Source organism: Vulpes vulpes, chromosome 7, assembly GCF_048418805.1.
Source record: "Vulpes vulpes isolate BD-2025 chromosome 7, VulVul3, whole genome shotgun sequence".
NCBI lineage: Eukaryota > Metazoa > Chordata > Mammalia > Carnivora > Canidae > Vulpes > Vulpes vulpes.
The window spans coordinates 32,355,444-32,427,532 of NC_132786.1; the positions used below are offsets into that span (position 1 = coordinate 32,355,444).

At 45.1% G+C, this 72,089-nt stretch overlaps 1 long non-coding RNA gene across 1 annotated transcript; it reads left to right on the forward strand.

Moving 5' to 3' along the window:
- Positions 1-13,999: 13,999 nt before the first annotated feature.
- Positions 14,000-59,601, forward strand: LOC140599661 (uncharacterized). The gene is made up of 3 exons (XR_012002563.1): positions 14,000-14,335; positions 59,013-59,214; positions 59,303-59,601. It is a non-coding gene; the product is annotated as an uncharacterized lncRNA (long non-coding RNA).
- Positions 59,602-72,089: the final 12,488 nt, after the last annotated feature.

The window sequence follows — 72,089 nt, forward strand, 5'->3', positions numbered from 1 at the left end:
TTTTTTGGTAGTATCATCTCCTAGTGGGACCTCACCATTACAGTTGTCTGTATCTAACTGGCCATAAGGGGAAGCAGCATGGGGAAGGCTACCTCCTACAGCCTTTGCCTAGAAGGTACATCCAACTTCTGCTTCTATTACATTGGTAGACTTAATAACATGGCCATACCTAGATGCAAGGAACACTGGAAGTATAGCCTGGGCAGCCACCATGCTCCATAATTAGAAGACAGGTTTGACATTTGTAGGGCAACAAGCCATCTCTACCACAGTAGAGACAATGCTTTTGAGAAGTTTGCTTTGAATGACAGGAGAGTGATTGGCTCAAAGCTAGATAGAGACGAGAAGTGGAAGACATTTCTTTTTTTAATCTGAAAGACTGAGACATGTTTTCAAGCCACTGGGAATGATCCAATTCAAGAGAGGTTAAATATACAAGAAATGTAGAGGTAAACAGAATGAATATGAAAAAAAAAAAAAAGGCGAGGTAGGAGAGTAGGATATGCAAAGCCCAGTTTACAAGGACTGGCTTTAGGAAGGGTGAACAGCTATTCTGTTGCATCAGAAGGGGAGGACAAGAGGATGGGGGCATATGTAGGTTTTATGCCTAGTAATACAAACACTGGGAGTTCCTCTCTGTTGGTGCCTAGGTTTTTCTTTCCTAGGAATTAGGTGGTAAATTAAGGAGGAGGTATGGGACATGGGAAGTTTGAAGAGAGTGAAGGTTTAAAATTATTGTTGCCTAGCTCAGTACTTACTGTATAGTAGGTGCTTTATAAATGTTTTTTTGACTCTATTGATATGTGTGTTGCCTTTCCTAAGTTTTTAAGGCACCATCTAGGGATTGTCACAAATAAGCAAGGGTTCTTCCCTTCTGCCTCTGAGCAGGCACCAAAATCTTGCTGTAAATCCAGGAGCCATTGGCTGGAATTAATTATAAGGCAAGTTTTTAATTTTTTTTTTCCACACCTGGAGGAGCTTGGTTGCTGAATTCCTAAAGAATCTTGTTATAGAAATTACTCCTCTGACCTGGAACCCATGGAAATATTTTCACCTGCTGCCAGCAGCTGCAGAGGCCCTGGTCTCAGAATGGAGGTGGGGAGGCAGTGTGTTCTGAAGAGTGTCTAGTATCCAGTCGGCCGTCTGGCCTCTCTGAACCTACATGTTGAAGCCTTTGCCTTCCCCTCTCCTATCCTTTTCTGTTGCCTCCAGAATAGAGAAAACCAGACCTCAGAGTTAACAGGCACCTGCTTCCTGCTGCATGTATTTAGGATTAGGTCATGAACCTGAAATGAATGAAATAAAAGGTGGGCACTTTGCCAGAAAATAATGAATTTATAAAACAAGCGTGCTGTTGCCCTCACAAGATGGGCTCTCCGCCCCCCTCCCCATTATGGGTCCCTTCCCTCTCCACTGCCTGTCCCCTGTCCCCTACTTCTCCCACCCTCTTACCCTTTCTGCCCATTCGGCCTCCCCAGCAACCCCCCCCAACCCCGTTTCTCTGCAGTCTCCCCCCTGACCCTGCAGAGGCGTGCAAGCTGGCGACCCTGCAGCCCAGGGCTCCGGCAGCCTTCCTGGTGCCTGCTGCTCCCTGTTATTTTCATTTCCCTGTAATTCGAGGGGACAGGTGAGATGTGCTTCAAAACACTGTAATCATATTTTAAATGGAAATGAAATGTGTGAATTAAATGTAAATTACAGTAGAATGGAAGGACAATCACTATTAGTTAAGGTCTGACACCTATTTTTGCAGACCTTTCCCAAACGCCACAACTTGTTTCCCCACATGTGTGATGAGAAGTTGTAATTATGTGGCAGCTGCTTCTGCAGTGGGGCCGACGCTAGTTACTGGATCATTTGCGCGAGGGGGTCTGGGTGTGGGGCTGCATATGTATTTTAAATAGATACGGACTGCTGTTGGTACTATAAAATTACCCAGAAGAAATGATATTTTTATACAAGGGCCGTGAAAGGAAACCTTTCTCTCTCTCTCTCTCTCTCTCTTTTTTTTCCCCCCTTGGAAAGGTGAGGCAGTAATATAAAGGGACACTTTTATATAGTCAATTTATTTACGGATTCTCCATTTGCTTTTATATTGGAAAAATATGTGCTGTGCCAATGGGTTGCAATTTTGCCCTCAATCTTGGCCTGCCTGCCTCCCACCCAGTGCTGAGTGCCTCGGTGCTTCCCTGGGGAGCCTGCGGTCCTCCTGTATGATCATTAGTGCAGCCTTTTTCAAGACGGTACCAGCCCTTTGCTCTAATTCCTTGTATGATGAAAGCAATAATTTTATTATCTATCTACCCACAGCCATGACAAACAGCAAAAAAGATTTAAAAAGAAAATCATTTAATCCCAATCGGTCCAGTGTCTCATTTTGCTTTATGTGGACAAAACGACTGGTTGACTGAGTGTGTTTTAAAACTTTTGGAGGCATTTCTGTGGTGTGTCGGGGAACTTTCAGAGATAAGGGCCAATATGGATGAAAGAGATAAAGTTAGAAGTATGGGAGGATCAGTAAATGCATTAAAAAGTGATCTATTTACATGTTCATTGTTGATTCTACTCCTGTTTGCTTCAAGTAAATTCCTCTGTCTCCATCGGAGCAGTCAGCAGATAATATATGTTGAATAATCATGTGTGTCATTGAATTTTACAAATCTTGCATTTTTGAGGCAACGGAGATGCAAGCTCAGTCAATATTTAGTTCTTAGGGACACTGGCAATTAAGGTGTAATGTCTAGCTTGTGATTAGCAAAGGTTCTACCTTGAAGATTCTCTGGAATCTGGCCAATTCTCCCATTTGCACTTGACCTCAGAAGAGCTCTTCCCCCATGATCCTCTCCTGGACCACCAGCAAGGGCCGCAGAACCGCCCAGAACCAGGCTCCACATCACTGCCTGAGTTCACATTGTAAATGAAGCTCTGACCATGGCACTTGCCGCACTGGTGAGAACATTTGGGAGCCTTCGTGAGACAGAGTCGGGGTTCCTGTTACAGCTCCCAATACTCCAGGCACTTTTCCTCTGTTCCAGCCAATTCTTCTTTAAATGTCTGCTCCCATGTTCTCTGCCTGGTAATCCCACTTACCTTGAAAGCTTCTCAGACTTCTTGGGGCAAAGCTTTCCCAAAGCCCTGAAGTCCAAACCATGTCCTTGGTGACTATGTCCGGCATGCTGTGCCCATTACACTGGATTATTACTGACTTTATACATACCTACCTCCAGACTGGCATCAAAATGCCCTGCACAGCTTGACAGCAAACCAGGAGAAGCCTACTGGATGATGGCTGCTTCTCTTTGCAAAGTTGAGGTGTTAAAATAAATAAACTTGAATATAGGCCAATTTTTGAATTCCCTAACAGCTTTCTTCTTCTGCTGACATCATCCATCTTCATTTTAAAATAAAACATAAAACTGCTGTATATAACAAAATGTAAACCACATCGGGCATCTTCCTTTTGATTGCATTATATCTACCATCACCTTGTTTACGTTCATGTGGAAATAAAATTAGGTGGCAGCATGTGTTCTAAGTGCAAATCTGATTGTGGCGCTTGCTTCCCTGCCTCTGGCTTGGTGATAGAAAGGGTGGTTAGAAGGAGCAAAAGGGCAAAAGGGAAATTTTCATGACTTTACAGAGACAGTGTGATATTGTGATTTATAGTAAGAAATACACATTTGTTCTTCATCCTGTTTTTGGCACAGAGCTCCCCAAGCCATTAGAATTTGTCTTTTGTTGTGCAGCTGAGGTGACATTTGCACTGCACCGAAAGATGGGGGGTGTCAGAATAGCCAACCAGGTGATTAGAGGGTTAGAATGTTCAGCTCCATCCTTGACCTCCTTGGAGGGGAGAAGAACTAGAGATTGAGTTCCATCAATAGCCAATGACTTAATCAATCACGCCTATGTAATGAAGCTTCATACAAACCCAAAGAACAGGGTTCAGAGGGTTTCCAGGTTGGTAAACATGTAGAGGTGCCGGGAGAGCACACAGCCAGAGAGGGCATGAAGCTCTGAACCCTTTCCCCATAGCTCACCCTATCCTATGCTTCTCTTCCACCTGGTGGTTCTTGAGTTATACTCTATTATAATATACTGGTGATCTAGTATCTAAAATGTTTCTCTGAGTTCTGTGAGCCACTCTAGCCAATTAATCGAACCCAAGGAGGAGAACATTGGAACCTTGAATCTATAGCCAATAGATCAGAAGCAGAGCTGACAACCTGGAATGGTGACTGACATCAGAAGTGTGGAGGGGAGGCAGTCTTCTTGGACTAAATCCTTAATCTGGGGGACCTGACACTATGTCCAGGTAGACAGTGTCCAAATTGAGTCGAATTGTAGGACACCCAATGGGTGTCACAGAACTGCTTGGTGGCAGAGAAGAACCCCACACATTGTAACTGGTGAGCAGAATCATGACATAGTTAACAGGAAAGGGTAGACGTTTCTGGAGCCCCCTTCAAGTCTACTTATTTCTATCCTATAAAATAGAGAAGGTGTTAGTATTTCAATTGTATAGGTGAGGAAACTGAGGCTGATACAAACCAGAGAAATTGAGACAATGAAACATTAGATGGTATGTTCAGAGTAACAGTAACAGAGTTAGCCAGAAGCCCTGGAGCTCATAATTCCCTGGAGTAGCCTGGAGTTCTTGTAGGCTATGGCATGCCTAACAGGTATCAAAGAAGCCAAGTTGTTTGGAGTCCAACAGATTTGGCGAGTATTCTAGACAAGCCATTATTCCTATGCAATTTATTATTAAGAATCCTGGATATTTCCACAGAAGACAGTAATTCTGATTGAGATTAGCTTGGGGTACTAGGATGAGGTGTGATGGGGTGGGAACTGCCCCTGTTTGAAAGCCACACCACACATTAGAAAGTGAGTGGCCAAATGTCCTTCTGACCTGCACTAGAAGTTAAGGAAGTTCAACCAACCACCCCTCCCCACCCCAGAAAACTCAACCACTAGATCAGCTCTTTCTGTTAATACATCTAGACGGCCTCTGCAAACCTGGGATTTATGCTGGTAAACCTGGGTCTCGTCAGGGCCCAGCTCAATTTGTGCAGAAATTCCACCAACAGTGGAGAGTTGATTTAATGTCAGAAAAGGGTGTTTGAAACAAGTGCGTTTTCCTTTACGAGTCTTTTAACATCAGGAGAGAAATACAGCTGATTGCAATTGATTTGTGTATGTGGCTCTTTGTGTGAAGTGTCATAGTATGTTTTATAGAAAGAGGGAAACAAAGAAGAAGAAGGGAGAGAAATCGCTGCCCTCCAAGATGCAGGGCGGAGCACGAGAAGGCTCATCTTGCACAACACCCTTTGGCCCTCCCGGTGCCTGGCTGGGATTCCTGCTCCGTCACTTTTTGCTGTGTGACCCTGGCAAGTTGCCTAAGGTCTCTGAGCCTTGGTTTCTACGTTTGTGAAAGGGGAAGTACTATAGTCACAATCCCATAGGCTGTGGGGAAGGTCAAATCGGTGCAGCTGGAGGGGAGGACAGTGCCTGCCAGATTGTTGGTGCTCAATAAATGATGGCAAAAAGAAAAAACACTGGGGGCCCTGGGCTGCTGTGAACCCACAAAGTCAAGGCCCCAGGGAAGTCTTTCTGAAGTCAGCTGTCAAACTCCCCCTCACTCTCCTGGAACTGAATCTGTGAAAGCTGTGAATGGGGGCCCTCCAGGCTCTCCGCGGTTCTCCATGCTCCCAACCTCCACTTCATCTGCCTCCCTGAAAGCAACTTCAGGGAAAGGGCTTTACCAGAGCCCGCTGTGCTGAAGTATCACAGTCTAATGACCATTTAGAGTGTGTCCCATTTGGGAGACCCACAGAGCATTTATGGTTTAAGAGACACTGCCATCCATATGACTCACTGAATCATCTTGACAACTCCACAAGTTGTACAGGTGGGCCCCGACTTACCAGGGTTTGGCTTATGATTTTTCAACTTGAGGATGGTGTGAAAGCCACACACATTCAGTAGAAACCATCCATGGAGTTTTGAGTTCTGGTCCTTTCCCAGGATAGCCGTAGGCAGGACAAGCCTCTCTGGTGATGCTGGGTGGCAGCGGGGAGCCACAGGTCTTGGTCAGCCAGGCGATCACGAGGGTGGACTACCCGTACCCTGGCAACCGCTCTGTTTCTCTCTTTCGGTACAGTGTTTGATATATCACAGAAGATATTCAACACTTTGTTATGAAATAGGCCTTGTGTTCAGTGATTTTGCCCAACTGTAGGCTAATAGAAGTGCTCGGAGCACGTTTAAGGGCAGCTCAGCTAAGCCCTAATGTCTAGTAGGTTTGGTGTATTAAGTGCATTTCTGACTTCCGATGGTTTCAAATTATGATGGGTTTACTGGGGCATAACTCAATTGTAAGTCAAAGAAGATCTGTATAAGACAGGTGTTATTTATCTTATTTTAAAATGAAATATAAAAAAATAAATAAATAAAATGAAATATAGGCATAGAAAAGTTAAGTAAGCTCACAATTCATATTTTTGTTTCACATGTATAGCTTCATACATAAATGCCTGACTAAAAATTGCACAATTAATGAAGTAAGGATTTAACACTTGGCTTTACATTTTTCTGACTCTGGATATTAGTATATTTTTATTTGTTTGTTTGTTTGTTTATTTATTTATTTAAGATTTTATTTACTTGAGAGACAGAGACAGAGACAGAGACAGCTCATGGCAGGGGGAGAGCAGAAGAGAGGGAGAGGCAGGTTCCCTGCTGTGCAGGGAGCAGATGCCGGGCTTGATCCCAGGACCCTGAGATCACGACCTGAGCCAAAGGCAGATGCTTAGCCAACTGAGCCACCCAGGCATCCCTGAACTTTAGTGTATTTTAAAAGAAAGAATTTTAAGGCAAAGAAAAGACTAATTGTGGAATTTCAGCATAAGCCAATAAATCAAGGAGTGGGACTACTCTGTTGGGAGGTGTAGTAGAGGGTTTTTCCGGTGTCTCTGCTTTCACATTCTTCAGAAGCCTGGTTGTCTCTGGGGAAGGCCTAGTCCTGCCTAATGTATATAATAGGAAAAATTTCAACTTTTTCTTGGTCGTGAGCTTTCTTAATGTGCCTGTATATTCCTTCACTATCTTTTCCACTAAAATGGCTGTGTGAATCCACAAAGTCAAGGCCCCTGGGGAAGTCTTTCAGAAGTCAGCTTTTAAACTCCCCCTCACTCCCCTGGGACTGAATCTGTGAGAGCTGTGAATGGGGGCTCCAGGCTCTCTGCCTGTTGCCCATGCTCCCAACCTCCACTTCATCTGCCTCCCTGAAAGCAACTTCCAGGAAAGGGCTTTACCAGAGGTTGTGCTGAAGTATCACAGTATAATAAAGTTATCCCAAAACATAGCAACTGAAGCCAAATGCATTCATTATCTGGTAGTTTCTGTGGGTCAGGATTCCAAGCACCATTTGGATGGGCCTTTTGCCTCTTGTTCTCTCAGAAGCCTGTGTGGTCAAGGTGTTGGCTGGGACTGCAGTCATCTTAAAGCTCAACTCGGGAGTGGATTCACCTTCAAACTCATCAAGTTGTTGGCAGAACTCAGTTCCTCGCTGGCTATTGGCTGGGGTTTCCCTCAGGGGAGTTTCTCCAGAGGGCAGCTCATGACATGGTATTTTGCTTCATCTGAGTGAGAGAATGAGAGAGCGAACAAGACAGGACTTACAGCCTTTGTGAGGTTAATCTCTGAGGTGACATGCCATTACTTTTGCTGTATGCTCTTCACTGAAAGTGAGTCACCAGGTCCAGGCAGCACTTAAGAGACTTTACAAGGGTACACCTACAAGGAGGTGGGGCTCACTGGGATCATTCTAGAAGTCTGTTGACCACAATGCCTTTTGTAGGGCAGCCCTCAGGACCAGAAACAACCTCTAACAACTTCCTTTTCTTATTTCTTATTTTTTCTCTTGAACTCAGTAGTATCGCCTAACCCTTTGTGGTAGCGGTTGTCAGGGCGTTGTCTGGAGCCAAACCCCTAGCCAGCTGACTGGGTAATGGAACAAACCGAATTAAATCTAAGCTACATGTAACTGGAACCCATGTCTTGGCTGCAATGAATGAGAATGAGCACACTTCAGGATGGGGCAAGTCTTTGCTTCTTTGTTCTTTCCTTTACTCAAGTGGTTGTGATGATGCGTGAAACTACAGGACATGCTTTTCCAAAAGAATGATTGATAGAGACTCTCCTGTTCCAGTCCTAGGGCCCCCTGCGAAGGTAGGGGGGCCTCAGAATCCAGAGCAGGGATGCTGCAGTCCGCTGGGCAGTCCCCAGGGGGCAGCATCCCTGAACACAGAAGGTTTGCCCTGGGCCCCAGCTCTCGGGTGCCTGGAAACAGGAGCCTGTTGTTTCCCAAGAACATCGGGTCCCATGTGTGCAGAACCGTGCCTTGGCTTTGGCGAGTCCATTTTATTTCCACTCCTTTAATTGCTTCTCTCAGCTGTTTGTTTTATGAGGCGCTAGTTTCATTAGGCTCCTAAGCGCACGTGCTAGCTCAATGCACTCCAGCCTTGGGTTGATATTGAGTTTTCTCCTCAAAGTACCAGGTGCTGCTGAGAACATATAGGAGCCTGATATCACCCTCTTGAAGTTAAGTCGTGGCCTAGGTGGCCTCGCCCGGGACCGGAAAGTTCATCAAGCTTTTGTCTGAATTGGTGTGACTCTCTTAAGTAAAAGCCCCTGATGGTTCTCTGTTTGCAGGAAATGCCAAGCTTGTGGGCATGAACACGAGTCCTTCACAGCCTGGCCCCATCTGCCTCCCCATGGGCCTCTCCAGCTGCTTTTCTGGATCTCCTCCTGTCCACACAACACCTGGGATCTTAGACCACTTGCAGACTCTTTCTTTTTTCCTGCTTTTCCCTCGCAGTGGGAAGAATATGCTCCTACCCTGATCCCCTCTGCCCTCTCTGCATGGCAATCTCCTACCCATCTTCCAGGGCCCCACTTGGTCAAATGCCAACTCCACTTGGTCACTTCCTGACCTCCTCCTCTACTCTGGGTTAGAACTCGTGCATATATAGCAGCTGCCATGAGCACCCCACCCAATTTCCCCTTGGCATTTATCATTTTTTTTAAAAAAGTAATTTCTGCATCCAAAATGGGGCTCAAACTCTCGACCCTGAGATCAAGAGTCACATGCTCTTTCAATTGAGCCAGTCAGGTGCCCCACCCCAAATAAATAATTTTTTATTTTATTTATTTTCTTAAAACATTTTATTTATTTATTTATTTATTTATTTATTTATTTATTTATTTATTTATTCATGAGAGACACACAGAGAGGCAGAGACACAGGCAGAGGGAGAAGCAGGTTCCCTGCGGGTAGCCCAATGTGGTACTTGATTCCAGGACCCCGAGATCACGACCTGAGACAAAGGGAGACCCTCAACCACTGAGTTGCCCAGGTGCGCCCACCACGTTTGGACACACCAGCTTGACTTCCTATTGCCAGAACCTGGAACTCTTTCTCTGGGGGCTTTGTCGGCCCTGCTCATGTGAGGGAAGGCTGGGAATGGAGTCATGCCTCTAGAGCGGCCCTCTTGCAATAAACAGTGGGAGGTGGTGAACAAACACCACAGCTCCCTCACCCTTTGGGCAGGGCATTTCTGAGGCATTTCTCTACAACAGCCCCTGGGAGTCTCCCACAGAATGAAGCTCTACTTGCCCATGGAAGTAACTGGTTGATAACATGTCCCTCAGTGGTTCTTTCCCCCTCCTGTCTCACGTCCCCACTTGCCCTCTCACTGTAATCTCTGTTCACCGCTGCCCCCACCCCTATATATATTGTACATTAATGCTGTGCCCCATACATATAAGCATGTGCATTCCCACCACCTGCCAATAATGACTTTGTACTTGAATGTTTGCCTCAGGATCTGCTTCCGGGGGTCCCAACTAAGACAGAGAGCCCTTTATTTGTGTTTGTGCTCTGTCTACCCATTTGCTACAGCCCATATTACAAGGACTGTGTGTTGCCATGGTGTCCTTTCTCCAGAGTGAGCTCCTTGAGGACAAGAACTGTGTCTTCCTTCTCCCCATTCTGCACACCGAGTGCAATGTCTGGCACATTTCCAGTGCTCATGCTTTTGTAGAATTGATTCTCTTGTGCTTATTTTCCTGTTTTTCAATTTTCCTGTTTTCCTGTAGCTGGTAGAGTTGATTTTATTTTATTTTTTAAAATATTTTATTTATTTATTCATGAGAGACACACAGAGAGAGGCAGAGACACAGCCAGAGGGAGAGGCAGGCTCCATGCAGGGAGTCCGATGTGGGACTCAATCCCGGGACTCCGAGACCACGCCCTGAGCCAAAGGCAGATGCTCAACTGCTGAGCCACCCAGCCATCCCTAGCTGGTGGAGTTTAGATCTTTTTTTGCACCAAGGGATGAAGTGACCAGCCAGACCATCTTGGCATCCCTGGCTACTGTGGGCTCTGCCCCTCTTGTGGCTCTTTGTAGCAACAAGTTTGCCCAGAGGGTTGTGAGTCGGGTGACAAGAGAAGCCCCACAGTGACCACTCTTTGGCAGGCTGTGAGATTGCATTTTGCTTTTTTGTGTGGTTCCACTGGTCTTGATTTGGTCCAGACAGCATCTGCTCCTGTTTCTTTTATCCTGACTCTATTGTTCCAAATGAGAAATTGGGAGGAGCACAAATGAGTTATTGGAAATAAAATACCATGCTGCAAAGTGCTCAAGTCCCAGGGCCAGAAGGACCTATCCACCCTGCTATCCCGGGGCTACCTTAGACGTCTGCTCAGGTACTCTCACATCTGTTCCCTGGCCAAGTCAGAATTTCTCACCCTGCATGACAGAAGAGTAGAAGGGTGCAGATTGACACACTGGAAGGCTGAGTAAGATTCTCAGAACAAAGTCTTTCCTACAATATTATTATTATTATTATTATTATTATTATTATTATTATTACCCTGTCATGATCTTGTTCAGTTTTGTCTATAATTACTGCACTTTATTTTCAGGGTGAGAGAGGAAAAGGGACCAAGAAGTGTTCACCAGGTGAGGCACCATACTCTTTTGTGTTAAGTGCATCTTTACAAAGGACAAAACCCCAACCGCAGTGCAGGGAGCATTTGGGGGCTATTGGCTGAGCTCCACAGTTGAGAGGCAATCATCTGAAGTTGGCAAGCAAGCTGGGTGCCCTATTGGCTAGCCTCTGTCATCCTGTTGGAGCCTGATGTGCCCCACTTGCCTCACAGGCTTGACAATGTGTCTGATGGGGCAGGAAGGTGATAATAAGACTCTTAGCACCACTGATTATACCCCTCTTGTTTCCATTCCTTTGGTCCCTGGAAAGTTAATACTGTGGGCCTTTCACTTGGAAGGAGCTCAACTGGGTTATTCCCTGGAAGTAGATCCCTGGTTCAGAGGGTAATATATATACATATATACATAAATTTTTGTATATGTATAAATTTTATACATATCTATATATAAATATAATTATATACATACATTTTTATAAGAAATTATAAATATAATTTACATATTTAATATATAAATATTACATATATTTTATCAGTAGGTCCTTAATGCACTGTTATGGCCTTGGGCACACTGAAAGGAAAAATAGTACGGGGCATGAGGGTGTAAGGTGGCCCGTAGTTTTTTCTAGGGGACTATGCTTTGTTCTAAGATATATCTTTCTTAGTTTATTAGAATTAAGATATCTTCCTTTATGAGTGAAAATATATGGTAGGATTTTTGTTGAATCTTCTCACTTGGTTAAATAAAAAACTGGCAACAACCCCATAATTTTTAACGTCCTCTTTTAAAAATATACTTTTTATAGATCTGTGATATACAAGAGACAGGGAGCTGATACAGAGGACAGATTAAACACTTGATGAGTCCTCACCTAATCTTGATTGCTGTATTTTGTGTGAAAGAGTATACTTTGCCACAGATGCCTGGCTTTCCTGTCTGCAAAAGGGGGGCAGAGACCAGGCTGTCTAGTTTTATGGAGATCAACTGAGAAGATGACTGAGATAAGAAGATCCCATGAGAACTGAGGTTGGCTGGAAAATGGCCTCCAAAAGAGATCTACTTCCTAATCCATGGAACCTGTGCTGGTCACCTTATGTGGAAACAAAATGGGGGGAGGTGTCTTTGCAGATGTGATTAAGTTAAGGATCTCGAGAGGGGGAAACTGTCCTGCATTATCCACATGGACTCTAAATAAAATCACACATAGCCTTATAAAAGGGAGGAGAAGGAGACTGAGACACAGAGGAGAGGGAGATATGAAAGCGGAGCAGAGAGAGATTGGAAGATACTGTCTCTGAAGACTGGAGTGATGTGGTCACAAGCCAAGGAATGCCAAGGACTCCCAGAAGCCATGACAGGAAGGGGAATGGATTCTGCCCTTGGACTTCTGGAGAACATGGCCCTTTTGACATCTTGATTTCTGCCCAGTGATACCAACCTTGACATTCACATTCTATGAGAGAATAGTTTCTGTTGTTTTAAGCCATCAACTTTGTGGTCATTTATCACAACAGTCCTAGGTGACTAACAACAGGATTCCGGACTCTTTTAAGCTCCTTTAGGCTAGGGATTAATCCTATGTTTTCTTCACTGCCCCTATAATGCCTGTCCTCAGCGTGGACATACTTAGCTGCCCATGCCTATAGATGGTGATGACTTGGCACCGTTCTGCTATTTAATGGCAAATCTTCCGAGTCTTCTCTTTTAGGGCCTACAAATACTTCCTGCTAACCTGGATTGTTGGGGACATGTGCCCATGGCTCTTTCTCAATTTCATTTCTGTAAACATCAGACTGTCTCCTTGATGTGACACAGAGATATTCTTTCCAAGGCAGTGGTTAAGACTCGAAAGAACCATATTTTTTAGTAGAATGAGAAATAGGATTCCATGCCCTGTCCCCCTTCTAAACAGTGCTGTGAAAGCATACCTTTGCTTGGTTCAGGTCCCTTCTGAGTACGAATTTGTTTCCTGTTTTGCTTTTCAACCCAGTAAGTAACTGTGAGGGCTTGAATTTCATCTCTCTCATGTCGGAAGTCCTAACCTCCAAATGTGACCTTATTTGGAAATAGGGCCACTGCCCTTGTTATCAGTCAAGATAAAATAATTAGGGTCTGCCCTAACCCAGTGTGACAGGCAGCCTTACGAAAAGGGGACATTTGAACAAAGACACACAGACCCAGGGGGAACATCATGAAAGCAGAGATGGGGTAACACATCTACAAGTCAAGTAGCACCACAGATGGCCAGCCAACCAGGCAAATCTGGGGGAGAGGCTTGGGGCAGATCCCCATCTCCCAGTGTTAGGATGAACCAAGTTGGCAGATACTCTGATCTTGGACTCCTGACTTCCGGAACTTTCAGACAATACACTGCTGTCATTCAAGCTGCTCAGTGTGTGGTACTTTGTTATGGCCTGAGTCAACGAGTACAGTAACTCCAGCCCGCGAGTTACGTGGGGTCTTGTAGTGAGCAGCTAAACCAAAGCAAGTGAGCGAGCACGAGCACTAGTGTGCAGGGCGGGAGTGAGGTGAGGCCTTGATGTCTGAGTAGCAATCCCTCCACATCCAGCAATTTGTCTGGTGCCTGCGATAAGAGGATCCGTGGAGTCTCACAGCCACCTCCCCGGCCTAATCCCTCCCTGGGGATCCAGCCTCTCCCTCCGAATGGGGTCAGTGAAGGAAAGGCGGTTCAGTCCTGCCTTGCAGGTGGCCCTCCCCTCCCCTCTCCCTCTGGTCGCTCCCCCTTCCCCCCGTTGTTTCCAAGTGCCCAGCCTTGTCAGAAGAGAGGGGACCATCTGGTTAGTCCTTGTTTACTGCACACCCTGCCAGTTTGAGCTTATTAATCATATTTACCCAAGTATCTTAATTACTCCCTGTCTAGCAACTTGCTTTGCACTCAGCTGTTGACCTCTCTTTTTTTTTTTTATTCCTTTCTATCATTAATCACAGGAGCAGCGCGCGTACAGGAATTCCTGCCGCTTGGATTCCGCTGGCACCGCGACCACTCCCCGAGAGGAGCGGCTGGAGTTCACGGCTGGTTCCTGACAAACTTCCTAATTAATCTGCTGAAGATCAGAGGGGGACTAATAGGAGCTGAAGACTGTGCCGGGCCCGTCCCTCCGCCCTTTCCCCGGGTGTGTGCGTGCGTGTGCGCGCCTGTGCACGCTTGCAGGGCTGAGCTCGGCAGGAGGCAGAGCCTCAGCGGCGACTCAGCACAATAGCCCTCCTGCTGCTGCCACCTACCTTCCCTGCTGTGGGAGAAGGACTTTTGTCCTCTTGCTTGCAAGTTTGGAGGAGCGCCCCCCCCCTTCTGCTGGCAGGTGCGCGGTGGGAGGACCCCGTCCAGCCACCCTTGCCGCGGGCCGGAGCTGGGGCCCGGCGCAGGCAGGAGCTTCTCCCTCGCGGAGGGTGGATTCGAGCTTCCTCCCGGGGCCCCCCGGATCCGCGGGCCCAGGGGCGGCGAGGCAGCGGGACGGCGGGGAACAGCCCGCGGAGCACAGGCGGGCGCAGCGAGGGCAGCGCCCCTGGTGGGCCGGCCCGGGCCCTCGCAGGCCCCGCGCGCCCTCGCTTCCCTTGGGCGGGAGGCAGGGGTGCGGCAGGGCCCGCGTCTCCAGGCCGGGAGACACCATTAAGGAGCATAATTTGTTGATCCAGGCTCTCCTTGCGTTTCAGTGCAGAGTGGCATCGTTTTCTTTATGACCTCGTAAAGTCACAGCCGAGAGGCCGATTTGGAAAACAAACTGCCTCAGGTTGACAGATAATTAGATACAGGGGACATATTATATGCCTTTGCATATAAATGTGCTCCGAGGCGTGTTGGTTCATCTGAAGTTGAGGTTAAAGGCGCGCCAGGTATTCCTGACACATCAGGATATATATTTTCATACGGTCTCGGGCGCTGTGTTGGTTTTATAGCCCTTTCATCCTGGCGCTGACTGATGGGGAGCAAGCGCGAGCCCACTTCCAGGAGCGCGGCTGCGGCGGCCCCTGGAGCCTGGGGAGCCCTCCCCCGCCCCCCCCCGCCCTCCCCCAGCCCTCCCTCTGCCCCGCCCCGCCCCGCCCCCGCCGCTGCCCCAGGGGCAGTTCTTGGGCTCCCAGCTCCCACGCTGCGCCAAGGGCCAGTGGCCAGCTGGGGGCGGTGTGGGGGGCACGGGGTAGGCAGGATCCATTTATCTTTTCTTCTCCCCCAATCTTTTTTTTTTTTTTTTGCATTCTGATGAGTCCAATTGGTTATCAAATAGGAGCCTGTCAAGACTGGGCCAGACCCCGGTGGCATTCTCTCCTAGGGGCAAGGAAAGTGATGGGAGTGAGTGAGCGAGCGGCTCTTTTCCAGAAGGTTCTGTGGACTGTGGGGTCTGCAGTGTGGCAGCTCGGCCGTGCTGGGAAAGCTCCCCTTTCCCCTGGATCCGGTCTGGGGGAGCAGAGCCAGAGTCTGGGGCCAACCCGAGGAGGTTGGTTCTGACTTTCCCCTGCAGCTTCAGGTGGCTGGGCTGGGGACATGTGTCCCTGCACACAAAGTTCCAGGCAAATTCATCCCCACCAAAATGTAAAGAGCTTAATTTAATGCCCTTTGGGAGTAATTTCAATTTAAAAGTGGCATTACAGCCAGTGGCTGAAAGAATGGTTTAGCGGTTAGTCATCTTCCGTTTGGGCAAGTCACTTAATCTCTTGGAGTCTGTTGCTTCATCTTAAAATATGAATAAGGAGTAGTAGTCACCTTATAACATGGAGGAGATTAACTTAGATAACACTTGTCGCACAGCGCTTCACGCAGAGTACCTAGTCCGTCCGTGTTAACTGTTTTTAATGATGAAGATTAACAGAGCTCATCCTCATAAAACAAGATCAGAGAGGAGAGTGGCTCGGCCCCAAGGAAGGGGCTGTGGGACAGGCCTGTCCTCAGCACAGTGTGGAGGTGGCAGCTGGCTAGTGAGCTGGAAGGAGCCCTGATTCTTGGGAGGTCTGGTGCCGGCTCTGCCTCTGATTAGCTGTGTAATCCCGGGCATTTCACTCACTCTCTCCCACTCATTAGGCTTCTCATCCGTAAAATGAGGGGCCCTCTGGGGGCCGCGGGGGCCAGCGGCTGACCCCTGGCTGGCGGGTGGGGTGGGCCTGGGGGGGGGGGCACTCTCCTGTCCTCTGCCTGGCCTCTGCGAGGCCTGCTGTCATCCTGGCTTCTGGAACAGGCCTGCAGGGTTTTTCAGGCCGAATTAGAGGGCCGGGGGCACCTATTAAGACTTCAGGGAGATGGTTGAACAGTTCTCAGCTTGAAAGGATCCTCCTCCTTAAATCTTGCCAGGGGTCTATTAGAAAAGGACAGAGGGGGAGGGAATGAAAGGAGAGAGAGAGAAGAGGAGAGAAAGAGAAAAGGAAGGAGAGGGAAAGATAATAAACCCCATAGGCCAGCCCTAAGGCCTGTTGAAGGAGATGGCATAAATAGAGTTGCTGTCACTTTGATGAATTAAATCCTCTGTTAATTAGGATGCATCGATTTAAGGGTTGTCCAAGCAGATAGTCCTTTCCCCCTTCCCAGCAAGTCACCACAGAGGGAGGAAGCCAGAGAGGGATGGCTTTCTGTGTTCCTTGCCTGATTGTGGGTTTCTCTAGCAGGCTTCATTAATTAGCCCAGAACATCGTCACTCCACTTTTCTCGGGGTGCCATTCTTCTTCTTCTTTTTTTTTTTTGGTTGCATCTTGGCAGTGGACTCCACAGGAGCTTTCTGGAGAAAAGACTGCCTTTGAACCCTACTCTTCCTGGAATACCGCTCCACAGGGTGGTCTGTTGATTTGGAAAGGGTCAGGAAAGGGTGAGTGGTCGGGTGGAAGGACATATATGTTGATCTCTGGGCCTGAGAGACAGTGTCAGGGATGATTGAAAGTCAGCAGGGCAGCTCACATCCAGCTCTGAGTTGACCCGATGTCAAAGGGACTCTCCGTATTGCCCTGGGAGGTCATTAAAACCTCAAAAAGAGAACAGAGTGAGGGTGCCTGTCTTGCTCTGTGGGCAGCCCTCTCTCTGGAGCCCTAGTTTCCTGGAGCCATCACTGGGCTGGCTGGCTGGAAGCCATCCTTGTAAATCACCCAGCTGTCCCTTAGGGCAAATCGCATTGGGTCCCAGGAATCTGAAGTTCCAGTGGCCTGTTCTGGATTCCATTTCCAAAAATGAAAAGACATCGTTCACGAGGACTCGGAAAATCTGAGTGTAGATTGAGTATTCCCTGAGTATTAATGGTTCAGCATTTTATAATACTGGATTAATGAGTGAAAATACCTTGGAGGAGCAAGACCTAAAATCAGCAAAGTGATTCATCTTCATTTGACCCCTTAGCTCCCCAGGGGGCCATGACTCAGGCCAAGGAATCATGTTCCTCAGGGCCTGGAGGACACCATAGAGATGAGCTTCTCAATGGCTTCCTTTTGATTCAACTTCCAGAGTTGTTTTATAAACAAAACAGAGTCTGTAAGAGAAGTCTCTCAGGTTTGGTCTTTCCTATCAAAACTCTAAAAATCCTGGTGTGACTAAAGGAAGGGAACTCTCACGTAGACTCTCCCTTGATTCCCCACAGCCCCATATATACTTATATGCATGCATCCTCATGCTCATGCAGAAAATGTCTTTCTGGAATTGCCTCCGCAGTTGAGTGAGAAAAGAGTTTCCTTGGTAAAAAGAAAAAAAAAAAAAAGAATTTCTTTCCTTGGTTTGAGGAAGAAGAATAAACTCATAAGATGGAACCGTGTGCTTGAGTGTGTTCAGAATTGTAGACTCGCTGACTCTTACCCAGCTGAGAGGATTTGCTCTGTTTCTGCCCTGGGTCTCAGATCACACGTTTCCCTGGCTGCAACAGGAGAATCTCTACCTGGATCATCTGATCACAGGCCAGAATCTCTCTGTTCCCCCATTGTCCTCTGTAAGGGGGTCTGTTGGGGCCACAGCACTGAAGTTCCAACTCCTGGGGAACCTGCCTTTTCCTTTCTCTGTTTCCAGGCCAAAGGGGATCTGCAAGGGAGGGGTCAAATTTGTCTTAGCAGGTTGGGCAAGCCAAAGGAAAGAGGTGGAGAGAGGGAGCAAGACAAAAATTGGAAACAGAGAAAATAACTAGAAAGAAAGAAGGAAAAATGCAAGAGGCCGAGGCAAGAAGAGAGAAGAGGAAAAGAAAAGAGATTGCCAAAGAGGAAGTGAGCGTGCAGGCGGGAGGTAGAGAAGAAGCAAGGAGAAAGGAGTGGAGAGGCGAGAGAATGGATGGCATGTTGGGGGGAGGCCCGAGACTGGAAATCAGAAGGAAGAGAAGGGATCAAGCAGGTGCTAGGAACAAAAAGGGGGGGGGGGCGTTGGTTGGGAGGGGAGAGGCGAGAGAGGAAGGCAAGGAAGAGGAGAGCAGCCAGGGGGTGGAGGAAGAGGGGGAGCGAGAAAGTGCTGTGCTGTGTGGATTATTGTGTGTTTGTCATCTGGAATGGTATAAGCTGTAGGTACAGCATCTCCTGCCCATGATTTATGGTCCCTGTCAGGCAGGGAGCGCGCTTTGTCTGCTGTAGCGTGGAGGATGAATGCATTGCTGTCATCCCAGCCTGGCCAGCCTTTCTCTCTCTCTGCTCCGAACGCTCGCTCCCCATTTCACGCCAGTGAACATAAACAATCTTTTGTAAACCTGACAGTCACACTTGCTTCTTTGGAAACATAAAGCAGAAATGTATGACTCGGCTTTCATTACCCAATTTCCTACGCTATATAAAAACACTCAGGAAAGACATGTAAGTGGTCACGAAACCTGGGAAATTGGAAGTGTCCTGGAGGGGGAAAGAAGAAAAAAAGGTGGAGGGGGGAGGAGGGGCGTTTGGGGGGTGGGACACTGGTGAGGAGAGGAGATGATGTGTCTAACCCCACCACATCCTTCCCAGAAAATGCTGTCTGATAAACTGGGCCATCCAGACACATAATTATATTATGTTTCTGAATAATAGACATTTCCTGCCTGAAATGTTGCCTTTTTTCCCCCCCTCCCTCCCTCCTTTTAACCCAGAGTGCAGTAATGAAACAGTCTTGAGATCAAAGCTGGCTGATAATGTTGCTTTGTTTTTTTTCTCCTCTTTCTGCTTTGCATTTTTCTTCTCTACTAGCCATTCGGCTAACTCCACTGAGTCAAAAGTGTAACTTATTTTTAAAGAGCTATTAGGGTGCAGATTGCAGTAACTTCTCTTAGCTGGAATGTCTCAGCTGGGACATTGAGACCCGGTGGAGAATCTGTATCCATCCTTGAGTCCTCGAGCCTCACCGGCCAGAGCAGGTAAAGGCAGCCCGTTAGGACCTAGGGCTGGCGGGAGGCTCCAAGACACGCTAGCGGCTGGCCTAGAAGCCACTGGACACCTTCCCAGGCTTTTCTTCTGAGATGGATGACTTCTCTTCCTGCCTTCAGTTATATTCAGTTGTAGTCTCCTATCCAGTAGAGGGCAGAGGACCCAGAGGTGCTCTGGTCACTTCCATTGTGCTGGGGTCCTGGCATCTAAAGTCTGGCATACAGAGTTCCTGGTGAGGTTACTTTGGTGGCATTTTAGGCCAGTGAGGTTCCTGACTGTGGATCTGTGAAATGAGAGCTGTTCATAATTACTGTAATCGCTTCCTTCTTTCAGACCAAAATCTTTGAGAGGCATGTGAGTTGCTTTAATTTCTTCGACTGTCTGCTTTTGAACATAAGGGGGCCTTGGAGTATCTACTGAAGAGTAGAGCACAGTTTCATGGACTGGAATATTATAATTCAAAATTATTTTGAATACCTACTAGGTGCCCACACTATATTAAGGTCTATGAAGTGCATGCTCTCAAAATGGTTTTTGTTTAATTGGAAAGGTTGTGATATATAGAGGTAGAGAGCTTGACCAGAAAGATCTAATTTAGACATGCATGCCTCCTTTTCTTCTCTCTCTCCCACCCCATCCATGCCCAAGTTTATTCATTATTCTTCCAAGATTGTACTCTCATTGACCTCCTCCATAAAAACCTTCTGCTCTCTGCAACCCCTGGTGAGTGGTCTGTCCCCCCCCAAATGTCCAGAACTTATTGTCTGTTCCTCATCTGTGGTGATTAATCATATGCTGTCTTGTGCTATTCTCACATTGTTTTCACGTCTTTGTGCGTACTATCCCTTGGGGTCGAGATTTTCATCATGTCTCATTGCTTTTGGTATCTCCCTAGCAATCAATGTGGGGATTTGCTATAAAATATACCCAAGACTTTTGGAAAGTATAGATCCCAAGACTTTTTCAGATTCCCCAATTTGTCCCAATATATAAGGGCAGTTTTGTATAGATTTCTAACTTTTTCCCTAACAATATGTTCATAAAGAGTTATGTTTAATTTAAAAATACTAACATAACAATTTAAACATCTTTTAAACTCATTCAACAGCCATCTATTTTGCACAGCGCAACATAGTTTTCATTATTTCAAAAGAATTCCAGCATGCATGGTGAGCATAGAACATGAGAGCACATGGAGATTAGGTGATGGGCGGTGGCTAGTCTCATCTACCTGCCGAATTGGTCCTTTCTGCTACTAACCTTTCACCATCATGATTCTCACTGGTACCTCAATAAAATTTTATTTTATTTTTTCTAGTTTTGGGACTGTGTGTTAGCTCACATATAGAGAAAACCACTAAGGAAATCTACGAAGCATCTCTGCAGTTGGTGCCCCAAATCTGGTGATTAATTGGAAATTAAATCATCCCTGAACAACACTTGCTTACCCTTCTCTCCCACCCAGGGGTCCCCATTCCCTTTTTTTTCTTCTTTCTTTCATTTCATGGTACAAGGTTTATTTGGTGGTTTGGTTGGTACAGTCTTATTTGTAATCTAAGGAGGTAGCATAGTGTAGTGAAAACACATAAGCTTTGGCTTCAGACTGGGTTTCACCATTTTACTAGTTATGTTGTCTCAGACAGTTGACTTCTTTTTTTGTGTATTTTTTGCAGATGACTGCTTTGAAGCTCAGTTTTCTCATCTATAAAATGGGCAGTATAATAACTCACTCACCCAGTGAGGATGAGACCTGTAATGACTATTGCATAGTAGATACTTATGTTCATTTCTTTTATCTCTCCATCGTCTACTATAGATAGAGCCCCCATTTCGTGACACTTAAACATAGGGCTTCAGGAAACCTCAATGCTCAAATCTCAATGCTGGCAAAACTTAGGTAGGAAATAAACAGGCAGCGTGCTGAGCACTCCTAACCGAGATATATATAGACTCTGATACAGGCTTGGATTGCTCTGGTGCTCTGGAGGAGCCCTTCCTCTGTTATTGTTAGGCGTGCACATTGGACAAACAAAGTAAGCACAATGAGATGAATTTAATACCTGCCAGGCAGCAGAACAAATGTCGTTGATCTTGCTGATACTATATAAAAAGCACAAAAGTGGATCTAGTTTGGTCCTATGGCGATTTATAATCCTTTTGCCATACTAGGTAATTTTCACTAGGACAGACATTCTTTTGCCCACTGGGGGCTGAGACACCAAATTATACAAGCTGCTTATACCACATCATTAGCAGACAGCCTTAGAAGTGGGGCTTCTCATGTGCCCAGAATCAGGAGAGTATAAAGCAAAGAGGGAGTAGTTGAGAATACAGTTGGACTCTGTATTAAGAGCATCCAATATATAGAAAGCACAGATCCTCTCTCACTTCTAAGCCTCCCCCACCTCCGCCGCCACAGATAAAATGAAGAGAAATTATTCATAGGACAGAAGAAGAATTTCTTCCCTTTTAATGATTCTTAGAAGTAGCCAGCTTCCTGAGTGGGTGTACAGAATAATTTACATTCAACTGAATAGGTATCACATTTTATAGAAGAATTGGGGAAGACAGAGAAATGACATTGGAATGTGCTGTGTTAGGGCTATGAGATGACAGATCTCATTCCCAACTGCCAAAAGTAGAGAGCATTTATTTTGAGGAGACTTAAGATGGTAATAATGCTAGCATGTTCCCAATAGTTGGCCAGCTAGGTCTTCTCTAAAATCTTGTCTGGGGCCATGGAAAAGAGATTTGTGTAGGTATCTCAGCCACACCTTTGGCTTTCAAACCCTAAAGCTGACTGGCCATTGCCAACGTTCAAGACTTAGGATAGGAAGGCCCAACTTTGCCAGTGAGGAAAGCCTGGCTTCTTTCTCTCATTATTATTATTATTTTTAAAGATTTTATTTATTTATTCATGAGAGAGAGAGAGAGGCAGAGACACAGGCAGAGGGAGAAGCAGGCTCCATGCAGGGAACCCAACATGGGATTCGATCCCGAGACTGCAGGATCAGGCCCTGGGCTGAAGGCAGGCGCTAAACCGCTGAGCCACCCAGGGATCCCCCTTTCTCTCATTATTAGATGGCTGCTAAAGCTGATGGCTATTGTGAATAAACCCGGCATTAACTCTTGCTCTGCAGTTCTCATCTTGTTTGGATCATGGAAGTCAATGCTTTCTTCTCTACTGGCTTTCTGCTACTGTGGAAGACAGCACCCCAAAACTTAGTGGTTATTATCTCACAGTTTCTGGAATTTTGAAACAGCTTATATGGGTGGTTCTGACTCAGGACTTTTCCTGAGGTTCCAGTTAAGACATTGGCTGAGGCTATAGTCATCTGAAGGCTTGACTGGGCCTGGATGATTCCTTTCCAAGCTAGCTCAGTTCCTCACCAGGCCTCAGTTCATCTTACTGTCGGCAGGAGGCTTCGGTTCTTTGCCAGATGAACTCCCTCCACAAATATGCTGGAATTTCCTGACAACATGGCAGTTGGCTTTCCCAAGACCAAGTGATCCAAGATAGCAAGGAGGAAACTACCATGTCTTTTGCGACATAGTCCTGGGAGTCACACACCCACTCTTGCCACATTCTGTTTGTTGAAAGTGAGTTGCTATGTCCAGCTTATTCTCAAGGGGAGAAAGATTAAGGTTGACTTCCTGAAGAGACATATTAAAAATTCCTTGTATTTTTCTACTTCTATCCTTATACATTTATTTAAATATCATAGCATTGGACCTTTACCTCCATTCCTAGACATTTCCATTTTCATACTATAAACTTAGCAAAATGGGATGTTGAAATTGAATAAGAATATAAAATACAAATAAACGCTTTTACAGATACTTATTAAGTATGCAAAACCAAACAGAGCAGAAGTGTGGTCTTGAATATTTTCCCTTCATGTTCCTTTTATGGCTTACGCTGGGTGAGGCCCTTCCCCTATCTTTTAGGTTTTTTTTTATAGACTTTCTTCATTGCCCAGGGACCTTTAATTTGTGTTTAAATTTATGGTCATTTATTTGGAAAATATTTGAGAAATATGCATTGCCATCTTGATGAGGATGTTAATGGAAGTTTTTGAATATTAAATCACAGGGAAGGTACAGTTTCCATAACAGAACCTCTTCTTTGTTTGCTTCAGGGATCTCTTGCTCCAAATGTAGCGCCGCCTGAGTCAGCTAAGATGCTGCCAAACTTGACTTTGGCCAACAGACCAGTTTTATTGAGTATCAACACAGGGATTGGTCATTTACTGGATGGCTGAAAGTATGTTTTGGCCATTATTAGCAGGGGTTCCACACTAAAACTGGTGACTTTTAACAGGCCACTGAACCTAGGATGGCATTCAAATACATGAGGTTGGCCGTATATAAAGTTTTCCCAAGTCCCCAGGTTCACTCATTCAATCATCCATTTATTCAACACATGTTTATTAATCCCCACTTTGTGTCAGGCATCATGCCAAAGTAAGATGGCAAAGAGTTTCCAAATAAGTGGGAGAAAGTATTAATATGAGGAAGTTGGTGCTGGATATTTTTACCAACAAAGAGCTGGCCGCTAGACTGATGTTCAGAAATTCCAGAAGGCAGTGACTAATTAAAGAGAGGGACCCAGGACACTTTTTAAGACCTTGGCATAGAGGCCCAGATATAAGAACTGCATTCAGGGTGGGGCTAGCTGCCAGAGATAAGGGAGACATCCAATTATCAGACCTGAGGTCAAATTAACAGCAAGCGAGACTCCAAGCTAAGTCTCTGAGCTTGGCAAGCATCAAGTTTTCCAACTGCGAGGAGAGTTCACTAGGAGAAACCCAGAGCCCAGCTGGGCCCAACACATCCCAGTTGCTTTCATGTGGTGGGGATTCACCAGGATGCTCTGCAAAGGAGAGAGAATGAGGAAGGAAAGGAAGGCGGTGTGATGAGCTGAGAGAACTCAATGGGTCAGGACAGGATCCCAGGTGTATCCCCAACACCTCCCCCACAAGGCCCTGCTGCTCAGCCACCTACAAAAGAAATCCTCCTGCCTCCTGATGCAAAGGCAGAGGAGGAGGCCTCAGGGGAGGCTTAGAAAGGGGTACCCTGTCTTGGCAGATCAGACGGGCATAAAGTCCCCTTGAGGCTCAGGGAGGTTTCCACCCTCCTCTCAGGCAGAGGCAAGCTCCTTCTCCTCAGGGGGTTCATTTCAATGTTAATGAGACTAAGAAGGTGGGCAAAGTTGTTTTCTTCTAAAAATTCCATTTCACCCTTCCTTGCTCTCTGAGCGAACCTCTCTGATTTAGATTCACTGTGTTTAATTAAAGCTGGGTTTGTTTTTTCTTCCTCCTTGGCTCTTTCCACTTCTTGCCAAATCCTCTCCCCCTCCCTCTGCTTGAGCAGACTGTGTTCCTCAGGCTGTCCCCCAAAAGCCCCAGTCCTTGCGGGGGGTGGAAACCTCTGGAGGTCAGCAGAGCGGGGCTTTGTTTTTTCTGCATTGCCATCTAGGATGAAAGAAACGTTTTGCACTAGATGGTGCTTTGGATGAGCATACTCCTCATTTTAGGTGAACCTGAAAACCCAGGTAGGAAAAACTTGGGTTGTCTGAAGACTAATCAACTAAGAGAGGAAAGTTTCTTGATCTATAAGAGAAGAATGGGACAGAAAATGGGAGGAGACGGTTCTCTTTTTTAGGGAAGTATTTAGAACAAGTATTTCCCATCAGACAAGTATTTAGAACAAATTTCCTTTAAACGGCTAACTCCTCTACTGCATTTCAAATAGCATGTAATCAACAAAATGAAGACTATAAAATATTGTAAGAGTCGAGGCCAGTGTTAGCTACCGTTTATGTGTCTGGTCCCATGGAAGTGCTTTTGTAGATCCAGTGAAATTTTTACTGAAGCTTTATATTATTTTACCTATTTTACATATGAAGACATCATGACTCAGAGGGGTTAAGATTCGTTTGGAGGTTCATATAGCTTGCAAATGATAGAACTGAAATTTGCATCTGGATTTGTCCAGTGCCCAAATCCCACATTTTCTTGTTCTATCCAGAAAGGACCTCAAAGGTCACCTAGATCTGAGCAATTCAGACTGTACTGATTTCTCAGAGTCTACAATGGCAATCTGGGGGCAGGAAGAAGAGGAGTGCTGGCTGTGAGGCCTTTCACATTGGGAGTCTCCAATGTCCAGAGGAAGGTGTGGAAGGTGTACTAGCAAGCTCCAGCCACAACTGGCTAGTCAGAGCTCTTGATATGGCTTGACTACTTTATTATGGTCAGACATCTGCTTGGTGGAATGCTGGTCTCTTGGTCTTAGGCCTACAGCCTTTTTACCTTTCTATGTTGCCCCTCACCTCTGCTGGGTAAACTGAGGCACCATGGCATTCAGTACTTTTTATACACAGGGTGCTCAGACTGGCAAGAACTAGTACCCCTTCTCCAATGCCATTAATGATTGTTCATCTTCAAGCTCAGGGATGCCCAACAGAAATAGGATGCAAGGCACATGTGTAATTTAAAATGTTTTAGTAGGGATCCCTGGGTGGCGCAGAGGTTTGGCGCCTGCCTTTGGCCCAGGGCGCGATCCTGGAGACCCGGGATCGAATCCCACGTCGGGCTCCCGGTGCATGGAGCCTGCTTCTCCCTCTGCCTGTGTCTCTGCCTCTCTCTCTCTCTGTGACTATCATAAATAAATAAAAATTAAAAAAAAATAAAATGTTTTAGTAGCCACATTAGAAAAAGTAGAAACAAAGAGGACAAATTAATTTGAATAGTATATTTTATTTAACTCAATATATCTAAAATACAAGCAATATAAAAAAGCAATATAAAGAGTAATGAAAAAAAAAAGAGTAATGAGATATTTTATACTCTTTTTTTTTTTTTTTTTTTTGTACTTAGTGCTCAAAATCCACTGAATACTTTTCACTTATCCCACACTTAGTTCTGGTGAGCCTACTGCAGGTGCTCTATAGTCACCTGTAACTAGTGGCTGCTGTATCAGAGAGTGCAGCTCTAATTCATTAGCTCTTCTGAGAGCAGAGGAGTTGATCCAGTTACAGGCTTTTCTCCCCGGAGCAGAGCTTTCTGGTTTCTTGATTCCAAAGGGAAGATTTGGGGAAGCAGACAAGTGTGTCCACTTCGTCTCTTCATATATTCCCTGCAGAAAACATCACAGGGTTGATAGCCTTCTCCAGCAAAGATGAGCTGCCAAGGGAGAGCATTTGGGTCCATATCAACATGTGGCCCTAGGTGCAGAGAGCAATTCAGAGGGGGATCACAAACTATGGCTCATGAAAACACATCCTGTTGCTCTTGTGCATTTCTGTTGAGACAAAGATTGACCAACTGTTTACAATCAGTGGAGGCAAGCTCAGCTCTTGGGAAACTGTGAAGCAGGAGAGGTTTGACTTCAATGTCCCTATTACCCCCTTAGCTTGCTTTTGTTCTTCAGCCCCCCAGGGACCCAGACTTCAGTCCAGTGGGAACCTCAGTTCCACCATGCTCCACCACTCAAGGGCCATTAGACTGGGTAGAAATACAGAATGCAAGTGGTAGCCCCATTTGCTATCACATGCAGTCCTATGTTGAGTCCTTGGTGGTTTGAGACTTTTGAGGAAACAGACTTTTGCTTGGTGTACAAAGATTGAGGTAAGATGTGTAGAATTGATTGAAGAGATGTCATGGGTCCTGTAGAGGGGACAATGACCAGCTGAGTCTCTGGCCCTTGGTTTCCCTCTCCTTGGGCACTGGTGCCTCTTCATAGGGGAAATTCACCCCCAACTCTGAGACCCACTCTCATTCTTGGGCAGGGATGAAAGAGAAGACTTGAGGCCAGTAATCCTGATTCAGCTGTTGCTTTTGCTTGATTCTGGTTGTTTTCTTTTGGCACCCCCATTTCCAATGATTCTGGATCCCTCCCTTATACTCTTGGTACTTAGAAAGATTCATATCTTATCCCTTAGACATATGGTGCCCTAAATTTATATCAAACTCTGCCTCAGATGGGAAGCCGAATTCTAGTCTTGCTTGGTCATTGATAAGGTAAGAGAATTCCACTCAACCAAAAGAAACACAAGTGCTAGTGCATTTTGGCAGTGTTATATGGGAAGTGTTTTACATTTAAGGAGTAAGGGGGAAAAGGTAACTCCTTCAGTTATATTATTAAGCCATCTTGCACAAGGAAGCAGCAGACAAATAGATTCTCTCCTTTAGCTTTTGTGTCTACTGGTTCCTTCCAAAGTTGTGCTGCCCCAGGAGGAGAGGGTGCTTTACCAGCTCTCTGATAGTATGTTAGTTAGCTCAGAAGTGAAACCAGCACACTTATCAGAATGACAGAAATCAGGACCTGGTGGTACCCAACATTATGACCTAGTCACATCATCATGGAATCAACTTTAGAAGGTGCCTTGCAACAACTGTTTTGATTTGACCTGGACTCCACCAGCTTCCTCCTTACCTCGTAACCTACCTTTACTCCCACACCTTCCACACACTCTTTGCTTTGGCCACACTGGCCTCTTCACTGTTCCTCAACTCACCAAGGCTTTGCTCTTACTGCTCCCTTTCTCTGGAGGGCTTATCACCCTCACATTCATGAGGCTTACTTCCTTACTTCCTTCAAGTCTTTTTTCAATGTTTCCTTCCTGGTGAGGCTCTCCCAATCACTCTTGCTTCTCTGTTTCAGGCTCACCATTTCCATCCTGTTAGCCCGTTTTCCTTGTCTTCATGGCATTATCATTACATGCCATTAGCACATGCCTTTATTTGCTTATTGCCTGTCCTTTCCACTGGAATATAAGTTTAAATAAGGGTAGAGACTTTGTTTTATTCATTTCTGTGTAGAGCACAGGATAGCCCATGGTATCTGGGAGATGAAAATGAAATGTTGATTGAGTAGCCAGATAAATGAAGCATCTGGTCCACATTCCACCTGTCTGTGGCATTCTAGGCAGATTCTGGGTTCTCCTCAAATATCTTTACAAACACTAAATTCAACAACATCTATTGTTGGATGGCTCCAACTGTTCTCAACTGTGGAAGGATGGCCTAGTGGAAAGAGCAGCAGAGTCTTTCTAATAAGACAAGCCTGAGATGCCTGGGGACAAGCCTGGGAAAAAGCAGCAGGTTATGAAGCTCCTCATCTGGCCTGGTCATGTCATCACTTTACAATGGGATGTTGGAGGATTCATTTCATCTCTCTGGTCTCGGTCTTCTTTTCTGAATAATGGAATTGGGTAGACATGTTAGAAAGAGGGTCCCCTGACCAGAACAGAAGCCTGCAGAGCTGCAGGAATCTGACAGAAGTAAAACAGTAATGCTGTTTACCCTAGATATTGGATCTTATGAGTGTATCGCCTGGTGTGTGTGTGTGTGTGTGTGTGTGTGTGTGTGTGTGTGCACGCACACATAGGTAGATAAATAAGCCATCTCAAACTAGCTGAAAGATTCACTTGGCTGAGGCTGCATCACCTGTTTCTTCCCTATTCCTCCACACAGCCTGTACAGAAACCGGGACCAGCTCAAAAGGTTGATAACTGACTTAGTACAAGCACAAGAATAACTGCGCATTTATGTAAAGGGTTTCTCAAAGGAGCTCTCAGCATTCTGCAGATAATGGACTTATTTATCCTTAGAGCACCTCTGTGAGGCAGTTACAGGACAGGGGTGACCAGACTCATGCAATAAATAATGTCAAGAACAGCATGAAGCAAAACTAGCCTATAAGTCTGAAGCCCTGGAGGAGATGGGATGGCCCAAGGTCACTCAGGGGTTGGGAATAGGACAAGCATCCATGCTCCAATGAGGTGATTTGTTCTTTCTGGCACTTCTGCTCCCAGGGCCGAACTGCATGTCCCCTGGGCAGCACATCTCAAGGCATATTCTATGGGCTATCAGAGCTGCTCTCATTAACCTATGGATTAATAAGTTCCAAAAATATTGGGTTTCACAGAGTTAAACAGGTTTCTTTACTGGAGGACTTTGTAGACACACCAACAATTTATTTTGTTCATTGTCTATCTCCGAGAGGGGTCACCAGGATGCAGAGTTACCCAAATTTACTTGTCCATGGAAACTTCCTTCCCCAGGATCTCACTGTATTGATGAGAGGCTGATTTCTTAATATCTGGGACCAGGACTTCCTTTGTAGGAGATACCTACCTGGGTCTAGGGAAGATGTTGGCAAGCCAGGTGGGAATGGGGGTGACTTTGTAAGTATAACTGTACTGGATGCTGAGACATCAAGAGGGAAAGCTACTCTGAAGAAGACAAAGGGAAGAATGAACTGTTTTTGTTCCTGGGAGGGAGGAGAAAAGAGAAGAGGAGAGAAAGAAAATGGGTAAGGTAGAGAAGTCAGTGGCTGGACGGGGTCAAGATTCAGTGAAACTCCAGGGTGGTAGGAGAACAAAGGACATTTCATAAGGATTCCTACTGCCTCATTTGGAGCTGCTTGAGCTACAGTGTAAACCTCTTTCCATGATCTTCCCCTCCCATTTTAGGGAAGTCTACTAGGGTCATGTATACTTTGTAGAGTGGTGTGCATGTGTGTGCGCACACGTGTGTGTGTGTGTGTGTGTGTGTGTGTGTGTGAAGGGATTGTGAGAGAGCTTCATTCCATCGCTGAACTTTTGTGACAGGAGAGCAGACAGCATTAACATACACAGGAGCCTAGAGACAGAGATGACCATGAGAGGTAAGCCTTTGGGTGTCCACATAACTCTGAGAGGATTGGGTACTTGGGACTTGAGCTAAAATAAACTCCCTAGGATCTCAGTTGTCGCAGTGGATGTGGTGTAGATTAGCTGACTCCTAGTGCTGTCCTCTGACGTGTCATCCTAGGGGCCTGATTACTATCTCCATTTGCACCATAGTAGTTCAGGCATCTGTAGCCACAGAGAACACATGTCTTCAGACAGTGATCCGATTTCCCCTTCAACAGTCTGTTCTCCAGATTGAACATACTAATTTCTTCCACATGTCTCATATGACTAGTTACCAGACTTGTCATCATCCTGGTCACCCTTTTTGGACACCCTCCAGGGTTTCAACGTGGCTCTTGGGGTTTCACACGACACAACAAGTGTGGTCTGCCCACTGCCAAATACAGTAGGGTCCCTACTTTCTGTGATCTGGACCTTCTGCTTCTACTAAGGAAGCCTAAATTTGATGCAGTGTTGTGTTTCTCTAGCAGTCACATTGCGTTCTTGACTCCATTAAACTTGTGGTCAACTAAAATCCTTGTCAGGTAATAAATAAGTTTTACCCATTTCGGTCACAGCTGTTCTGATTGTATGGTATTACTGCCACATGGGTGAGAGCTGCTGCGTTTCATGTCATGTTATATAATGATTATGGTTTATATCACGTTGTGATGGGGGAGGATGTCTTCAAATACATGCACATGTGCATAGGCATTGAAAGCTACCATGTGCCACTTTAAGGAGTGCCTGGGTGTAACGAAGCGATAATTAACAGCGTCAGTCACTAGCAACTTTTTTCTTTTCTCCCTGCACGACGCAGCTTGTTTGTCAGAGCTCGCTGATGCACTAGTGATAGGTGCTATGTAAACACATAGGTAGACAGAGGGAGAGCCTGGCAGACGGTGATCGTAGAGCAGTGCAGAGACCCCCATTGCAAACATCCTTAACAGTCATGACAGCCACAGTGTATAAACAGAATTCACCTTAAACAGCTTTTAAGTGCTTCTGGGGTAGGAAGTAGGGATGGCGAGGGTGTCGAGGTCTTCAATTATGTTAGCTGAGTTTCTGTCTTCTGTCAGAGTTGTGTTAAAAAAAAATCTCCCAATGGAAGTGGTTCGAGAGGGGTCAGAAGCCCCCAGAGAGCCATTTGTCCTTAACCTATGGCCTTGTAGGACCATGGGCTTATGCGGGGAAGAGAGAGAGAAGGTGTTTTCTCATCTCTGGCTCGCTAGCTGTGTGACCTTGAGTAGACCAGCCTTTCTGAGTCCCTTCATCTATAAAAGGGATTTTTCAGAGGGGACTTAGAGGATATTGGAAGGTAGAACTAGTGCCCTGCTGCCCTGGAAGAGCTATAACTTAGTGACCCGGCATAGTAATTTCCCCTCTTAGTCAGGGTCCTGTTTGGAGAGACAGTGGCCCGGTCATTCACACAGGCAGTATTTTGTGAACCTCTTGGGGGTCAGGCCTAGTGGTGGGGTCATGAACTTTCACAGCAGACAGTGATACCATCTTCCAAAGCTGGCAGCAGAGACCAGATCTGTGCATCAGTAACCACAATGCAAGGTAGAAGTGGGAAGCATTTTAAAAGGTCAAGATAACGGAGAAGGAAGAGTGTACCCGGAGTGGGAGGGTGGGTAGGGAGGAAGGGAGGCCCATAAGGGTTGGCATTTATGCTGATCCTGAAGGAAGAGTAGGAGATGGACACAGAAGGGGTCAAGAACTCCATTTTTGAAGAAGGGAACAAGTGTGACTCCCATTTGAAAGCAGATGATCTGATCTGGTTCAGCTCTTACCCCGATTATGATCACAATATAACACGGCAAAGCATTCACATGCTAGGCACTGTGGGGACTCTCTCTGCGGAGGCAGTGGTGAGGATCCTGTGGTTCTGTTCAGTAGTGTACTAGGGTGTGGGTAGGGAAATCATGAGAGACCGGTTGAAAGTCATTTCCAGGAGGTTTGCTTTAGTTTTGCAGGTGAGAAGAGCTCTGAGGATTTTGGAACAGGGCACTGACATGATCTAAGTAGTAGCTTTAGGGGAGTGCGTCAGGTCACTTTATCTGATATGAATGGAGAGTCCCCTCAAGGCTCTCTCTTTGTTGTCTGAGGGGCCTGGAATCATATTTTAGTTTGAAATCATGAATTCAAAGGTAGAGGGCATGTGAGACAAGGCTGAAATGAACCCACACAAAGCTCCTTAAATCTAGAGGAGTGAATGATTAAGTGATTGGTTAGTCACCTAATTCAGTCATTTGTTCTGTAGACATTTAGGAAAGATGCAAATGTGTCAAGCACGGTGCTAGGGAAAGGAAAAATGAACAAGGTCAGTTCCTGTTCCACTCAACCTCGAAGACTCAGAAGGAGCCCCTCTTCAAGAAGTCTTTCCTCAAACGTCCTCTGATGATAGCCTCTCCCTTCTCTCAAGTTAACTTCTAAGATGCTTCCCACTTTCTCACGTAGCTCACTCTCCACAGGCGGAGTTAATAGTACACTTGATTCCATGTGGGAGGCCATTTTGGAGCTCTGCATGGAGTATGATGTGAGTAGAGAAGACAGGCAGTCAGAGAAGACTTCTTGGAGGAAGTAAAATCTGAGCAGGACCTCCAGAGAGGAGCCTGGAGAGAAGTAGAGTATGGAGGGAGAACTAGAAGCAATTGGAGTTGTTACAGCAGAACACGTGAAGAAGGAAGTTGGGAGAGATATGGTGTGTGTAGATGGTAATCAGATCACAAAAGGACCATGTGCTGAGGAGTTTGGATTTTATCTGATAAATGACCAAGAGCCACTAATGTCTCAGTCTGAGGCAGAGGAATGACATGGTCAAATTAGAATTTTCCATGGATGATAGTAGCAAATACTGGGATTGTGAGGACTGTTTTAAGGGGCTTTGCAAATAATCCTCACAATAACCTTATAAAGTGAGTGTTAATATCAGCCCCATTTTATGGATGGGGAAACTGAGGCATAGAGCTTAAATGACTTGCCCAGGGCTGCACAGATAATCTGAAGACAGACCTAGGATTTAAAGCTGGGCATTCTGGCTCCTGAGTCCATGCTCTTACCCAGTCTGTTCCACTGCATTCTGGACATCAGGGAGCTATTCCAGGCAGCAAGACTAGAAGTGGGAGACCCACTGGGAGGTTGTTGCAGAAGTCCTGGTGAGAGATACTGAAGTCTTTAACTAGCAGTAAGAGAATGAGGTGTAATCTAGAAATGTTAGAGGGAAATCCATCAGGTATTGGTGACTACTAGGGGGAGAATGGAGTCAATGTGAGCTAGCTAGGAAGGGCTGGTAAATATTTCAGACTGTGAGGGGACAGGAAGATGGTGGGAGGAAGGCATCCAGGATGATCTGGGGAAAACACAAAGCAGAGGACACAGCTCCTTCCTGAGCCGGGGGCCCCTGCTTAGGTGTCCTCTAGGCAGGCGTACACGCTGCACACGATGGGAATAATTCAGAACCAATGTGTGGTGTTCGACCCCCTCAGACCTGAGCTGCTGCTAATAGAAGAACATTTGCAAGGACAGCGTTAACAAGCAGTGGCTTTCCAGCCCCCGCCTTGCCACCCCAGGCCTGGTGGTAATGAAAACACGTTTACATAAACACAGAGGTCATGGTCACACCACCACCCTTATGGTAAAGCGTTTCCGAATACTAATAGTTTTCATTTAATGCAAAATCCAGGTTGTACAGGAGAGCTTAAGGTGACCCGAAATACCACTCTAAATTGCACAACTTTATAAATAAAAAATCATTCTGCAGGCGATATTACTCCAGTGTTCTTCATCTGAGCTGGAGATGGGGAAACGTCTGAAATTATATCCCAACAAGAACCTTATGGTACCAATTAGCCATTAGTTAAATGTCAAATCATCAAAAAGAAACTTGGTAAAGGGCCTCTCCCTAGGCCACCAGCACCACAATAAACGTCTTACTGTGCACAGATGGCAGCCCTTTGGTAGGTGTTCACCATGAGGGGAGCCACTTGGGCAATAATAGTGGGCGGTCCATTTTTGAATAGTAACTGTGGGACAGGCACTTGGCCAAGGCCTCTGTTAATACACGATGGTAGATGTTTGGTTGGTGCTGATCACAACACGAGCAAAGAACAGGGGTCTTAGAGCCTGTGTCCAGTCTCTAAGTGGTTTTTAAACATTAAAAACTTTTTTTAAATCAGTGAAATCTCATGCACACGATCTCCTTTAAATGGAACCTCAATAAATAACACATAACTGAGGGGGCGGGGTAACCCCTTCTCGCATGGTAGGGCCTGAGGCACCCTAGGATTTTGCATCCTGAATATGATCTTCATTTTATAAAGTAGGAAGCTGAAACCCAGAGAGAATAAGTGACTTTCCCAAGAGCACATGGCTCTAGCTTGAGGCAGGCACTTCCCAAGTCGCTACCCACCTCACACTTTACAAGGCATTGTCACATATTTTTCTTGAGGTGGTTCCAGCTGTGGGCACAGACACTCCCATGTTAGCCAGCAACTTGATGACATGAAATCAGCCCTGGATTATGTGGCAGCAACTTGGGTTTGAGTTCCAGTTGCCACTTACCAGCATTGTGATCCCTACCAAGTATCTCTTAGTCCTGGCTTTCTCATGAACAAAAATAGAAAAAATCATCAGATTTGTTACGAGCGTCTCACAAAAGGAGTAAGTGAGAGCATTTGGTGAGAGGCTGTATTTATGGATGTAATGATGGCTGTTTGAAGCAGGCCTGGGTGGCCCCCCTACGGAGGCCCCAGCCTGTGCTCATGCAAAATGGAACCACATGGGATTTTCAACTAGCCCGATCGCATGCTCAGCATGTGAGGATAGGCTTTTTGGGGTTGGCAAAAAAAAAATACTGCTGCATTTCAATCCTTGCTCTGTGCCCATCTTTCTAGCTCCAACCGTGTGTCCCATCTGCCATCCATCTAGGCAACTGGGAAGGAGAAAAGGACTTTTCTTTACCCTCTAGTTCCTGGGCAGCATTCAAGAGTTATGGGCTTTTGCTCCCCCAAGAAAGAAACATTATCCTCAGCCTTCAAGGGTGAGGATTCCTGCATGTAACAGGACTGAGTAATGGCTCTTCTTCGTCTCTCATACCGGAATTTAAGAGGACCCTAGAGCAGCTGAGTTTATTAGGACCCATAAGAACCATCCTATAACCAGGACACCAGTAGCCATAAACCTCTACCTTGAAGTTTGCAACAAATCCTGAAATGGTGAACTAGGACGAGCTCTTGTCTCTGTCAGCAGAAAAAAATAAAATAAAATAAAGGGAGAAATGCAAACTCAAGCAGAAAAAGAGAGCCAAGAAGGGAAAGGGGGAAGAATGAGCAAGAGTAATGACAAAGGTGATGCCATTAATGATGGTGACAATAATAATCATAACATAAAAAAAGCAGATGGTGTGTGGGAATATCCTCACACGTGCCCTGAAGTCACCTACGCAATAGGATGGGGCCCAGCTTGTGACAGGAAGGGGGAAGAAGAGGCAGTGAGAGAGGAAGACACATGCACACCCAGGGACACACACGCACACACAGGTACACACACACACATGCACACAGATGTATACAGACACGCACGCAGGTTCACCATGCACGCAGATGTACACGGACACGCACGCCGGTACACCATGCGCACAAGTGTACGCGGACACGCACGCAGGTACACCATGCGCACAAGTGTACACGGACACGCATGCCGGTACACCATGCACACAAGTGTACACGGACACACATGCAGGTACACCATGCACACAAGTGTACACGGACACACATGCAGGTACACCATGCACACAAGTGTACGCGGACACGCATGCCGGTACACCATGCACACAAGTGTACACGGACACGCATGCAGGTACACCATGCGCACAAGTGTACGCGGACACGCATGCAGGTACACCATGCGCACAAGTGTATGCGGACACGCATGCAGGTACACCATGCGCACAAGTGTACGCGGACACGCATGCAGGTACACCATGCACACAGGTAAGCACACACTGCTTTCGTACGCGCGAGTGTGCGCGTACACATACATAGCTTAACAGTGGGGAGGATAAGAAGGTGCTTGGAGGAAAGCAAAACCCAGGTAAACAATAAATGTCATCTAGGGGCCTCGTAGGCGCCTACCACTGATGGAAGAGCGTTTGGAGCAGGGTCTGAGGTGAAGGAGTGGGTACTCCCTCCTCCACCCCATGGTGCTACTCAGATGGGGCACTAACTCTCCTCTGAGTACTGTGAATTAGTTGAAGCTGCCAAGGGCCAGGCCTCGGGGTAGCGGAGAGCAGAACAGGCGGGAATGCATTTGGCCAGCGTGGCCACCGCACTTAGTGGCAGCAGTTGTCTGAGGGCAGACAGAGCTGGGCAACAGCTCAGGGGAGCAACACCTCGCAGGATAGAGAATATTTCCGTAAACAGCATGAGGAAAACACACACACGGCGGCCCCTCCTTTGTAGGGCCCGGTTTCCCCCCAAATCCCACTTCATCCATTTATGGCCCCTTGTTCTTTGGTTGCTAATACAAAACCCACTGCTCCCTAGTAAACAGAACAACATTTTTATTCAATGCAACCCCGTGTCCGCTTCATCGCCCAGGCTCTCTAGCAACCCTTTGGGACAGTTTGGTCAATGAGAGAAATGCTGAGGTTCACTAGTGGGTTCTGGGAAAACTTTTCCTAATACCAAGGATAACGAAAGCCTGAGTCATCCTTTCTCCTCAGTTCTTCCCCTGGACATGGTCATGATGTCTGGAGCTGCACGAACCATCTTGTGACCACAGAGTCACAGTTGGCGGGGGCAAGGGGGGGGAAGTAGGGGGGCAAAAGCCAATACCCTAAGGATTATAAGGTAGACATTCAGAAAGCCAGCGCAGCACCTCCAACCTCTAGACTTCTGTTATGTGAGAAAAATAAACCCTTCTTTGTTTAAGTCACCATGAGGGTTTTTTTTGTACTTGTAGCCAAACTCAATCATAGCTGGTACATTCAGGTAGAAAGGACTTTGGCACTTTTTTTGTTTTTTTAACTTCCAGCCTTCCTGCTGCCCCTTTGTAGCTTGTGAGACTTAGTTGCCAAAGTATTAAATCACCCCAACATTCTTGGCGGTGTGAAATGGAGTGTCTTGGGCCGGGCTGGGCCAAATCGAGAAGCGTCGGGGCCGGGGCCGGGGCTGTCTGTGAGCTCTCTGCCCCGGCCCAGCTTGGTGCCAGGGGCCCTCTGGTCCTTCCTTTGGTCTGTTTCTCCCTCCTTCTCTCTCCCCTCCATGATCTCAACTCTCTCTGGCGTCCACTTTGTGCTTGCTACTCTGACGCCGTCTCTGATCTAGAATGGGTTAACTTTTTTATTGATTTATTTTTTCTTTTTGCGAGTGTGTAGGGAGGAAGAAGAGGGAAAATAAATTATACATCTCCCAAGATACGATCTGTAGTTAATTCTTAATTAGGACTGACAGATGCTTCCCCCGTAATCCTATTCCCAACATGTTCCATTTGCTTTGTTTGGTGCTGGAAGATATATTGTGACACAGTAATGACCTTTCTAAGCTTGTCCTGGAAGTGTTATTGGCATTCTAATGATTTATTGCATGTTCCAGTTGATTACAGGGCCATTTGTCAACATTTTATTTCTCTCTCCATAAACCTGTCTCCTGCGTCACAGACATTCACTGGCATGAAATTTAAACAAATACAGTATATAGCTCTTATTCAACTTCTGTTTGCGCTTGGCGCCTCTGGAGCAAACCCATTCTGGCCAAGAAGAGGGCTTTTTAGAGCTGTCGGAGCTCTCCCAGGGCAGGAGGTGGTCCCTGTGTGAGAGGCTGGGGATGCTTTCCTCTCTATTGATTGGCAATTCCTTGCTGGGAATCGTTTTTTTTTTTTTTTTTTTTTGAAGCCAACTCTGTCAGGCTTGTTTCCTAATTACTTAGGTGGACTCTGTCTTCTGGTTCCCAGGTTGTCATCTTGGGTCCGTCGGTGTGCTGAAATGCTTGCTTGGAAAAGGAGGTGTTGGCTTGTCCTAACCAGTCAGTCCAGCAGATTTACCTCTTAGCTCCTTACAACCACAGACTCACCACGCAGGTGACAGGACTGAGCACGCCCAGGGGACACGCAGAGAGAATGTGAGTCATGCCATCACCACACAAAGGCTTGAGCTGTTCCCAACTCGAAGGGTGACCTTGGGCCCATCCCATCTCCTCCAGGGCCTCAGACTTAGAGGCTACTTTTGCTTCATGCTGTTCTTGACATTATTTATTGCCTCAGTCTGGTCACCCTTGTCCTGTAACTGCCTCACAGAGGTGCGCTGAGGATAAATAAGTCCATTATCTGCAGAATGCTGAGAGCTCCTTTGAGAAACCCTTTACATAAATGCGCAGTTATTCTTGTGCTTGTATTAAGTCAGTTAACAACCTTTTGAGCTGGTCCGTGACACACGGTGGGGTCATGTGACAGAAACAGAAGATGTTACCATTCCAGTTCTCCTTTGAGGAGGTGTGCATGTTCACCTGGATGCCTTCACACACACAAGCACACGCACTCTCCACTCCCCGTCCCCCCCCCCAACGGAGAGCACATCTTAAAGATACATTCTGAGCAGCGTCAGGGCTTAACTTCCCTCAGAGTCTTGCATCTGGGAGACTTTTATCCTGGTCCATAGCATTGCCTCCCATACGGTATGTGGCGAAGGCAGAGAGCTATGGCTACGCTTCTGTGCATTGTAGATATGGCCACATGTGTTTCCCACAGGCGTTCAAAATTACCAAGTTGATAACTGAACTTGTAATTAGTTTGCACGCTTTAGTTCCCTGAAAGCTGCTTTCTCTTGAATTATATCCCTCACTGAATGGCGTGAACATCTGCCCGGTGGCCCAGTTGGAAACCTGAGAAGCATCCTTGCCTGTATCCTTTCCTACATCTTCCTGAAGTGCTGTTGGATTCTGACCTCTCTATATTTATTGGCTTCAACCTCTTGCCACCATCACATGTTTTCAGACCCTCATCATCCCTCTCCTGGACCATGACAATAGGTTCTTCATCAGTTGGGGGTAGGGCTTGCAATAGCAGACACCCATCCAATCTTTCTGAGTCTTGCAGTCGGAGTGCTTACTGGGCGGATATGTGTGGTGCAACACCAGTGAGAAGCGAGGGAGTCAGGACGAGAAGCCAGCCAGGAGTCGAGAGATCTCTGGAGACCAGGCAGTTGGATCTCTAGTCAGGTCACTCACTATTCCAGTGATCTAGTTCTGTGTAAAAATTGCTCAAAGCTTAGTGACTTAAATGACAACATTTGTTTTGTTCATGAATCAACAATTTGGGCATGGCTTGGAGGGGATAGCTTATGACTCTACCTGGTGTCAGCTGGGCTGGCTTGAAGGCTGGGGCCCGAGGATCATCTAAAGACTCCCTCACTCACATGTCTGCTGGCCAATGCTGGCTGCCAGCTAAAAACTTAGCTGGGCTATTTGCTGGAACACTTACATGTGTCTCCTCCCTGTTGTCCAGGCTTCCTTGCAATATGGCAGCTGCATTCTGAGCGCAGGCTTCTCTGGAAAGAATGGGCCAGATGGAGGCCATTTCACCACTTTTTATGACAGCATCTCTGAAGTCTTACAGTGTTCCATTGTTTCTCTTCTGGAGAGGGAATAGACTCTGTCTCCTGATGGGGAGTGCCAAGACTCTGGAAGCACTCAGGGGGGTCAGGAATATTGCTGTGGCCATTTTTGGAAAATACAATCTGCCCTACTCTGTGAAAAGTCTGATTTGGGAGCAAGTGAGTGGCTAAGTGGCTAAGTGTCTGCCTTTGGCTCAGGTCATGATCCCAGGGTTCAGGGATCAAGTTCTGCATCAGGCTCCCTGTAGAACAGGGAGCTTCTCCCTCTTCTGTGTCTCTCTCTCTTTATGTCTCTCATGAATAAATAAATAAAATCTTAAAAAAATGTCTGTTTCTATTTACCCCCTCAAAATGCAATGTTCGTAGAAGAGAACTTAGTGTCAGATTGGCTGTGTGGGTCACCGGTCTGGTGCTGGCTACTCCAGAGTAGTGAGATGGAGAATCTTGCCCTTTGGCAACAGAGGAGGAAATTGTCTTCCCCCAAGGCTACACAAAACGGTGGGGAGTTTCGCCTGAAAGGGAAACCGGGTTGCTAGTACAAAGGTGGTGAGGGGGATGTGAAAGAAAGTATTAAATTCTAGAAAGCCAAAAAATGACAAATACCTTTTACAGCCTGCAACTTATCTTTCCATCTCTCCTTAGGTCTTTATGACCCTGATGCCATGGTGATTTAAAATTCTATGCTGATTATGTGACTCTCATGCCTAAAATCCTCTGATGGGTCCCTGCAATTTCAGAATCAGCCCCAGACTCTTTGGCCTGGCAGTAGACACTATGGGTCTGGCCCTGACCTATCTTGCTACGTGTCTTCTGGCCACAGCCCACATACAGCCTTGCCACCGTGCCACCTATTTTGCCACTGTGCCACTTTCTGGATGTTTCCCATATTTGCTGTACTCTCAATAGCCTCTCAGTTTTTGTGCTTGAAAATCTGTAGATTCTTCTATATTAATGTCCTTCTTCTCCATCCTTGTGTCCCAAGCTAGTTTTTATTTGTTGATGGGTGTCTTTGTCACGGGTCACCATTGAGAAGCCTTCTTTTCAGACTTATCCTTCTGTTAGCCCTGGCTAAGTGGTGTGGTCCCCTTCTGTGTGCCCACAGCACTCCACAGCTGTACTGCATGATAACCTTTGCATTCCTGGTCAATTTCCTCAGTTGGATGGTGGGACCCTCAAAGCAGGGGTGGTGTTTTGGTGACCTTTGAATCCCTCAGAGCATAGGATGCTGCTGGCCACTTAGTGATTGTCCACTGAATGGTGGTGGTGTCCTGTGGCCCAGATTCTATGTTCTAGGATGACTGTCTCAGGAGAGGAGTCATGGAGGGAGGATGCTCTTGGAGCCTAGTGTTGGAAAGCCAGATGAGAATTGTTTCTCACCAATGGCATGTGCCCCAGGGGGCTGGAGAGGTAGTCAGCATTACCTGCATTGCTGGACCACACAGATATTGAGGCTGGGGGCTTATGGGGTGGTCATAATTTGACCCTGGGGGGGGCAGGGAGGTATATATGCACACGATATAAACCTCAACCACTGCTGTGGTTCAACATCATCCCAGGAGAAATGAACACTTAAAATTGCAGAGAGGAGCAAACACCCATGTCATGAGTAAGGAAATAGTTGATTTTTCCATGTGTCTGTCTTTTTTTTCTCATTCTTTCTTTCTTTCTCTTTTAGATTTTATTTATTATTCATGAGAGATACAGAGAGAGGCAGAGATACAGGCAGAGGGAGAAGCAGGCTCCCTGCGGGGATCCCAATGCGGAACTCGATCCCAGGACCCCAGGATCATGATCTGAGCTGAAGGCGGATGCTCAACCACTGAGCCACCCACATGTCTTTCCGTGCATCTTTCTAATGTAATTGCTCTCTCCTTATGATTGGGCAGAAGGTGGAGAAAAGTAGGAGAGGTTAAGGTGGACAGGGAAAATTGAATTGTAGTTGGTGAGTGAAGGACAGAGAACCAACCTGTTCCTCTCGTATATGGACCCAAGGTGGGATTAGGCCTAGGGAACATCAGCTTGGGGGTAGACAAAGAGGCAGAGATTGGCAAAGCTTTCACTCTCTTTCTGGGGACTCATTTCTCAACCATTGCTGGCGCCCCAGTGCGAAAGCACCACTTTATCAAGGATACCCACACCACACAGGTCCTGCTGCGGGGGACCCCTGCCCTGTGCCAGGGCTTAGCATGAATTCTGGCCCTGACTGAAGAGGACAGATGGGGCAAGGAGAGGGGTATCCCTGAGAGACTCAGAGGTTGAAGAGCTCCCAATCCCAGTGCGAGCTGCATGTAACGTATGGCTTAATTTCCTCTCAAATTAGACACTTGATAAAAAAAGTTATTATATCTGTCAAATTGCCAGGGCATTTTATGGGTGTGATAAACTAAGAACCACTGCTTTACAAACCTTGATGGGATGTTTCAGTACCTGGAAAACAATTTTATGGCCGCCCAGGCTACTAACAAATTGCAAATACTGATTAAGCCATAAAGTTACAACAACATTAAAATATAATGAGAGGTTATTGCACGCAGGCAAGCTCTTCCCCCAGCAGCCACAGCTGCACTCAGCCGGCTAGGCAGGCTTAAGCTTTCTCTGGCAGAGTGCGATGCCTCAGGCCACAGTGGTCCCCTCGGGGTCAGGCCTGAGCCTGACCCCTGGGGGTGTCTAGGTGATCATTCCTCCAGGGAGAAGCAGAGAGCAAGGAGAAGCTGCCCTCATAGATGGCCGGGAGGCATTAGACACGGCTCTGAGTGCTTCTTGGGAACCCAGGACATAAGACAGGTCATAGGAGGGCCCAGTGTCTGTCCCATACACCACAGTGGGACACCCTCATGGGCAGTGTGACTCTCCTTTTGACCCTTTGTTCTTGATCCAGAAGGAGGGTCTATTTGCCATGTGAGGAATTCCTACCTGTGCACAGGGCAAACCAAATGGTCAGTGTGCCACGTTGACCAAAGGTGGGCACCATTGGATGCCCCAGGTAGAAATAAGACCTAGCTTCTGCCCCTACAGAACTGTAGTCTGGTGAGGAGATGGGACCTACATGAGAAGATAAAATTATAGTGCAGAATTTCCTAAGAGCTAGCCAAGTCATTACACGAAGTGCTGCTGCCGAGGAAGAAGACAAGTTGGCCCTCTCACTGGCTTCTCTTTGCCTCTCTACGCTTCAGCCAAGCTGAGATTTTCTTGAGATCTCTGTCTGTCATGCAAGGAAGAAACAATTCTTGTCTGGATCACTGGTCCATACCTTCAGCTAAAAGAGAATGTCAATCAAAGCTCAGCCTCCTGAATCTTGGTGGGGTGTCTGTTTGCCTCTCTCAGCCCTGGATGCTTTGCATTGTCCAACATGCCTGAATGTCTTTCTCCATCCTTCCCTCCAGGGCTGAGGTTGTCTGTGTGGTTCTGTTAGTCCTAGGTCTGAGCTCTGGTCTTCACCGCAGAGGCTGGCAGCTTCTCAGAAGTGGTGGGTTGATTCTTCACTGAGGGTGTACCATACCAAGCAGAGATCACAGGCTTTAGGACAACCCCAATATGCTCACATTATATCCGGGGAAGACCCGGATACGGATGTGCACTTTGTGGCACTGGGGTGGGAGGTGCAATTAATGACTTTTAGGGAACTTGTATAAAGAGTCAATAATGGCAGCAGTTGTTCAGTTTGGAGCTCAGAGAGGGGCCTCCAGAGTCAGGGGGATGGGGGTATGCATCCTGACCTGGCACTTATCAGCTGAATGGCCTGGGACAGGTTACAGAGCATTTTTATGCTTTAGTTTTCTCTTTAAAAAAAAAAACATATATATATATAAAATTATATTTCTACTATATTTATTGTTTGTACATTTATTATTTTGTACTTATCTTCATTTAAATTACCTAGCCACAGACTTGTCAGAGGACTTAGTGAATATGTACAAAGCCCTTAGAATGGGGCCTGGCACACTGCAAACCCTCAGTTAATGCTGGTGTTGCTGTTTATTGAGTGTTTGCCTAGTATTAGACTCCAACGAATTATATTTGTATTGTTAATATTCATACTCTTTATAGTAAATATCAAATAAACTTATCAGCTCCATTTTGTAAATGCAGAAACCAAGGTCCTTGGTTATAGTTAGTAGATGGCAGGGCTCGAATTCAAAACTAAATTGTTCTGATTTCAAAGTCCATGCTCAAGAGGTGATAATTAAGAATATCTTCTGAGACTTGGAGAATTAAGCCCTGGGGTGGATATTTGGGGAAGTGGGGAGAGGACTTAGGCTCCCCTGGCCCTCGAACCCAAACTTCCACTCTGTCTACCCTCGGTTCCAGGAGCAGCTTCAGCTCCTGGGCGTCTTCTGTGTGGTGTGATCATAGCCACCTGGTGTGACACCTTATGAGAGACTGTCCACCACCTTGGTGCGGCATCTCAGGTGTCTCACAATGAACAATGATTCTGTTAGGAAGGGGCTTGGAATGGAGGCTTGGAATGGAAGCATACTTAGGAGATGACAGGCAGTCCATCCTTTTGACTGTATTTGTATGAGGGGATGGGATGGTTTGAGAGACAGTGACAAGCTGGAGAGATAATGTCAACTATGGAATAAGTTACATGTTTCCCCCTTTTAGGATATGGTGTGTTAAAATGCAGCATATAGAGCAGTAGTACTGAGATTCCTTATTCATTCCTCCTTAATCATAATTTATTCCTCTAAATTTAACAGTTCATAACTACCTATGAAATAGTATCACTATATCACTATATAGCACTAAATAGCATCACTATCAGAAGGGGTGTTTGTTCCCAAGGTTGTTCAGAATAATGGACTACTGTAATGTCAATGCCTGTTGAGTATGTCAAATACTGTAACAAAGGGAGATACGGTAATGAGGACAATAGGAGAAAAGATGACCTGAGTCAGCTGAGGAAGGTTCTAGTGTGAGGCTGTGCTGAACTTCCATGATTAGAGAGAATCAGGACCATCATTTCAGTTTCTTTTCCCTTCTCTTAAGAATACTACTCCTTAGGGGGCACCTGGGCAGCTCAGTGATTTAGTGTCTGCCTTTGGCTCAGGTCATGATCCCAAGGTCTTGGGATCGAGTCCCACATCGGGCTCCCTGCATGGAGCCTGCTTCTCCTTCTGCCTATGTTTCTGCCTCTCTCAAGAATAAAGAAATAAAATCTTAAAAAAAGAATACTATTTCTTGGGCATTATTTACAATTACCAAGGTATGGAGGCAACCCAAGTGTCCATCAATAGATGAATGAATAAAGAAGAAGTGATATGTATATACAATATTACTCAGCCAGAAAAGAGTGAGATCTTGCCATTTGCAACAACATGGAGGGAGTTAGAGAGTATGGTGCTATGTGAAATAACTCAGAGAAAGACAAATACCATATGATTTCACTCGTAAGTGGAATTTAAGGCACAAAACAAATGAACAAAGAAAAAAACAAAGAAACAGACTCTTAACAATAGAGAGCAAACTAGTGTTTACCAGAAGTAGAGTGGGCGGGGGAATGGGTGAAATAGGTGATGGGGATTCAGAGTGCATGTGTCATGATGAGCCCTGAGAAATGCCTAGAATTGTTGAATCATTAGAGGGTACACCCAAAACTAATAAAATGCTGTATGTTAGTTATACTTGAATACAAAGAATAAAAAGCAAAAGAATACTGCTCCTTGGGCCTAGACTGGAAAAATATTCATGACAATAACTAACATCTCTGAAGATGTCACGAAAGGGCACAATAGCCCCACAAGGCGGTTGTTGCTGTTATTTGCTTTTGACAAATTAAGAGACTGGCATGCAGAGCAATGACATCATTGGCCTCATGTTTCTGGCTCCCATTGGTTCTTGGCCTGGTAGAATGTGGCTCCCGTGCAAGCAGGGACTTTTGCATCATTTGCCAGCACCAAAGAAGTCCCTGGTGTATGGTGGTCACTGGATAAACATCTTGTTGAAGGTGTGAATAAAACATAAATCCTTCACAGTTCCAGCACCTGTGGAACCATCTCCCTGACTCCTGGTGAAGTTTGGCCTGGAGAGAGTTTCTGTGGGAGGGAACATTACACCCCACAAGTCCTTTTACCCCTAATCCAGGGGCAAGGTTTGAGTGATGACTGTCCATACAAAGCAGCCTCACCTGGGACCTCTCCAAGGTGTGTGGTGAGCAGAAGCATCGTCAGGGCAGGGGCAGTGAGGGTGTACTCTTGGAGATAGGAGAGGGTTAGGATAAGAAAATTTTTCGCACAGTGGCCAACCAAGCTGGGGACAATCTTCTGGCCATTTCTCCTCATCATACGGGGGCCCCGTCGTGGCCCAGCTGGAATCAGACACAAACAAAGTAGCCTTCTCCATGCCAACAAGAGTGGAAATAAGATGTGTCAGCAAGACAAAAACCTCTCCTTGAGGCTCCTCTGCAGTGCCTATTAGGAGTGAAGTCAAGAGGCTGCGGGTGGCAGTGGAGAGCCTGTGGTTAAGAAAAGGGGAATATTAGCGCCGCCACACTGGGCCATAATGGAAAATGTCACCTTTTTTCAATTCCTTTGAAATAGTCACCTGTGGTACATTTTCTGATTTTGCTGCCCTGTTCTTAGCTGGGTCATTTCTCCTCCCGGGACCTTGAGAGAGGACAGAGATGGGAATAACGGAGGAGAAGCCAGAACGGGGCATCAGTCTCCATGCCTGCCATATTCTAGAACATATTCAGGTTGTGCCTCTCTGCCTCCAGTCACAGCGGTCCTGTCTATCTCAGGGAGTGATGCTCTCACCCTGGTCCTCATTCTCTCAGCCACTGCAGTTCCTCCGGTAGGAGTGGGGATGGTATATTCCTGGTCTATCCCATAGGTGCCTGCGGGTCAGCCATGCTGAACACCTCTGGATGTTGCTTAGGAGTTGCATTTGTGTATAGGACATCATCTTTGGCTTTTTGTATTTATTTTTTAAAAAGATTTTATTTATTCATTTGAGAGAGCCAGTGAGCAAGTGAGAGATAGTGCAAGCAAGTACAGAGGGAGAGGGAGAAGCAGACTCCCTGCGGAGCAGAGAGCCTGACGCGGGCCTTGATCCCAAGAGCCCAAGATCATGACCTGAGCTGAAGGCAGACACCCAGCTGACTGAGCCACCTGGGCACCCCTCACCTTTTGCTTTAACACACACATTTGTCTCTAGCACTAGGTGGCTTAACCTGCATCCCTGGGCCCCGGGGAAGCTGGTACAGGATGTGCGGTGATGGAACACTCACTAAAACAGCAGTACAGTCCGTGTTGCCACCTGCGATGCCACGCGCTCTAGTTGTCACTCTCTATACCACATCTCTCCTTTTCACCATTTGCCTGGGCTTCCATTTGCCCTAATATGTCTTTAGTGACAAGATCACACCTCCAAAGCTTCATGACAGAGTTTTTTAAGAGTTTAGTATGATGTATTTTTGATTTGTCCACATTTTTTTTTTTGCCCAAGATTTTTTTCTCCTCACTGTCCCTCCTTCTAACCTTCTCTCCACCCACAGGCATTTCCAGCCTCAGCCAATCCTTCTGCGGGGTAATGTTGGAAAAATCATATGGGTATGTTTTCCCATTACCCTCTCACTTTCTCCATCTTCACACCAAGCTGTGTGCTTATTTCATTTTGGACTGTGATGTTTCCAGCATCACTTGGTATTTGGGGCCGGTCAGCCTACTCTCCAGGTCCCACTTCCATTACCTTGGTCTCCTACATCCCAGGAGTGGATCTCTTATCTTCCTTGTCCAACATGTCATATGGATTCGCCGTGGAGCAAATAGCTCAGTGGTTCTGGGGGAAGCAGCCGGGGTTGGGCATGGGGAGTGCTGGGACTCCTGTGTTATGTCAATGTGTCTGTTGACCCACCATGGTAGGCATGTTGTCCTCATTTTATATATACGAATGAGGCTCACAGGACCTAAGTGACTGGCCCAAGAGATCATAGCTAGACCTAGGACATGGGTGAGCTTCCACCTTATGTCTGTCTGGTTCCAGGCTCTTTCCACTATGTTAACTTGCCTCTTACTGGAAAGGATAGTATTAGCCTGAGAAACTGGCTGAAAGGCTCAGGCAATATGTCCCCCTAGAAAATTCTCAAATACTACTATGACAGAATTAGTCTGGCAATAGCTGCTGTCCTACCAGTAGAAATTAATATACGTTCAGTCTTAATAGTCTTAATAGTCTGGTTGAAAGTATATATATATATATATATATATATATATATATATATATATATCAATTCTTGAATCCTTTTCATTTTTAAAATTCTTGAATCTTTATAACACTCTTCCCCAAATTTGTCCCCATTTTCTGTATGAGGAAACATAACCCCTCTTGACTGGAGAGGTTAAGACAATAACTATCCAGCGATACCAACTACCAACATGATAATGAGCACTATGCTATTTCTGAAATACACTCAAACTTACAAATATTCAGAAGGCCTCCTACTCCAAAAAAACCCTCAAACTACCCCGAACAGGACAATAAGAGATGCAAAGGGAATGAAGTGTGGCAGAAAGAATACTCAGCATAGCAGAATAATAATAATAACAACATCCTAATGAAGCAATAATATAACATTTCATAATGCTGCCAGGGCTCAAAAACAATTGCTTTTTTAAAAAAATATTTTGTTTATTTATTCATGAGAGATACAGGGAGAGGCAGAGACAAAGGTAGAGGGAGAAACAGGATCTCCACAAGGAGCCCGATGTGGAACTTGGTCCCAGGACCCTGGGATCACAACCTGAACTAAAGGCAGACATTCAAATGCTGAGACACCCAGGAATCTCACCAACTGCTTTTTTTAAGTGTGCCAAAATGTATTTCATTTTAAAACGGCATGATGCACTTGCATTCCTGGCAGGCTGGTCACGTGGGAAGTTAGCCTTGACCTGTGGAGGTGTTTGCTGGGCTCAGTGAAGTTTGCATTGTCTGTCTTGGGCCGGCCAGTGTCTGGGGCTCTTGAAATAGTGACTTATCAGTGCTTCATTGAGGTGGGGCCTGATAGATGCTTTTGGATGAAGGCACAACCACTTTCTTGAATAGTTTCATTCTTAACGACAAAATAGAGAATGAGAAAGTTGAGGTGCCATTGCAAAAGAGACTAGGGGGAGTGTGCAGAGTGACATAACTGCTCCTGGGAACTCCAAAGCTGTTGCATGGTGCTGTGTGGAGGCCCTGAGGCTGATGGTTGGCTGGCTTGGATTTGAGCCCCCTCTCTATTGCCAGTTACCCATATGATCTGTGATAAGTTGCTTCCCTCTTCTTTTTTTAAAATATTTTATTTATTTATTCATGACAGACACACACACACACACACACACACACAGAGAGAGAGAGAGAGAGAGAGAGAGAGGCAGAGACACAGGCAGAGGGAGAAGCAGGCTCCATGCAGGGAGCCTGATGTGGGACTCGATCCCAGGTCTCCAGGATCACACCCTGGGCTGAAGGCAGGTGCTAAACCACTGAGCCACCAGGACTGCCCCTGTTTCCCTCTTGTATCTGGACTTGGTTTTCTCATCTTTAATAGTAGAGGCTTGGGTTAAATGATTTTTAAAGGCCTTTCTTGTTTTTACTTTCCACTGCTTGGCTTTGTTCAGGCATTCCTCACTTTTGCCTATATAGGTCTCCCACCTGCCTCCCTTCTTGCCCTATGATCCACATTCCATCTTCCTACCTCTAGAGTAGTCTTTCTAAATAAGTCAACTTTAAATATGTTACTCTCTCACCTAAAACCTTCATGCCTATGGCGTAAAGACAGAAGCTGCCATGGATATAAATAAGAACATAAAGGGAATACATAACATAATGATGTGTGATTTCCCAGTTATATATGGAATCATGTTTCCTGCAAAACCAAGGTGCTCACTCCTCACAAAGTCCAGTGAAACACCTAAAAAACGGAACTTTATGGTCATAAGTTCCCTAAAGCAGAAAGTTTATTGCTCGCCTTCTTTGACCATGATGTATCCGTGCATTAAAAATGGAATTTACTAATACAATAATACTCACCAAACACTTCACAAATTCAAAATTAAAAAAAAAAAAAAACCTCCAAAATTTAAAACAGCTTTTTAAGAAGTAGCTGGTAGGTCAGAAAGGAAATAAAAATAGGAGTTACAGATTATTTAAAATTATTAAAAGTCTTTATCATGTCTTTAAATAGCTTTATTAATAAGAAAAACTGGAAAGTAAATGATGTAATAATTGGATTTAAAGAGTGAAAGAGGGGCACTTGGGTAGGTTCAGTGGTTGAGCATCTACCTTCCACTCAGGTGGTGATCCTTGGGTCCTGGGATCTAGTCCCACATCGGGCTCCTTGTGGGGATCCTGCTTCTCCCTCTGCCTATGTCTCTCCCTCTCTCTCTGTGTCTCTCATGAATAAATAAATAAAATCTTTAAAAAAATAAAGAGTGAAAGAAATAAAAGTTTAAAAAAACTAAGAAAAATAAGATGGAAAGAATTAGCAAAGATAAAAGCAGAAACATGAATCAGAAAGAGAAAAAAACTGGGCTCTTTAAAAATACCCCCCCCCACACCGAAAAGGGAGAAAAAAATTAAACTCTGGCAAGAATGGCCAAAAAAATGACCAAGTGACATATCATATGGGGTATAAAACTTACAACAATACAAACTTAGTCTCTTAAGTTCTGAAGGCCAGAAGTCTGAAGTCAGTTTCATTAAACTATGGTCAAGGTGTTGGCAGGGCTGGCTCCTTTTGGAGGCTCTGACAATGAATTTATTTCCTTCCTTTTTCTAGATTCCCGAGGCTCCTACATTCCTTGTCTCAGACCTCTTTCTGGCATTGCTCCAATCTCTTGCTTTTGTCATATTTCCTACTTCTTCCTTTAATCCTCCTGCCTTCCTTTTATAAGGATTTCTGTAATTACATATGAAATCCACTTGGATAATCCAAGAGAATCTTCTCATTTCTGTGTCCTTAACTTGGTCTAATCTGTAAGTCCTTTTTGCCATATTACTTAAGTAGCATTCACAGTTTCTGGGGATTAGGACATGGATCTCTTTTTAGGGGATATTATTCAGCCAACTACATTACATAATCACAAGTGTTTTCAGATAAATATCAAAAATACGAAGGAAATAATACATGCAGTTTGATTCCAAAAATTCTGGCAATCTAAATATAATGGTTTTCCTCACCCCGGGAAATGGAAAATGTCCAAAATTGACTCAAGAATACATAAAAAAAAAAAAAAAGCAATAAATCATCTGTTTCACTGGAGGCTTATAAGAAAAGGCACTAGGTCTAGATAGTTTTGTGGGCAAATTCTATCATGTCTGCAGTGAAAAGATAATATCCAGATTTCTCCAGAGCATGAAAAATATGGAATATCTTCAATTTTTGACTATTTTTGAGTAACTTCCTTTTTTTTGACTCTGATAATGAAAGTTAACGTCTCTCAAAGAAAAAATATAAAGCAATCTTTCTTGTTTAGAGATGTAAAATTGCTGAGAAAAATACCAACAAATCAAACACAGCAATATATTAAAGGAAAGATGTCATATCTCAGGACTTTTTTTCTAAGAATGATTATGAAGGCTTGTTTCAGCAATAGGAAATTTATTAATGTAATCTTTTGATGCAATATAATTTATTGCCTAAATAGGTTAAAGGGGAAAAACAGACATGATCATCTTGTTAGAGTCTAATAGCATTTTACAAAATTTAATAACCGGAAGTGGAAATGGTAATTTAGAAAACTTTAATACTTTAGAAATAGAATGAAATTTCTTAACACAAAAAAGTATATCAGAAACCAATACTAATGCTCATAGTAAACAATGAAATAGCTGAAATGGAGAGATCCATACTTTTTTCTAATACTGTTATCATTTAGGGGACTTACAGATGCATTACTGTTGAGATCTACACAAAGAAATAACATATGAAAAGCAAGTCAGATATAAATATTGGAAGGTAAGAGCCAAAAAAGTTCATTATTAATTACAGCAGATTGTGAACCTAGAGAATCTAAATTAATTAAATGAGAATCTACTAGATAAGAGAGCTCAATAAATTGGCTGATCTAAGATAAACTCCAATAGTTTTCCCTGTGCATTAACAATAATCAACTGGAGTCTGAGAGAGAGAATATCCTATTCACAAATGTAGCAAGTTGCTAGAAATTAATAATGTGAAATGTGGAAAAGCTATGAAATGCTACTGAAGGAGCTAAGAAAATAACTGAAAAAAAATTGAGAAATGTACTATATTCTCGCTGGAAATATTTGTTCTTGTAAGTATGTCTTAATCTAGGGTTAACCTATAAATTTATGGAATGCCATTCAAAATCTCAGTGGGATATTTTTGAATTTTACAAATTGATTTTAAAGTTCATCTTGAAGAGTGAATATATAAAAATAGTTAAATCTTGGAAAAGAGGAGAATACTGATGGTAAGATTTGCTTTTCTATCAAATGTGCTATGAAGTTATAGCAATTAAATATTTTATTGGCACAGAAATTGATAAATTAATTTGCCAAAGTTAATTCCAGAGGGATTTGGATTTAAATCCTAATATAAAAATATAAGAAAATATTCTTTAACTAACTTAGTGCAGACAGAAGCAGATCTTTCTAAAGATCTTTTGAAGGATTACATCAAGGCTGGAATCTTTTATGATTGACAGATTTGATTACCCAATAATTGTATACTTTTTCATATCAAAAGATAACATTAACAAAGTTAAAAGACAACAAATGAAAAAATATATTATGTATGTTAGACAAATATTTAACAATCATAATATACAAAGACCTCCAACATATCAGTAAGAAATAGAGGAAGTTAGTAGCAAAGTGATGCTAACTGATGATTTATAGATAAAGAAATATAAATATCCAACAAATGTAAGAAAAGATCTTCCAGTAATAAAAAGAAATTCATAGTAAATCTGTGAAATCCCACTTTTCTGCTTTAAGAAACAATGGTAACATTTATGGTTTTTTGTGTGTGGAAACACATGGTATTGGTGGGGGTATAAATTGGTTGGTGCAGTCATCTGGAAAGGCAATTTATCCATGTATATCAAATTTCAAATGGGCATTCCCTTTGACCTAGCAGTTACAATTCAATGTATTTATTCTACGGAAATAATCTCAGAAGTTTGCAAAGATCTGTATGCAATATTAACTGATATATTATTTATAATAGCAAGGATTTTTAATGGACCTGAAGTCTACTAGATTTGTTTTTTAAGATTTATTTATTTATTTGAGAAAGAGGGAGAGTGAGGGAGAAAGAGTGCATGTGCGTGAGCTCACATGTGTGCGAATGGAGTGCCAACATGGGGAGAGGCAGAGGGAGAGAGAATCATCAAGCAGACTCCCCACTGGGCACATAGCCCAACCCGGGGCTCACTCCCAGGAGCCTGAGATCATGACCTGAGCTGAAATCAAGAGTCGGATGCTTAAGCAACTGAGCCACCCAGGTGCCTCCCAGTTTTGTTTTAATACATTATGTCTGATTCAAACCTTAGTAGATGAGCATCAAGGATTAGCAGGCCTGCACCTAGCATTTTTGGGGCTGAAGGCAAAAGTACAAATAGATGACTACATGTTTCAATGTATAAAAGATACAAGTTAAACAAATGAACTGTTAAAAATATTGTCTTCCTGTCTTGATTAATATACCTTCAAACATGGGTTAAACTGTGGTTTATTTGGCTAAAGATTGTTAAATATCAATGATGACTAAGTTTAACTGTTATTGTGTATGTTTTAGGGCTCTGTTGATGGGCCAGTGGTTTTGGGGTGCATGATAAAAAAGACATCCCCAATTTATTGTAACTACATATTTATCATTAAATTTACTTTTCTGGTCTTTAATTCAGTGAGATCACTAATTATATTGTTATAAATGAGATTTTCACACAATTTGTATCATATTGACAATGCTAAAACAGACTTTGAGTTAATCATTGATAAAATTGTAATAAACCAAGTTGATGTGTGTACTTCTGGCATTTCATTAAGGAGAGGTTCTTATGTAGATTTTCACTAATTTCAGTTAGGAGAAATTTTGCATAGCTGAGGCAGTAGTGACTGGAATTGTCAATAGAAGTCTTATAACAATACACAGATTTAGAAATGAACATGAATTTTATATATTTATTCACACATTGAAGTAGGTCACAGGATAAATTATCCTTAGTTCAGGAAATATTACAGAGTATATCATTTTCATCAGACATTTTTATCTCTTCCATCTTGATTTTCACTGTCTTTTAAAGCAATATTTAGATCGACTCAGAAATGTGAAGAGGTGGTATCACAGTTTACCCATTTAACTTTAGATATAGATGTAGTGTATATAAATGTAAAGTATATAAATGTAATGTATTATAAATGTAAATGTATAGATTGTTTAGAAAGGCAAAACACACTTCAGTGACTACATGAGATTCTCCGAAATATCATAGCACTTCATGAATACCTCTGGAACATGGATTAGGACATGAAAAGAAGTAAGAAAATGGACACGTGGCTCTACTGATAAACAGCACTTCATTATGCAAGAATCTGTAGTATTCATGTTTTTTGAGAGGATCCAACTGGTTCATTGTTTTCGTGCTTACTTTTACCAAAGCCCTTCTGCCTCTCAGATCATCTCTACACTCTAACGCAGTGTCAATCTCTGGTGTCAGTGGTGGTACAATCCACAAATTTTTGTGGCATTTAGACACAACTCGTATTTGGAGGACAAAAGATGGGGACAAACTTACCTGGCATCTGAACAGCATTAGTCATGAGCATGAATGTTCACGGTGGTAATGAGTTACTCTGTGCCAGCATTAACGGCTGGGTCCTGAACAATGAAAGCACCATAGCCAGCCATTGGGCTACAGGATGGGGCAAGCTCCTGGAAATGGGGTTTGGCTGTGGACAGAAAATAAATGAATCGGCATCTAAGAAAGAGGCACAATCTTGTGGGAAAGGAACAGCTTGTTGAGCCTATGGCTCAAAAGCTCCAGACATCTCCTACTGAGAATAAAGCTTCTAGAACATCCTCATGAGGGCAGAGCTGAGCCTGCAGGTAGATAACCTGGGAACTACCCAAGAAATGGTTGCCCATGGGGAGACATTGGTGGGGCCTTTGCAATGTGAGGACACAAAAGGGGTGAAGAGTGGGGTAAGGCATTGGCTGGTTTATTTAGCACTGACAGCATCTTTCTATGAAATATTTTTAGCACCCAAGTGGTGAGCAGAGTTGGGACGTAGTTATATTATAGTTTCTCAGATTCATTACTAAACCATAAGCTCCTTCAAGACAGGTTTCATGTTGATCTACTATTATATTCCCAGAGCCTGACACACAGGACCTACTGACAAATATTTTTTTGATGAACACTTAAGGGGCAGAGTTAGGAAATAAGCATGAACAGGAAAAAAATGGGGAAGGTGGAAAGGCTGATTTTGCATTTTGAGGGGGTGTGCAAGAGAGAATTCTAGAGATTGGAAGTAGGAAGAGTTTTGTGCCTCCAGGATTCAGACTGCCTGTGTATAAAGTCTCATTATGGAGATTTTCATACATGGTGAGGCTGAAGGAAAGAGCAGTGAGACAACTATAAGGAGGGAGGGACCCACAGAGATCCCCCCTAGCAGATAGTCAGAATTTCCCAGGCTCCCCCACCCTGTATCCCCCAAGTATTTCTCACAACCCTGAGAAACCCGCTAGGTAGTCTTATTTACTCTTGAGCATTCATTTGAAGTTGGCTGGCCATGGGTTTCATTAAATCTACTTTATGGAATGGGAGATGAGGCAGATAAAGAGTCAGACTGAAGACAACACCATGAGTTAAGGTTGCATTTGGACAGGGTCTTCGATCTCTGGGCTCCTCGGGAGATTAATGAATGCGAGGAGATGCTGCTGGCCACCTCTTTCTTACCCGAGGCATCTCGGTGGTTTCCTTGGCTGTGCAGAGACTTCAAGAACATGTAAAGGCAGGAGAGTTAATGTCTCAACAAAGACCTGCAGCGGGCCACCCCTTGCTGCTTTCCCAATGACAAGGCGCATCCTTCACCTCGCATCCACCAAGCATTTGGCTTTGAACACAATGGAGCTTGCAGAGGCCTTGAAGATCCCCGAGGGTGGCAGGTGCTAGATATTAACATAACATCAACTTTTGTCAAGCAGAACGTTCACTCATGCTGCTGATGTGGAGCTCCCCAAAGTTTAGAAATATGCAAAACTGGCTCACCGGCATCTTTACACCTGGCCGAACCTCTTAATGGCATCTCTCCCCCCCAGCTCTGCCCAGCAGCAGGCCGCCTTGCTCGGCTTGAGCACGCCCACTCTTCTCTCTTCCCTTTGCCTCTTCTCCTGTCAGTCCTTCCCTCCCAGGCTTTTCTGCAGCAAGTCATTTTTCTGCAGTTGTCATTTACTGCTCCTCCTAACTGCTACATCTGAGCGTGGCCGAACTAATGATGCAGCAATTAAGAGTGATTAGGGTTATTGATAATAAAGAGACTTCATAAACTTGATTAAATGCGTTCATTAATGAACACGTTGTGGGGGCTTGTGTGGGGGGTGGTGGTGAGGTGGAATGAAAGGTGGGGGAAAATAGGAAAAAGGAACTCACTCCATAAGCGTCCCAGAGTGGATCTGAAGATGACGAGGAGGCTGAGTTATGTGACTGGATGATCGCGGGTCCTCAGGGGCTTAGACTGAGGCAAGTGCGGTGAAATTGCTGTCCTGAGCACATCAGTTATTTCTATGTTGTGGGGGTGGGGGTCCTCGGCTGAGACAAGATGCTGAAACACAAGAGTCCATGCCCCACCCAGGAGGCACCTGAAATGGTCCAAGCTTGAGATGTGTTTTGGTCCCTACCTTTCCCAGGCTGGTGGGCAGTGGAGGTTGCTATTCATGAGCACAAGCAAAGCTTTCCCTTCCCTTCACCTGCCAGTTCTGCTCCCGGGCCTAAGGACGGCTGCAGCTCTTGCTCCTTTATCTGGGGATACTAGCGCAGTGTTAATGACAGCCTCTGGAGTGCTCGGGAGGCAGAGGACAGGGTCCTAGTTCCCCATGCCACAACCAGAAACCGTGGGAAAACCTTAGAGCTCATTTCCATTAAAGGCTTAGAAAAATCTCGTTAACGCAGCACTATTATAATTCAAAGAGGAATGCTTTGGACTCTACCTTCACTTAGCACATGTAGATTCCAGGTGGTGCAAATAAATATGAGTTTTACTAAATTAGAAGAGAGTTTTCTTTCTTTCTTTCTTTCTTTCTTTCTTTCTTTCTTTCTTTCTTTCTTCCTTTCTATATGAGAATAATATTTTTATTAGAGGAACCCCCAACACACATTCTAAACACCCACTTACCTAAGGGTGTTAGACTGCTATGAGGTCCTCCTGCCGCAGAGTAGGCTCCCCCAGGACCTCCAAGACAAAGAAGTCTTTAACTCGGTTGTCATTACTGGTACGTCCAAGCAGGTATCCTGAATTTCTCTTAAACCAGTCAATGGTCTTTAAAATGAATCGGTAGTGTTCCTTCATTTGGCTTCAGTGAATGTGAGTTGGCGAGATTATGTTGTGTATTCCCGAACCACATTCTGGTTCTACCTGGAGGCTCCCTCTGCCAGGGAAGGGTCTGCTCCCCAGCCCCACTGCAATGCCCTCTGGCCCTTTGGGCATGGAGGCTTCCCTGGGTGGAGTTAACATGTGGGAGGCACACTACTTACTCTCTCCTGCAGTACAGCTAAACTGAAATGAAATACTGGAGCCATTTTAAAGATTTATAGGGCCATCGTGTAGCTGATACTGTGAAGAAAGATTTAATAGGCACCTTCGGTTTGTGAACACCATTGATTTAGCCCTCAACCCACTCCTGTCAGTTGTTGAGCTGGGCAGGGACTCTGTCATCTGGCCCACAGCATTTATTGAGAGCCCTTGGCATAGATGGCTGTACTGCTGGTTACGGGAAGTGACAGGAATGAAAAGAATCCCTGGAGCTCAGGATTGGATGGGTCCTTAAATTTCATCTCAGGTAGAATCCTTTGAGCAATATCCCTGTCACATGGTCCCCACTCATCACCTCTCAGGGAAGCCCATTTTATTTTGGGGGAACTCAGGCAGTCAGGAAGCTTTTCTTTAGGCTGAAATGAAATCACAAGGACCTAGAAATAATGGTGTGGGATTGTTTTGCAGGTGGGACCAATTAATAATGAAGTCTTTGTTGCACTTGAGCAACTAAATTCTGTGAGCCCTGTTGAATAATCCTATGGTGGGGAGAAGACCATCTGAGATGCCGGTGGTGCTAAGTTGCTCGCTCCATACTTATCTGTTGGCCAATGGGCCTTGGAGGATAACTGATTCCTCTTTTAGAGGAACTCCGAGTCTAGTTGGGGAGACAAGACATATCCTCATGAAGAGTCACTGTAATAATGAGCAATACCATATTAGCGAGTCAGTGAACTGTAGAGGAGCTCACCTTTGTAAAGGTAAAGAGGAATGCAGTGTGTACCAATAGCCTAAACACATATATACTTGGACCAAGAAATTCCACATCTGGGAATTTCCCCTTATAATATGATCTCAGAAAAAGACTGATATATAGAATGTTCATTGCAACAGTATTTACGGTAGTTAAAAATCAGAAATAACCATCATGTCCAAGAATGGTGTGATAGATGGATAACTTCTGGCTAAATGCATTCAGCGGAATATTATATAGTCATTAAAAACCATGCCTTCAGATCAAACCATGCCTGTGTTAAGGGTAAAGGACACGCTCATGATGGGACCTCAAATGACCCATTTGAAAATGAAAACAAACAAAATGTGAAGCTGTATATCCAGTTTTAAATTTTTCTCTCTACTTGTCTACCTGTCATCCACATTTAACACAGGTAAATACCGTGTTCTCTATGCTTGTCTGTATTTTCCAAAATTCACAATGAATGTGTAATAGTTAATGGAATATGGAAATTTATTTGTATATTTTTCTCTGTTTTATAGAGAAAGGATAAGGCAAGGCCAAGCTGCATGGGGTAAAAAATGGCATTTGTTAATTCAAGAAGGGAAGTAAGAATGAAGGGAACTGTCCAGTGTTTGTGGCTTTCTGGTCTTCTACACTTCAGCCTGGAGGGAAAGCTGGGCAAGAGAAGGGACAAACGCAGGGCAGAGACCTTTCTGAAAGATTGTGTAAAGAGGTGATGGTGAAGCAGGTGAGGAGGTTAATAGTGACGTGATCTCCCTGGCATTGCAGGTGCTGGCCTGGAAGGATGGAAGGCATGAGGGGGCCTGTTAGGATGCCTACATCAGTTGTGAAAGCTCATCCTGCAGCTCTGCTGTCAATACTTGGCCCTCATAGCCTAGGGTTTGGCTTCCTTTCGCTCCACTTGAACTTCACTGAAATTTCAGGAAATGTAATCATTCTAGCTTGTGCTATTCATTTCAGCCCACCTGGCCGAGAATGCCACCTGGTCCAGAATCACTGCTGGATGCTTCTATGATCCCATCTTTCCTCCAAGGAGTGGGCCTGGCCTCACTTCCTCCAACCATCATCCCTTCAAGACCGGCTCTTTCTCTTCGGGATGCTATAGCACTCACCTCTTACCTGGACCCCTCACACGTTGCCTTCAGTTATCAGTTTCCTCCAGGTAGGTCCACCTGACACAGCTCCTTAACTAGATAGTAAGACTTGGGAGAGCTGGATCTCTGTCTGATGTCCCTTTGTGGCCCTCACAGTGTCCCTGCTCAACTAACGGAGCATCAAAGCTGGAGGCTGCATCAACACTATCCTGCCAGCCCTGCATTTTAGAGCCTACAAAACAGAGACAGAGATCTGATGACTGGTCCAAAGTCACCTAGTGATGGATAAGAGGCGATTCATTTATTCAACAAATTAGTGAGCCCATGTCTTCTGGCTGTATGATCAAGGCACTCAGTAAATACTTCTTTGCTTGTTGATTGAATGGAAGATTTATTGAATTATATCCCCAAGGTGAAGTCTCAGATTTGACCATAATAAATGTTTCCAGCACCAATTGTTTGCCGGGCACCTTCTACACAGTCAACATCTCTTTATTCCTTACATCCATCCTACGACATTCTCTAGTTTTATGGATGAGCAGATAAAAGCTGATGATAGCAACCTGAGTGTCACACATATCTTGGAAGAGGTGGAAGTAGAACTCAAATCCAGGCTGTTCCTGTGTGGTCAGTGCTCTGGACTGGAGGTCGGGGGCACAGGTGCAGTCCTGCATGGCAACTCAAGGTCGAATACCATCTTGCCTCCATTCTCCAGGGCAGCTCTGACCAAAACTGTCTGTGGCTGAATGTCGTGTTAGGAGCTGTCCCTAAGATCATTTTTCTTTCTCACACAAGGAGACCTGGCATTTTGTTCGAGGTAGGGAATGAGTGAAGCCCGTTTTTCTAGGGGGCTTTGCACCTTTGACAATTAGGTCTGCAGTCTAGGAAACAAGGGCAGTCAGCCTGCACAGGGAGAGAGAAAGAAAATTCTATCATGTCAGAATAATGAGATCTGTGATTTCAGCACTTACTGGGTCAAAGACACACACAATGTGTTATCTGTAATGCTTTCCTCCTGACATTTGGGGAAATTGCATTTATGCAGAGGACACGGGACACTGGAACGTGGGACTCCACGGATGTCACTCAGAGCCGATAGACTGCAGCCTCTCTTGCCAGAGCCTGGGCTGATACTCCTGCAGGGGTCTGCAGCAGGGCCCAGCCAGGTGATATTGGGGTCCTCTCAGCTTCTGAGGCCCTGCCGTGCATGTGCTGCTCCCAGCAGTAAGGGAACATCCCAGAATCCACATGAAAGGCTGGTGGGTGAGTTAGTTAAGCAGGTCTGTGCATTCACACTCTTTGGGGGATCCTATGTGTGTGGAATGAGGTTACTCTTCCAACCCAAGATCTTCTAGACCCCTCTTCCCTTCCAGTCTTTCCCAGAATACTAGATATTTGGGGACAGCCCTGGGCTTCTTCCAGAGTAAGTCTCCATTTCTGTTGGGGACTTCCTCACTCTGCGGTTCATGCACACAGAAGCCCATGAGCACCAGAAACATGCGGCTTGTTGCTCTGAGGTAGATTCAGAGGCGGGAGGGTATGGCTCCCCCTTATGTGCTCCTCCATCCTTTTCCTGTCTCCCTGCTCTCTTTATCTTCAGTGATGAAGTGGTTGCCTCAGATGTCTGGTGCAGTTTAAAATTTCATCCTGCAGCACAGCAATGGGCAGGCTGAGGGGAGGTATGCACACATGCACACGTGCACATTTGTGCACATGCATGCATGTGAGCGCATGTGCGCGGACACACACACACATACACATATACGAGACCAAAACAGGGAGTGAATCTTCCCTGGACATAACATTTCAAAAGATTCTTCTCTTTGCTTGCAAGCTGGGAACTGTTTTCTCGTCTGGCTCTGTTGGAGAGAACGCGTGGTTTGTTAAATGGGCATGACAGCACATCCCACATCAACCATTCCTCAGAGGCTGGTATTTTCTGTGGCAGTCAAATGAGCCAGTTGGACTGATGAATAGCTTTCAAACATTTCTAGAGCAGAACTCGTTTTTGAAATGAAAATCTTACCTGGAGCTTCACTGTAAAAAACACATTAGAGTGAAGAACTAAATTCCCTGGCCAATTGAACTCTGCTCTTTGGTCCAACTCATGGCACTGTTTACAGTGTCTCTAAAGTAGCCCCTGGAATTTGTGCTACTTATTTGGAAATGCAGTAGGCCAGATGGTGAGCCCTTACTAACCAACCCTAAGACCAGAGAGGCTGAGACCCTAAGACCAGATTAGCCAAGGTCACATGGCAAGTTAGTAGTTGGATTGGGTCTGTCAACTGGATTTTCTATGCCCAGATACATCAGCTCTATTTGTGTTTCTGTGAAGGGATGGGGAGTAGGCTTTTGTCCATTGCACTAGATTGAGGTTCAGAGCTGAAGATAGGAAGCTCTAACCTCCACATTTTAAAAACAGTAACAGTTGGGCTTAACACTTTGTCTCAGAGCTTCCTATGAAAAAACAGCATTGACCCTCCCATAGTCATCAACCACGCCTCCCACCACTGAATCTCAGTCCATATAAGGACAGATCTGGGGACTAGGAAAGACAGTTCTTGGATCAAGCGGCAAGTGGAGAGCTGGCCCTGGCCATCTTGCCTGCCTCTCCCTTGAGAGAGATATTCTTAAAAAAAAAAAGAGATCTAGGGGCAAGAAATTTGGAAGTGGACCTCAAGTATCAGGATCTGGTGTGGAGGAGGGAGAGCCAGAGGTGGGGCTTACCTATCAGAGAACTGTATGTGGGGAGCACCTGCAGGATCTTCCAAAAGTTCCAATATGTGCCACACAAGGAGCAGTAACTACTGGTCACTGTAGGCCAGAGGAGCAATACAAACTGACATGGATACAGTTACCATCACACAGTTAGACACAGTGATGTTTCTTCCTCCAACACAGTATGTTGTAAGTCCCTAAAGCCAATGATAAGGAGACAGGGCTAACTTTAAATTGGATATGAAATTGAAGTTGTAAAGCCACTTTGTAACATGCACCATATGCAGCCTCCACGCACAAGGCCCAATAACCTCCTGGATTTTTTCTTCAACTTTTTATTATGGGAAATTAAATTATTATTACTATTACTAATAATTAAATTAACTATTTAAATAATTACGTTATGAAAATTTTATTATGTAAAATTTAAAAATAGGCAGAAATGTTGAACAACTGGAACAATGAACACCCATTTAATCACTCCTTAGTTGCACTAATTGTTAATGATTAGCCAGCCTGTCTTTCTCTCTCTATCCATCCACCTATCAATTTCAAAGTTGACTGCAAAGTCCTGATACTTTACCTCCAAACATCTCTTAAAATTAAAGATATTCTTCTTTATAATCACAGAACCATGATCATACCTAAGGAAAATAGTTCCCTAATGCCAACTAGCACTCTGAACCAGACTATTTTAATCAGTGGACGTGACTGGAAAGTTCTGGAATCTGCTGAGGATGCCATTAAGTCATAGGAGGGGGGGATTAAATTGATCACAGTTTGAGGCAAGGCTTGGAAGAAATAAAACTATTTCATGCTTGCATACCAATGAGTTGAGACTCCTTAAGGAACTTATATTTATCCTCTTTATTCCTTAAGGGAGATTAGAGTTGATAGCAGTTACCTGGGGACATTTCACAAAGGAGATGTGGCTTCCTGATTCAGAGTGAGTCACCAGAGATGGCCCCCCGTGAATCATGGCTCTGGTGTTCACAGCCTGTCCACTCCCTTCCCATGTTAAATCTGAGCTGACTTTATGACTCACTTTAGTCAGTAGTATGTGACCAAATGGTCTTGTGTTAGTACTGGTAGCTTTTACTTTTGTACTTTTGTGAGTCCTCAGCTATCATGTAGGAAGTTCAGCTACACTGCAGGAGCCACACGGAGAGATCATGTGGAAAGGCCATATGGAGAGCAAAAGCACTTGTGGCCACATGGTGGAAAGTGAGAAAGTCCTAGCTGTCCCCCTGAACCTGGTCATCCTGCCTTCCATACCAAGGCACCAGATACGTGATCAAGCCAAGGGAGGCTTTGCAGCCCAATCCAATCCCCAGGTGACTGCAACCCCAACTGATGTCACATGATGAACAACCACACAGCTGAGCCCAGTCCACCCACAGAATCTTAAGCAATCATTAAGACGTCACATTTTGGGGTGGTTTGTTACACAATTGAGAACCAGAATCAGAGCTCTGAAAGTGAAGCTTGTGTTTGATTTGAAAGCAGGCTTTCCACAAAACACATAGTGTGCCCCTGGGCATAGAAAAGGAGAGTCTCCTGCCTTAGCCCAGCAGGTTTCATATCCCTGCTCCTCCAGGAGAGAGAGGAATACACTACGTTCAGTTAGCTCCATGATAACAAGCGCCACATTACAGGGCTGGGCAGTGAATGACATTAGGATCCAGTGGACACAGGAGAATGATATTTGATGGTGGCAGTGATGACAGATCATGTTGTCTATCTATAGAAAACATTCCATCTTACCTGGAGCTGTCCCCGGAGAATGATGGAGGCACCTTTTTCTGCACAGCCAGGAGACCAATAGGAACCAGCCACTGAGGGCTGAGCCCGCCCCAGGCTGAAACCAGCTCCCAGGGGCTCCTTTGATGATGATGGAATTGACTCATAGTGATGTAAAGTGGGCAGCCCTGTCCAGCGGCCCATCTTTTCGGGCAATTATTTGGAAGTAATGAAAGTGAATGCATGACATTTAAAAAGAAACTCCTCTGTCAGCAGGAAAGCTGCCACATTCTCCTGCACCTCTGAGAATACGCTTAGCTTGAAATAATGTTCATTTTAGCCAAGTTGTAAATTACAAGTGTGTTGGGGTCCGAGGGGATTTATTACCATTTGGAAGGAGGTTATTGGGCCTTGTGCGTGGCGGCTGCATATGGTGCGTGTTACAAAGTGGCTGTGTCGTGAAGTTTGCAGCCAGGGAAGGTAACTTTCTCGCTTTCTTTTTCACTCTTTTTTCTTTTTTGTCCTTCATGGCTCCTCTCTGGAGGCTTCTTATTGCTAATGTTCCACAGAAGCACCAGCAATAAAGAGCACAGTGTTGCAATCTGATTTTCCAATTATTGCTTGCATTTAATCGGACACCATTAGTGACAAATGATAAGAGCCTGTTTGATGAGTGGGTTGGCTGGGCCCTCCGTCCCCAGATTGGGGGAGAGAAGGAAGCTGATGGTGTGTGTAGGGGTTCAGCTCAGGTCCTTGAAATGGTGGGTGCATAGGGGCAGCTGTAGACTCGGAGGAGCAATGGGCCTGACCTCTTGGTGTCACGTTTCCTGCCTGCCCACCGATGGTGTGTTGGTGGAGGGAGGGCCACTAGCAGGATGGAGATACTCAGCTTCCACCAACCACTCTGGTTTTCCTTTTCTTTAGAGGGCTGTGGACAGGCCCCTGGTAGTTGCTTTTAAAACAACCTTCTTTTCTTGGAAAGCATAGTGTGGGGGTAGCCACAGTGAATGCAGATCACTGGCCTTGGGGTCAGAAGGCCCTAATCTGAGTCCTGGGTCTGCTACAGACTCTTTATGTAACCTCAGAGAAGTTTATTTGAGCATCAATTTTTCCATCTGCCAATGAGAAATTTAAAAAAAAAAAAAAAACCTGCCCTGTCAGCCTCTTGGCATTGCCTTGAGCGTCAGCCTGAGAGGATTCATTCAGTGAAGGCTTCCTGGGAGCCATGGGAAGAGGTGGGTGCTGAGCATGCAGAGCTGGTTAAGATGCAGGTTTTGGAAGCACTTTGTAAACCGTAAGAGCACGCATGTCCTATTGTTTCTAGTTAATTCATGTTATATTAGTTTCTATTGCTGTCTAACAAATTGTCACCACAGTGGCTTAAAACAACACACCCACTTGTTATCTCACAGTTTCACTGCACTGGAAGTCCCAATTGCCAGGAGGTCTGGGGTCTGGGTCCTTTGCTCAGGGTCTCACAGGCTGTCAAGTCAGTAGGGGGAATGTGACCTCATCTAAGCCTCTGGTCTTTTTCCAAGCTCTTCCAGGTTGTTGGCAGAATTCTGTTGCCTGTGGTTGCAAGATTGATGTCTCCGTTTTTATCTAGCGGTCACTTGCAGCAACCAGAAGCCACCATGGGTTCTAGTCATAGGAATCCAGACATAGACGCTCTCATAGGATGGCAGCTTGCTTCGCACAGGCCACCAGGAGTACGTCTCTCTGACTTCTTTTTGAGGCTCACCTGATTATGGCAGGCCCACGCAGGGTAATTTCCCTTTGGATTAAGTCAAAGTCAACTGATTCGTAGCCTAATCATGGGAGGGCTATTTTATTCACCCTTCCTGCCCAAACCCTGGAGGAGAGGGCGGGAAGTTTGGAGCCATCGTAGGCTCCTGCCTAGCCAGGTCCATTTCTACATGGCATGGATATTGCAGGCGGCAACTCTGTCTTCCTTTTAGAAGCAACAGGGACCTGTGTCTGTTCAGTGGTTTCAGCAAGGTGCATGGCAAACAGCAAGGCTGATGTGCTGGGGTGCTGATGCCCATTGCTTTCTCTCTGTTTCTCCCCAGAGGACAGAGTGACCCACTTGCTACTTTGGTTACCAACAGTCCTGAAGGCAGCCCCTTCCTTCCGCAGCTTTGGGTCAATGATGTTCTTTGCTAGAATCATCAGAGAACTCCAGAGCTGGAAGGGTGCTTGGGGGCCAGCCCATGCTGTTGTTCCTACGACAGTGGGACCTCACAGGACATCTTGAGTCAGCAGGTCTGGTCTGAGTCTAGGGATCGCTATCTTTAACAAATGCTTCAGATAAATCTGATGAATGACTAGGCTGAAACCAAACCAAACCTTAAAATCTGAGGTCCAGAGAAATGAGCTGACCCGCTTAAGCTGAACGGCTCTGTGGTGACTTGCTTGCCTTCTTCGGAGCTAGATTTGGATTTTATAAGGTCTGCTCTCACATTTCCCTCTCAGGGGGCTCACAACTGTATTTTTAGCCCTCTTACAGGGTGTGACGTCTGCTAGAAGGGAGAAGGAAGGGGAGTCCGGGCAGCACCGGGTGGACGACCTCGGGGGGCCCTGCGTGCCTCGCTTCGGCGGTGTCGGTGTAACCTCCAAAATTTCAGCTATGCCTCCCGGAGCTGCATCCTGAGCACTGTGCAGGCCTAAATTGAGTTGTAGATGTGAATTATTTAGAGGCACCAGTGGAATATTGTTGTATGGGTAACATAGACTATCAGTTTGTGGCCTTGGGGCGTCCCATCACACACTCTCACATTTTCTCTCATGAATAATGGAGCAGAAGAATGACTCTGGTGTAGAGGATTCATACCCTGAGAAAACAAGGTTGCTCTGAAATTAATTTTCGGTACTAAAAGAGTGACAGAAAATCAATTAATCGCATATTATTCTATACGGGGCCAGAGTAAAGGAAACAGTGGGAATGGCTCGGCCCATATGTCAGCAAATGCCCAGTGTGCTGGGTGCTTTGTGGGGGCTCACCCCAGGAGTTCACCCGTCCTGCCAGGTGAGCTGGGGGGTCCCAGGGGATGGCCCTCTCAGGCTGGCACTGTACTGAGCACATTCTTCTGGCAACTTGCGGTCCTGCCTCTTCTCCCTGACCCCTGCCCTCCTACCTCCCAGAATCGTCCTTTGAGGTTCCCTCTGCCCTGACCCTGCCCTCCTTCTTAGGTGAATTGCCTGATGTGGAACCACCCAGGCCTTCTTCACTGGGGCAGTTGGGCACTTCATTCTCAACCTGCCAATGTTTAGTGACCTATGAATTGACTCTATCCAATGGCTTATTGGAAAAATGCAGCTCTCTGACTCCCTATGCCTCTCCTTTCCTCCCAGTAGGCTTTGGAGCCCCTTGCTGAACTCCAAAGCTTTCTAAAACAGGTACCTAAAGTCATGCGGGGTGTCAAGCCAGTGAAGAGGAGGATGAGGACTCATGATATACAGTAAGCACTCCCATGGGAACCTGGAATCAAACCCAGCATGCAGTGTCTGGCCTGCATGCTACATTTCAATCACTTCACACATACTATCCCTGCTATGGAGGGCGATTGTATTAGTCTTTTGTCACAGATGGGGAAACTGAAGCATGAGGTACTCAAGCGGCATGCCTAGAGGGACCTGGCACTCTCGATTCCAGCCTACAGCTCTTTGATTTGCTGCGCTGTAAATGTGATGGACACAGGTAGCTTGCCTGTTGATTGAGTTTTGTTACCCACCCTAAGTGAAGACTGATTTCCTTCTCTGGGGACCACTTGTTGATTTGTCAAGATGACTACAGAGAAACAACTACACAGAGAGACAGACAGTCTTCCTACTTATTTGGTTCAATGGACACAGACAGAACCTGCATCACAGGCCAGCCCCTGGTCTACAGGGATCAGAATTGAGCGTCCCGATGAAGAAGTTGGAAAATAAGAATCCAAGTTTCTGTCAGCTCGCCTCTCCTGGTTTCTTTGGCCATCAGAAGTAAGAAAGGAAATGATCACTTCTTGAGCAATGTCTGTGGTTGAAGCCTGATGCTTCACATCTATCATTCTCTGCAAGCAGCATAAAGCACTCCTGAGATAGGTAAAATAATATTCCATTTTAAGGCCAAGCAAACTGAGGCACAGATGAATCAGATAGCTTGTCTGAGAGGTTGCACAGTGAACAACCGACAGGGGTAGAATTCATCACAGGCCAGCTTGGCACAGAACACAGTGTGACCAGTCTGTCCTGGCCCTCTGCAAATTGTTCCTTTATAGGTTTAACTGAAACTTTTGGTGATGTTGGTTTTGCAGAACTGCTGACTGGTGCTCCTGCCCTTTCTTTATATCCACCAAGTCCCTTTCTGCAGGGTGGAGAGACTGTCCAGGAAAAGGAGAGATCAGGCCTTGTGACCAGGTTCATCTGGTGAGAAGTCCCTGTGGCAAGCTGATTTGACACTAACATGCAATTTGCATCTAAATTCTACAGGCTTCCAGCTCATGCCCCATCTATACTGCATTGTCCAAGATTACTTTAGAATATATTTAAACATGGGATGCCTGGGTGGCTCTGGTTGAGTGTCTGCCTTTGCTCAGGCATGATCCTGGGGTCTTGAGATCAAGGCCCCCATCAGGCTCTCCCCCATTAGGCTTCCTGCTTCTTCCTCTGCCTATGTCTCTGCCTCTCTCTGTGTCTCTCATGAATAAATAAATAAGATCTATAAAAAAAGAATATACTTAAACAGAATGTAATGTCTCCACGTTGAGTTGAATGGAAGCATAGCTATGTGGATGGAAAGAACGATATACTTAATATATATCTCACTGTTGAGGTTGGAGTTCTGAATCTGTGCTCTGACCAATTGTCTGCAAGTAGCTCAATTAGTTATTCTCTTCAAGCCTCTTTTTTAATAAGATGAATGCAATTATATCTCTCTACCTTACTTAGCTTATGTGTATATTACATGGAATAATGCATGTGAACAGTGCCTTGTGATTTGTCAAGCATCATACACCAATACGATGGATAATTATTATATAAACCTATTTTCTCCTTTGCCATCTTGGTTTCTTTCTTAGGAAAATGGAGAGAAATCCACACACCCTCCTTAAGGTGTCCTCTCCCCAAATTGCCTGTGCTGTTAGATAAAAGGTCACCCTGAGGAAAAAGTCTTTGAAAGTATGAAAAGACATCTGAGACACAATGGCTGCCCAACAGCTATATTAGTTATTGGAAGACTTTTCAAAAGGGTGCAGGATACCTTGGAAATATGTGGAACTTAAAAGCAAAGAGCCTTGGAAGGATGAATGGTGTGAACTTACGAGGATGAAACCACTGCTGTGTTCAACTGCACTGGGGTGACATCCCATGATTCCAGTAAGCACAGTGGCAATGCAGACCACAGGTCCTCTCATGTGGAAGAAAAGTCTTCTTCTGACACCCTCTTTCATTGGTGGGTTGTTTGCTGCCAGCCTCTCCACTGTGATGTATAAGATACTGATTTTTCCATGATCTTTTTTATGGAAAGTTATCGGCCTTTGTCTGTTTTTCTGGATGGTTTAGCAAATGGCTGGTGTTTCTGGCCTTTCCCTGGGAAGATAGATGTAGAGTCTGCTTAATAAGCTAATCCAGAGAGGAGGTTACGCTATTAACTGGGTGCTTCTCAGACTTGCAGCTGCGGTAGAAGAGTTGTCCAGGGATCCAGAAACTTCTTCTAGGGTCTAAAGAGTTTTGAAGGTTTTCTGTTTAGGCTGGAGGTGAGAAGGGGTGGACTGTTGAGATGGTGATGAAGGGTAGGAAGCCAAGAAGTGGAATAACAATGAGGGCATTTTTTTGTCAAATGAGAAAGGGTATGAGGGAATCAGAAGAGGAATTGTATCTGTTTGCAAACACAGGGAGGTGGTGCTCCTACAGGCCCTTCTCTGGATCTCTCCGTCACTGGGGGGGATGTCAAGTTATGATGTGATCTAGCATGTGAGGCAATGATATTTCTGGGACTTCTTTCTACATTGTTACTTCTCAGAAGTTCATTTATTCACTCATCTATTCATTTACCAATTATTTATTGAGAGACTAATATGTGGTAGGCACTCTTCTTAGAGCTACAGATACAGCAGTAAATAAAAACAAACAAACAAACAAAAAAATCCTGCCTTGTACAAATCCTCTAGTACAAGGAGGTAAATACTAAGCATAAATAGTAAATATATCAAATGATGATACAGCTATAGAGAAAAAGAAATCAGAGCGGGGAGAAGGTTAGGGGGGGCAGGGCTATTGTAAACTTTTAGGGTAACCATAGAAGGCCTATCTAATAAAGTGACATTTGAGCAGACATCTCTCTGAGGAGATGACTACATCTCTCTGAGGAGCCATGTGGATCTCTGGTAAAGAATGTTTCCAGCAGGTTGGACAGGTGAAAGTCCTCGGTGGGAGTGTGCATGAATGAGGAAAGTGGGGCAGGGGGGTGGTCAGTGTCCACAGTGGAATGGTTGAGGGAGAGAGCAGTAGACAGATTAGAGAACTGAATGGCAGGTGGCTAGGTCAGGCATAGGGCTTCATATTCCAGGGTTAGGAACTTGGCTTCTTATCCTGAGTGAGATGAGGAGCCACTGAAGAGTTTTCAGCCAAGCAGCGATCTGACTTTGGTTAAAATGATCCCCTTGGGCCACTGTGTTGATAATTCCTGATAGTGCAGGAAAGATCCTATGACAAAATCCAGAGAAGTGCTACGACTTGGACCAGATTGGCTGGGTGGCTGTGGCGAGTCAGATGCTGGACAATGGTTGAAGGTAGAAATTGCAAAATTTGCTGAGGGACTGGATTGGGGTGTAGCAGAAAGTGGAGAGTCAAGGACAGCCCAGAGGTTTTTTGGTTGGAACAATTACAATAATGAAGTTGTGATTTACTGGAAGGGAGGAAAAGAACCCTCCTCCCTCAACAGTCCTGTCATGCCTCCTTACTCCACCATCTGATCCATCTGACTATGTAACATCCGTCTCCTGCCTGCTGGAGAAATATTTAATGAGATGGTAATCAGTATGGCATTTGTAAAACTCAGAGTTTCGTGGTGGTGTTAATAATTCTTTCTTGGTGTAGATCTATGCTATGGGGCAGGTGGGGCGCACCTGTGCGCCCTTATCAGGCTCCTGCCATATACTTGACACCAATAAATTAACTTCCTGACCTAAAACATTAGCTCTTGGAATGCCATCCCCAGGGAATGGAAGCCATTGCAGAAAGAACACAAACTGGTGTGCCTGTACAGCCCTTGCATGGTCTCTGCATTTCTCTCGGCCTCAGTCTGCTGTTAGGTAAGAGGAGGGCGATATTTTCTGTTTGCTTATTTTGTGAGGTTGACGTGAGTTTACCCAGGAGTGTACTACACAAATGAAAAAAAAAAAAATGGACACAGTCCGGCATTTGGGACCTTCACACATTTGGGTACACAGGAGTGTCTGTGTTTTGTGTTTTGACATCACTATGATTAGCATCCAAGCTGCACACATTCTTTTTTAAAGCAGGAGAAACAAATCAGGTTGGAAAAGCTCTGACGTTTTCCATTTAGGGGTATATAGTGTTCAAGAATGCAATTATTTTTCAGTTAATGCTGGGTGGGCTTCAGGCTGCTCGTGAAACCACTGGGCATTCCTACCAAGATGGCAAACTAGCATTTGACAGTGAAACATGAATCAGAGGAACTGACATTCACAGGAGAAAGGTGCACAGGTCCCAAGGATATGGAAGAGTGGGGTGAACCCAGGGTGTGCCTGTGTGCATGTGCATATGTGTGTGTGTGTGTGTGTATGTGTGTGTGCATGTGTATGTGTGCATGTTGTGTAGAGCGGGTGGGTGACAGAAGCCTAGGGGTGGACAGGAGAGACCTTCCTCTCACACATGGGACATCCAGGACAATTATTACTGGCGCCACTGCAGTAAACGAAGAGCCACTGTCTGGAGTCCTCTCCGGGCAGCACCAAAGTCCTGATGGGATGAGGAACTGATGGGAGTAAGGGTGGGATGACCAAACATTTAGACCCACACTTCTCCGCAGGGGGAGTGGCAGCCGAGGGGAGACAGCAGTAGTTCTGGGAGCCCCTAGAGTCTGCACCTTGGGTTCATTTCTTCTCTTAAACTTGCTGAGTGAAAACAAATTAAAGCTTGACCCATGGCCCTTCACAGATATGCATTACCAGGCAAAGTGGCTGAAATCCCCAGAAGTAAGAAAATGAGCTCACAAGTTAAAATTAATGAAACACTCGAGGGACAGACACCAATAAAAAAGAAAACTGAATTATACATACCAATAGAAGTAGAATGACCAGAACAGATTAACTAAAAATAAGCAAAATAAAATATCTAAAGAAAACATTAGTGAAATGCAGCAAAAAAATCATAATCAAGTGAAAATAATAGGCATGACAAATATATTATTGAAATAAAGAACAGGATATGTAGAATAAAATGACAATAATAGTGTAATGTAAAATGAGGAATTACTCCT